Source organism: Magnolia sinica, chromosome 11 (assembly GCF_029962835.1).
Source record: "Magnolia sinica isolate HGM2019 chromosome 11, MsV1, whole genome shotgun sequence".
NCBI classification, from domain to species: Eukaryota; Viridiplantae; Streptophyta; class Magnoliopsida; order Magnoliales; family Magnoliaceae; genus Magnolia; species Magnolia sinica.
This window is the reverse complement of record NC_080583.1, coordinates 35,270,298-35,342,386: the sequence shown is the minus strand read 5'-3', so window position 1 is coordinate 35,342,386 and position 72,089 is coordinate 35,270,298. Positions and strand designations below refer to the sequence as shown.

General features: G+C 43.4%; 2 protein-coding genes across 2 annotated transcripts; both read right to left on the bottom strand.

Annotated features, from left to right (window-relative positions):
• Window positions 1-45,157: 45,157 nt before the first annotated feature.
• On the bottom strand, window positions 45,158-48,104 carry LOC131218090 (uncharacterized). The gene is made up of 6 exons (XM_058212773.1): window positions 48,003-48,104; window positions 47,714-47,905; window positions 47,523-47,627; window positions 47,103-47,237; window positions 46,242-46,436; window positions 45,158-45,729 (listed from the first exon to the last, which is right to left on the bottom strand). The coding sequence occupies exons 1-6, from the start codon at window positions 48,102-48,104 to the stop codon at window positions 45,613-45,615; spliced, it is 846 nt and encodes a 281-aa protein (XP_058068756.1). The 3' UTR covers window positions 45,158-45,612.
• Window positions 48,105-48,837: 733 nt separating this feature from the next.
• LOC131218338 (uncharacterized) lies at window positions 48,838-50,049 on the bottom strand. Its single transcript, XM_058212974.1, has 2 exons — window positions 49,938-50,049; window positions 48,838-49,872 (listed from the first exon to the last, which is right to left on the bottom strand). Exons 1-2 carry the CDS (start codon window positions 50,004-50,006, stop codon window positions 49,258-49,260), a joined length of 684 nt encoding a protein of 227 aa, XP_058068957.1. The 5' UTR covers window positions 50,007-50,049; the 3' UTR covers window positions 48,838-49,257.
• Between the last annotated feature and the right edge of the window lie 22,040 nt (window positions 50,050-72,089).

Below are 72,089 nucleotides of genomic sequence, written 5' to 3'. Positions count from 1 at the left end.
GATTGTTTTCAAAAAACCAAGTGCGATTTAGATTTTAAAACATCTAAAATTGAAAATCTAAAATTAGAGAATGATAATCTAAAATTAGAAGTCTCTTCTCTCTTGAGTTTGAAGGATACTTGGAGGTATGCTCAGGTGAACCTAAACTAGAAAGACTCCTAACCGGATCTAGGAAATGTGGCGATTGATCTAGTTTGGGCTACGATAAAAATACCCCTCCTAAAAGTAAGCCTACTCCTCCTAAGTTTATTAAAGGGGAATCCTCTAACTCAAAAGGGAAAAGTCTAAATCAAAATAAATTTTGAAATTCTAAAACTTTTCATACTATGAAACCTAAAAGCAATCATATCAACTATAGAAATTAGGATCATAATCCTTTGGCTGAAAAATTGTGGATTTTAACAAGCTTTTAAAATCCAACTCGAATGATAGAATATATAACAAGTACAAGTATCGAAAAACCAACAGTGTTATAAAACCCAAAACCATAATGAAATGGGTCCCTAAAGTTACTTATTTGGTTGCTCATACTGCTTTCAAGGCTTCAAGTTAATCAAAGTGGTACGTGGATGTTCTAGACGTATGACAAGTGACAAAGATTTATTCACCAATCTCAAAGATATGGCTGATGGTTCATTCACTTTCGGTGATGGTAGCAATTGCAAAATTATTAGCCAGGGTACGGTTTAACTCTTTAATCTTCCACCATTTGAGAATGTCTTATTTGTAGAAGGTCTTAAGCATAATCTCTTAAGTATATCGCAAATCTGTGATAATAAACATAACATCAAATTCAATAATCAAGGGTGTGAAATTTCTAATGAGAATGGTTCTGTGATATTGACTGATCGCAGAACTTCTAAGAACAATTATATTGTCAGTAACTCAAGCTCGTCTAAGTTATCGTGCTACATGGTCCAAACTAATGAATCCGATCTATGACATAAATGCCTAGGACATGTACACTATCGTAATTTCTATAGACTGAGCAAAGGTGAAGTAATATGTGGTCTACCCAAGTTAAAGAAAATAGATAAAATCTGTGGCGATTGTCAGATTGGAAAACAAATTAGAAGTGCTCATAAGAAAGTGAACTCTAATGCCACATCCAAACCTCTTGAGCTCCTCCACATGGATCTAATTGAACCTACTAGAACGGAGAGTCGAGGTGGCAAAAAATATATTCTGATAATACTAGATGATTTTACCAGGTTTACATGGGTAGTCTTCATGAAAGAGAAATCTGAAACTCTCGATGAAGTAAAAAGGGTACTCAAACGTATTCAAATTGAGAAGGAATCACCAGTTATTAAAATACGAAGTGATTATGGTTCTGAATTTGATAATAGCATCTTTGAGAAGTTTTGTAATGATCACGGGATATCACATGAATTTTCTGCTCCTAAGACACATCAACAAAATGGGGTTGTTGAAAGAAAAAATCGTGTACTTCAAGAGATAGCTAATGTTATGTTAAATAGCATGAAACTTCCTAAAAATCTTTGAGCTGAAGCTGTTAACACTGTTTGTTATATTATTAATCGTGTATATAATAGAAAATTGAATAATAAGACTGCATATGAACTGTGGTTCAATAAGAAGCCAACAATCAAATATTTTCGAGCTTTTGGTAGCAAATGCTATATTTTACGTGACCAGAAAATTTTAAAAAAATTCGACACTAAAAGTGACGAAGGTATTTTCCTAAGATATGCTCTTAATAGTCAAGCGTATCGTGTTCTCAATAAGAGGACTGATGTAATTCAGGAATCCATTAATGTTGTCATAGATGATCATTTAAATACAACTACCTCTAGTTCAGAAGATGATGAAATCTCATTAATTGAAAAACCAGACTCTTCATCTAGTCGAAATAATGACACTGAACTATGATCAGTTAAAGACCATCCAACTGATCAAATACTTGGGAATCCTCTCACTGGTATACGCACTCGTAAATAACTTGAAAACATGTGTAACTATGTGTGCTTCACTTCCCAAATTGAGCCGGCCAATGTAAAAGAAGCACTTGTTGATGAAAATTGGATTATAGCTATGCAAGATGAACTTAATCAATTTGTTCAAAATGATGTATGGCATTTGGTTCCTAGACCTGATGATAAACATATAATTGGAACCAAGTGGATTTTTAAAAATAAGTCTGATGAATTAGGAAATATTATAAGAAATAAGGCGAGACTGGTTGTACAAGGGTACACTCAAATAGAAGGCATCAATTATGATGAAACCTTTGCCCCAGTAGCTCGTCTTGAATCTATCAGACTGTTCATATCCATTGCTTATTACAAGAATTTTAAAATCTATCAAATGGATGTCAAGAGTGCATTCTTGAATAGTGATCTGCATGAGGAATTATATGTAGAACAGCCTCAGGGTTTTGAAGACCCTAAACATTCTAACCATGTTTATCATCTGAAAAAAGCACTCTATGGTTTAAAATAAGCTCCCAGGGCATGGTACGGAAAGTTGACTAAGTTTCTATTAAGTCATAACTTTGTAATGGGGAGTGTTGATAAGACACTGTTTGTAAAGAAATACAATGATCACATTCTAATAGTGTAGATATATGTTGATGACATTATCTATGGATCTACTTGTGCTAACATGTCTATTGAGTTTGCAGAATTAATGAAGTCCAATTTTGAAATGAGCATGGTAGGAGAATTCAACTATTTTCTAGGTCTACAAGTGAAACAGCTTGCTGATGGGATATTTATCTCTTAAACCAAGTATGCTCTAAACTTGGTGAAAAAATTTTAATTTGAGAGCGGTAAGAACTTCGATACTCGTATGAGTACAACACTTAAACTCTCTAAGGATTCAACAGGTAAAAGTGTAGATCCTAAGTTGTATTGCAATATAATAGGTAGTTTATTATATTTAACTGCGAGCCAACCTGATATTGCATTCAGCATAGAAATCTGTGCTAGATATCAATCAGACCCTAAAGAGTCCCACTTGATTGCTATAAAGAGCATTTTAAGATATGTCACAAGTTCGGCCACACTTGGCCTTTGGTATCCTCATGATACTAATGTTCAATTAGCTGGTTATTCGAATGCTTATTGGGTTGGTAATATTGATGACCGCAAGTCTACCAGCAGTGGATGTTTTTATGTCAGGAACTGTTTAGTTTCTTGGCATAACAAGAAATAGAGTTCTGTATCTCTTTCCACAGCTAAGGCTGAGTATCTTACAGCCGGTAATTCTTGTACCCAACTTGTGTGGATGAAGAGAATGTTAAGTGATTATGATTTTGTGTAAGATACTATGATTTTGTATTGTGACAATTCTAGCACAATTAACATTTCTAAAAATTCAATTCAACATTCACGAACTAAGCATATTGACATTAGATATCATTATATTCGTGAATTGGTGGAAGACAAGATAATTTCATTAGAATATATTTAGACCAAGAATCAACTTGCAGACATTCACAAAATCGCTCGACAAAAACAGATTTGTAAAATTGAAATTTGATCTTAGTATATGCAATATGAACTGAAATGCTTATGTTTATTTGTACAATATTACATGTTTTTTATTTTATTTTATTTTTACAAATTTTTTAATTTTCAAAATATGCAAATATGCTGAATTTTTAGTCGTGCACAACCAGTCGTGTACACACTCGACCAGTCATGGCTCGACCGGTTGAGTATGTACATGACCAGTCATGGATATCAGATTTTGCCTTTTATTTGGCGAAAAACACCTTTTTCTTCACTTGGTTCTTCTTCTCCAACAAGCCCTACCACGACCGATCAAACCCATCTTTGATTCCTCTATAATTAGTGCATTATTTTTAATTTCCTTGTAGATTTGAGTTCTTTGCACTTCCATTTCCTTATTTGTGTTGTTTATTTCAAGGTTTATGGTGGTTTGTTGGGTTTTCTAACTAAAAATTTGATTTACTAGAAATCCTTCTTTCCTCTTTTGCAATCCTTATATTCTTTGTTTTTCTTATTGCAATAGAGAGTAGAAATAAGAAGAAAGGATCTCGTGGTCCCTCTTCTTCTCGTTCCGCTCCTATCATGGTGCGTCAACTTTGGTCACCCGAAGAAGATCCTGAGTATGTGCGGGATATTCGCTTACGCAATGTGATAGTTAAACGGATAGTTAATAGTGATCATTTGACACCTTTTGGTATTATTCCACTCCTTCAATCTGTAGGATGGGATAACATTTTACTTTGGGGCGGTCCTGCATACCGTTCCATTATACAGGCCATGTATGCTTGCATTACTGACTTCTCTTCTGAGAATCTAACGTTTACCATTACAACCAGAGAAGGTCTAATTGATGTGGACCATCACCTAATTTCTGGATTGATGGATCTTTTAGTCAATGATGACGGTATTTCCATTCATACACTTGTAGCAAAACCGTCTGAATTTGAGAAAAGAATGATCACTAGAGTTTTATGCAACACGAATGCGGAATGGAGTTCTGGAAATGCGTTCGCTTCCAAGTTTATGTTACCTAGATACAGGGTTCTCCATCGAATTTTCATTTCTAATGTCTACCCTAGATCTGGTAACAAGATTGAGCTCACTACTTTCATGGCTTGTATTCTTCATTCTATTGTTACTGGTGTCTCTGTTTGTCTTCCATCTCTTATCTGTTACATCATGATTCAGTTCTTTCTCCATCCAGGTTACAGTGATATTCCCTTTGCTTATCTTATGACTATTTTAGCCACCCATAGTCTAGTGGCTATGCCTGTTGGAGAAGATCCCATTCACCATCTTCCTTTCAACAATTCAAACATTAAGATGAATTTGAGGTTAGCTCTATGCCAAGTTGATATAGGAGCTGGAGGAGCAGTTGAAGCAACCGAAGAGGAGGATAATTTACCTCTAGATGATGTCAATATGGATGTTAGACCCATATCGTAGTCCATACTGTTTCATCGACTCCTGCAATCCTTCCCGTCGAAGTCCAGCAATCCGCGACGTATAATCAACGTTTGCGCATGACACTAAGTCATATTTTGTAGATTTGAGTCAGCTTAATCTAAGACTTGTACCATTATGACTGCACCGTCGCCGCAGTTCTAATGTCATGTCTTGCATACCGATCCGATACCCTGGCAAGGAGATGTGGGCCGGCGTTTATTTCGAAGAAAACGTCGCGCGTTTGCAATCCCAAGAGAATCTCTACAACACGTCCCATCAATCAATCAATCAATCCTTCAATCAATCACTTCATGTCAAGTACACATCACCTTTCACCCCATCCCCAAGCAACCACCAAGTCAACTCTTTCTCACCCTCTCTCTTACACAACCATACATGTCAAGTACACATCACACATCACTCACCCTTTCACCCATCCATCACCTCTCCCTACAACCCCTTTCTCTCTCTCTTTCTCAACACACAAGTCCAATCAACCAAAAACACTCACATCCAGGCATTTCATGTGAGAGAGAAAAGTGAGTTTGTGTATGGCCCACTTTCCCATCCCAAATCCATCATCCTAGCCATTCAAACCTCATCTTCCACCATCAAAGTGAAGCACAAGGAGACCGACGTTCCAACGTACCGAGAAGATCAAACGGTGGGTGCTTCTATAGGCTAGATTGTCATGTTCTTATGATGGGCAAAGTGAGGCCTACCGATCGATGGTATGGATCTCTCTTTGGACCCTAAGATGTGGCTGATGGCCCACCTGGATTATCGATATCATTCCATGATGGGGTCATTCTCCATGGACCCCATCATGATGTTTACTTTCTAGCTTGAATAAAGGTCATCTAGACCGTCCGTTTTAGTGGAGAAGGAATCTCTACCGTTGAATTTTGATTTAATGGGCCCACACGTATTGGGACCCACTTGATGTATGGTTGGATGCTTGAAATGGAGGGCCCATAGTGTCGGGGTCCCTCCATCATCACGTGTCTCTCTTTCTCTCTTTCTCTCCCTCTCTATTTTTCATTTATTTTTGTGTGTGATGATATGGCTGTGTGGCCCACTTGGATGGACCCCACTTTAATGTATGTATTACCACACCATCCAACCCTTTCTTATGGTGGCCCATGTCCCTAGGTGGGGCCCACCTTAAATGAACATGTAGGGCCAAACTGTCCAGCGTCTAGGGACGCTGGACTTAAAAAGGAAACAAAAAATATATATTAGCCTTGGTTTAAGGCTATTTTGGTGGGCCACTTATATAGGCCCTACCTTGATGTATAAGTCCAATCCACGCTGCCCATCCCTTTCCTCAACCCGTTTTTGGTGTTGAGTTGAAAAATGAAGTCCATCCGATCTTCCAGCGGGCCATAGTATATAAAACAGTGGTTTCTACCGTTGAAAAACCATCCTACCGTTTCTATACACCGAAAAATATCAGATATTGGGCTTGTTTGGCTTGTCTCGAGCTATAGGAACCACTGGGCGGGGTGGATTCGCCTGATGCGGGCCCCTCATATGAAAAACCCTCGAAAAATAGGTTTTCGAATATACATATATATATAGGTAGCAGACGCTGCTGCTGTCAGAGGTGCAGGCAGCGCTTGCTGCACTGGTGGGCGAACGAACAGGGACCCACGGTCCCAGCCGTGGGCCCCACCATGATGTATGTTTAGTATCCAAACCATCCATTAGGTGGGCCCCTCCTTGAAGTGGGCCCCCTCCAAAGATTAGGCCAATCTAAGTCTCAGATGGCCCACATAAGGGAAACAATGGGATTGAACGTCTACCCTTAAAACCCTTTTGGGTGCCACGAAAGTTTTAGATGATTATGAAATTTGTTTCTCCTATTTAGTCAGGTTCGTGCGACCTTATCAACGGGTTGGATTGCAAATAAGCATTATGGTGGGCCCCGCGTGGGACCCACAGTGATGTATGTGTTTCATTCACATCGTCCACTGACCGTGGACAGTGGAACCCACCATGATTTATGTGTTCTATTCGCACCGTCCACACTGGACGGTGGGACCCACCCCCACGTGTGAGACGGGGTGTGTGTGTGTGTATATAATATTATATTATATATAATATTGTATACATATACTATATATAGATTATATATTATATTATATATAATATACATGATGGTGGGCCTTCATGTGGAACCCCCACCATGATGCATGTGTTGCATCCAATCCATACAACCATTTTGAAAGATAATTTTTTTAGCATGGGACTAAGAATGAGTCAAATCCATAGTCCAAGTGGACCCCACCATCTAAGGTAGTGGACAAGGATGTCCACCATTCAAAATTTCTAAGGGCCAGGTTTCCTATTAAGCTGTTATTTGTTTCCACTTCCTATATCATTATGTTAATTTATGAATACATTGGATGGGAAACATATCTTATGGTGGGCTTTAGGAACTTTAAATGGTGGAAACCATTATCACCACTCCTATTTGGGTTGTGGCCTATTTGATGTACATATGGGGCCCAATTGGTGTGACCCATCTAATATACATAAGGCCCATGTGAATAGGCCCATTCGATGTATTTGTGGCCCGTTGTTGAGGCCTACTTTGATATATATATGAGGCCCATGTTACGAGGTCCATTGTGATGTTTTCAAAGGCCCATGGGATATGGCCCATTGCAATGTACATAAGGCCCATTGATGCAGCCCACTTGATTTATATAAGGCCCATATGAGGTAGCCCATTTGATGTATCTGAGACCTATGGGTCGAGGCCCAATGAGATGTATATAGGTCCATTGCAATGTGTGATTCCCCATGGTTTGTGTAATGATGTTTTATGGCGTACCATGCCTTGGGAGCAATGATGGTTTAACGCCCACATTGTGAGTACAATGTTGGTTAAATGTCCACATTGTAACTCTCCTTAGGGCCCTTTGATAGGCCCATACTGGTTACGTGTAGGCCGTCTAGGCCCATTTTCGGTGTAAGGATAGTTCATTACTTTATAACATGCTTAATACACTTTCATGATTCATGCGCATACGCATCATATGTATGCTTGATATGAGGAATGTTTGATCATAGTATAAGCTGTTGGGCTAAGACATTTACAGGACTCCTTATGAGAGGGAGTGCCCCACATGAGCGCGTGGTACGCACGAGATTGCTGCATGACTGACGGTGTGACTCATGCATTTCGCATTGTGTGTCGTGATTCACTGCACGTCCTAGCGACATCGGGTCGTGGCCTCCATAGGCACATCGTGAATGGTCGTATGGGATACCGAAAATATTGGCTCGAGCATTATGTGCACTTAGGATGTCCTTGGGTGAAAATTTCAGAACCTTTTTGGTATCAGGAGTTGCCCCAACATCTAGACTGAGTGGATACACGAGTGCCCGAGTGCCGAATACCAGTTGGCCGCGTCTCCCACTCAGTCGTGGTCGGTTGGAAGGGGGTGTGGCCTTATCCGCCCGAGTGAGGGGGCTATAAGCTAGGCTGAGTTTAACCATCTTGCAAATGAGTCCGCTATCGACGAGTCAGGTAGGTATTGGCAGACTACTGGTCAAGCGGATAGTGTGGTCTCTTCCACTTGCTTGGCTGTGCAGCTAGGGAGGAGGCAGTCAGTGTGAGTGTACTAAACCCCGATGATATCTAAAGAGGAACTATACTGATATGTGTACTTGATGAGTACTAGCACGCTTGCTTTGCATCTCGCATATGACATTTGGCTACATAGGCCTCGCATCGCATGGCCTTGGTATGGCCGATAGCATTCATGCCTTGCATCACATAGCTTTGGTATAGATGATAACATTCATGGACTTTCTGCATATTTCTGCATTACTCTGATATTATACACTTGACATTCGCCTTACACACACTTTCACCACCCTCTAAGCTTTCTATAAGCTTATGCACGATGGATGCGTGCAGGTGGCGTTAGGTTGCAGCAGTGTTGAGCTTAGAGCGTGCAACTGAGCTTCTAGCGTTTCTGTTACTTTCACTATATTGTATTTCCCTTTCATACGCATTGTACTTAAAGTTTTTGATATAGTGGATATGTGGTGATGTTGTTTTATGACTTGGTTATGAGCAATGTTGAGCTTAGAGCGTGCAGCTGAGCTTCTAGCGTTTTTGTTACTTTCATTATATTGTATTTCCCTTTCATACGCATTGTACTTAAAGTTTTTGATATAGTGGATATGTGGTGATGTTGTTTTGTGACTTGGTTATGCTTGTGGTTATGCTCCATTACAAAAAAAATTCATACTAAAAATCCTCCTTGTAGAATCTCAGGATTGGAATCTGGCATGTGAGTGCCGGAATCAGAGAATGGGGCACTATGGAGGCTGTCGGCGCTGGATTTGGTGATCGGGAATTTTGTGAGCCCGCTTTCCAAGTTTGGGGCATGATAAAAGTTAGTATCATAACTTGGGAATACCTGAGATCACATCACATATCTGCTATGAACTTAGAGTGGATAGGTTCCGAGTCTGAATAACTTAGCGATTTTCTGACATAGACCCTTAACGTTTATGCCTTCGAGAATTCTCAAGGCTGATAGGCCCTTATTCCTTCCTGTAGGACGTAATGGCTAGAAGAGCGATCCGAGCGAATCCCGCTCCACCACCTGCGAATCCTGCTCCACCACATGCGACTCCCGCTCTACCACCTGCGAATCCCACCCCACCACTGGATATTCCTGCTTTCCAACCCCGGGATGTCACTCCTTTACCTGAGACCGCTGTGGATCAACCATACCTGTGAGTGTCACCCAGGTGCAGCAGATGCTTTAGGCGATGACCGCTATTCTTCAGGGGCAGAGTAGGCGTCCCACTGTTACACCAGCCGAGGCTGAGCAGGAGCGTGCGAGCGCTCTTCTCAAGGACTTTCAATAGCACGATCCTCCACATTCTGGGGTAACCCAGACCCTACTGCAGCAGAGATATGGTGCTCCAAGGTGGAGAAGATATTTAACACCATGAGATGTATGACCCAGTAGCGAGTTCCATTAGCTGTATTCCTTCTCCAGGGTGAGGCTCAGCATTGGTGGGAATCTATCGCCCGATCAGTAACGACTAATTTTGTGTGGACCCGGGAGGACTTTGTAGACCGGTTTGACCAAAAGTTCTTTGCTAAACACATGCGCCAGCAGTGCGCATTGGAGTTTGAGACTCTGCTCCAGGGAGACATGACAGTGTACCAGTATGAGGCACGTTTTGTTGCACTGTCAAGATTCGCGACCTACCTTATTGATGATGAGGGGCGGAAGGCCCACCATTTTGAGAACGATTTGCGTCCTGCCCTCAGGAGTCGTGTGATCGGACACATACTTTCGACATTTGAGCAGATCGTGGAGACAACCCAGATCTACGAGTCAGATTGGGCCAGTTTACAGAGAGCCCGTGACCTGAGGGGAGATAAGAAGAGGAAGGAGCCCTCCAGTAGCTCCCAGCCGCAGCAGCATTGTCCACGACAGTGACGCACGACCCGCCCAACATTCTGAGCACCAGTGGCACCCCCAACACCACCTTCAGGACCGTTTGCAGGTACCTGCTTTAGATGCGGTAGGTCAGGACATCGCGTGCACGAGTGTCCCCATCTGCAGTAACAGCAGCCGAGGGCACCGCATCCACCTCCGTGACAGCCACCACAGCCGCAGCAGCGACCGGAGCACCAGCCTCCGAGACCTCCCCCACAGCAGCAGAGACCTCAAAGGGGACCTGCACCTCCCCAGCAGGCTCGGGGCAGAATGCCACCCAACAGGACCCTCAGTCATCAGGAGCAGTCATCGACGATTCGTGTGACTTGGCCCCTGCACCGTCTTGCTAGATTGCTCATGAATGATGCGTCTTGGGAGTTAGAGCTTGAGATTTATGGGCGTTTTCCCCATCTCTTAGCTGTTTGATTATGATGATATGTTGTGTTTTGACTATATATGACGTTATGTTTCCTATTCCCTTATGAGTTATGCTTAGTGCGATGGTAGTATAAATTTCAAGGACAAAATTTCTATTAGGTGGGGAGAGCTGTAAGACTTGTATCCTAGTCCATATTGTTCCATCGACTCTCGCGATCCTTCCGGTCGAAGTCTGACAATCTGCGACGTATAATCGATGTTTGCGCATGACATTAAGTCGTATTTTGTAGATTTGAGTCGGCTTAATCCGAGACTTGTACCATTGCGACCGCCCCGTTGCCACGGTTCTAACGTCGCGTCTTGCATACCGATCCGATACCCTGGCAAGGAGATGTGGGCCGACGTTTATTTCGAAGAAAATGCTACGCGTTTATAATCCCAAGAGAATCTCTACAACATGTCCCATCAATCAATCAATCAACCCATCAATCAATCAATTCATGTCAAGTACACATCACCTTTCACCTCATCCCTAAGCAACCACCAAGTTAACTCTTTCTCACCCCCTCTCTTACACAACCATACATGTCAAGTACACATCACTCACCCTTTTACCCATCCATCACCCTCCTTACAACCCCTTTCTCTCTCTCTTTCTCAACACACAAGTCCAAGCAACCAAAAACACTCACGTCCAAGCATTTCATGTGAGAGAGAAAAGTGAGTTTGTATATGGTCCACTTTTGCATCCCAAATCCATCATCCTAGTCATTCAAACCTCATCTTCCACCATCAAAGTGAAGCACAAGGAGACCGGCGTTCCAACGGACCTAGAAGATCGAACGGTGGGTGTTTTTATAGGCTAGATTGTCATGTTCTTATGATGGGCCAAGTGAGGCCTATCGATCGATGGTATGGATCTCTCTTTGGACCCTAAGATGTGGATGATGGCCCACCTGGATTATCGATATCATTCTATAATGGGGCCATTCTCCATAGACCCAATCATGATATTTACTTTCTAGTTTGAATAGAGGTCATCTAGACCATCCGTTTTAGTTGAGAAGGAATCTCCACCGTTAAATTTTAATTTAATGGGCCCACATGTATTGGGACCCACTTGATGTATAATTGGATGCTTGAACTGGAGGGCCCATAGTGTCAGGGTCCCTCTATCATCATGTGTCTCTCTTTCTTTCTCTTTCTCTCCCTCTCTATTTTCATTTATTTTTGTGTGTGATGATATGGTTGTGTGGCCCACTTGGATAGACCCCACTTTGATGTATGTATTACCACACCATCCAACCCTTTCTTGTGGTGGCCCATGTCCCTAGGTGGGGCCAACCTTAAATGAACGTGTAGGGCCAAACCGTCCAGTGTCCTGGTATGCTGGACTTAAAAAGGAAACAAAAAAATATATATTAGCCTTGGTTTAAGGCTATTTGGGTGGGCCACTTGTATAGGCCCTACCTTGATGTATAAGTGCAATCCACGCCACCTATTCCTTTCCTCAGCCTGTTTTTGGCGTTGAGCTGAAAAATGAAGTCCATCCGATCTTCCAGCGGGCCATAGTACATAAAGCAGTGGTTTCTACCGTTGAAAAACCATCCTACCGTTTCTATACACCGAAAAATATCAGATATTGGGCTTGTTTGGCTTGTCTCGAGCTATGGGAACCAGTAGGCGGGGTGGATTCGCCTGATGCGGGCCCCACATATCAAAAACCCTCAAAAAACAGGTTTTCCAAATATATATATATATATAGGTAGCAGATGTTGCTGCTGTCAGAGGCGCAGGCAGCGCCTGCAGCGCTGGCGGGCGGACGAACAGGGACCCACGGTCCCAACCGTGGGCCCCACCATGATGTATGTTTAGTATCCAAATCGTCCATTGGGTGGGCCCCTCCTTAAAGTGGGCCCCCTCCAAAGATCAGGCCAATCTAAGTCTCAGATGGCCCACATTATGGGAAACGATGGGATTGAACGTCTGCCCTTAAAACCCTTTTAGGTGCCACGAAAGTTTTGGATGATTATGAAATTTGTTTTTCTTATTCAGTCAGGTTCATGCGACCTTATCAACGGGTTGGATTGCAAATAAGCATTATGGTGGGCCCCTCGTGGGACCCATAATGATGTATGTGTTTCATTCACACCGTCCACTGACCGTGGACAGTGGAACCCACTATGATTTATGTGTTCTATCCGCACCGTCCGCACTGGACGATGGGACCACCCCCACATGTGGGACGGGGTGTGTGTGTGTGTGTGTGTGTGTGTATAATATTATATTATATATAATATTGTCTACATATACTATATATGGATTATATATTATATTATTTATAATATACATGATGGTGGGCCTTCATGTGAAACCCCCACCATGATGCATGTGTTGCATCCAATCCATCCAACCATTTTGAAAGATAATTTTTTTGGCATGGGACTAAGAATGAGTCAGATCCATAGTCCAAGTGGACCCCACCATCTAAGGTAGTGGACAAGCATGTCCACCGTTCAAAATTTCTAAGGGCCAAGTTTCCTATTAAGCTGTCATTTGTTTCCATTTCATATATCATTATGTTAATTTATGAATTGGTTGGATGGGAAACATATGTTATGGTGGGCTTTAAGAACTTTAAATGGTAGAAATCATTATCACCACTCTTATTTGGGTTGTGGCCCATTTGATGTACATATGGGGCCCAATTGGTGTGACCCATCTGATATACATAAGGCCCATGTGAATAGACTCATTCGATGTATTTGTGGCCCGTTGTTGAGGCCCACTTTGATATATATATGAGGCCCATGTTACGAGGTCCATTGTGATGTTTTCAAAGGCCCATGGGATATGGCCCATTGCAATGTACATAAGGCCCATTGATGCAGCCCACTTGATTTATATAAGGCCCATATGAGGGAGCCCATATGAGGGGGCCCATTTGATGTATCTGAGGCCTATGGGTTGAGGCCCAATGAGATGTATATAGGTCCATTGCAATATGTGATTCTCCATGGTTAGTGTAATTATGTTTTATGGAGGGCCATGCCTTGGGAGCAATGATCGTTTAACGCCCACATTGTGAGTATAATGTTGGTTAAATGTCTGCATTGTAACTCTCCTTAGGGCCCTTTGATAGGCCTATACTGGTTACGTGTAGGCCGTCTAAGCCCATCTTCGGTGTAAGGATAGTTCATTACTTTATAACATGCTTAGTACACTTTCATGATTCATGCGCATATGCATCATATGTATGCTTGATATGAAGAATGTTTGATCATAGCATAAACCGTTGGGCTGAGACATTTATGAGACTCCTTATGAGATGGAGTGCCCCACATGAACGCTTGGTACACGCGAGATTGCTGCATGACTGACGGTGTGACTCATGCATTTCGCATTGTGTGTCGTGATTCACTGCACGCCCTAGCGACTTCGGGCCGTGGCCTCAACAGGCGCATCGTGGATGGTCGTATGGGACACCGAAAATATTGGCTCTAGCATTGTGGGCACTTAGGATGTCCTTAGGTGAAAATCCTAGAACCCTTTTGGTACTTGGAGTTGCTCCAACGTCTAGACCGAGTGGATACGCGAGCGCCCGAGCACTGAATACCATTAGGTCGCGTCTCCCACTCTGTCATTGTCGGTTGGAAGGGGGTGTGGCCTTATCCGCCCGAGTGAGGGGGCTATAAGCTAGGTTGAGTTTGACCAGCTTGCAAATGAGTTCGCTATCGACGAGTCAGGTATGTATTGACAGACTACTGGTTAGGCGGATAGTGTGGTCTCTTCCACTTGCTTGGCTATGCAGCTAGGGAGGAGGCAGTCAGTGTGAGTGCACTAGACCCCGGTGATATTTAGAGAGGAAATGTACTGATATGTGTACTTGATGAGTACTGGCACGCTTGCTTTGCATCTCGCATATGACATTTGGCTACATAAGCCTTACATCGAATGGCCTTCGTATGGCCGATAGCATTCATGCCTTGCATCACATAGCTTTGGTATAGCTGATAGCATTCATGGACTTACCACATATTTCCGCATTACTCTGATATTGTACACTTGACACTCGCCTTACACACACTTTCACCACCCTCTAAGCTTTCTATAAGCTTATGCACGATGGATATGTGCAGGTGGCGTTAGGTTGCAGCAGTGTTGAGCTTGGAGCGTGCAGCCGAGCTTCTTGAGTTTCTGTTACTTTCATTATATTGTATTTCCCTTTCATACACATTGTACTTAAAGTTTTTGATATAGTGGATATGTGGTGATGTTGTTTTGTGACTTGGTTATGCTTGTGGTTATGCTCCATTACAAAAAAAAATCATACTGAAAATCCTCATTGTAGAATCCCTTGATTAGAATCAAGCATGTGAGTGCCGGAATCCAAGAATGGGGCACTACGGAAGCTGTCGGCTCCGGATTCAGTGATCGAAAATTTTATGAGCCCGTTTTTCGAGTTTGGGGCATGAGATGACATATTTGATGAGATTGAGTCAGACTCTACGGCTGATCCTGATTATCAGCCTTCTGACTTTGAAGGTAGAGGGTATGCATGTATCCCAAGAAACTCAATTTAAATATATGCGCAAATATCTTAGGCGCATTAACAAGGGACTACATCAAATAGATCCTTTCATACCTGCTCCTTCTTCTGATTTATATTAGTGTTGAATTTCTGATTTGTAATAACTTTTATACTTGGATTTGTCTTGACTCAATATGCTTGAACATGTTTTCTTATTTTTGTAGACATGTTTTTAATGGTTATTTTAACAATGTTTATGTTATCTTGAACTTACTTCTTACTCTCATTACTCATTGCTCTTATTCTACTTTTATATTTCCATCATTTATATGCTCTTTCCTTTGTCATATTATGATAAAAGGGGGATAATTTGAGTTGGTATAAAGATATGGAGAGAATATGTGGAGAAGTGGTTTTTTTTTTGGGATCTGTGGATCTGTATTTGTTCATATACAGGTACTGAAAGCAATTTCTTCCCTTCTCTTGGATTCTATGGAGGAATGTATTAAGGGGGAGTATTGGTTTGCTAATTTTTGTTGACCAGTTTTTAACTGGTGCATGACTCTTTATTGTGCATGTATGGTGCATGATTCTTTACTGTGCGTATTATGCATAATTTTATTTATTTGGTTCTGTCACGAATTTGACAAAGGGGGAGATTGTAAATGTTATCTTATCTAGCTCTTAGGTTTGTCAAATTTTGTTGTGTCAAAACCTCTTGGAATCTGTATCTTGTTTAGCAGTTATTGTAAGATCAACTTCATATCATCCTTGTCAATCTTGTCTATATTCAAGTACAAGATCAAGAAGTTCAAGTACAACATTAAGAAGTTCACTTTCAAGAATAAGAAGTTCAAGTACAAGATTAAGAGGTTCAAGAACAAGAAGCTCAAGTACTAGATCAAGTCTTCAAGATTCAACTACTTTAAGCGAATGATATGTGATGAATCAATCTCACAAGGAAGGTTTGTTTGACCTTAGATTGACCCTAGGATAGGTCATACAATTTGCACTCACATCATAAGTCATTTGATAATTTTATAGGTCATTTTTTGACCAGTCCTAATCATGGTTCGACTAGTCCAGACACTGGCTCGACCAATCCAAGAATTTTCTCGACTAGTCCAAGGTTTGTTGTGAATTTTTGAAATTTTCTGTTGGACCTTCGACCAATCCTGGAGACTACTCGACCAGTCGAGTGAATAGTGCTCGACTAGTCCAACAGGGTCCCACTCGACCAGTCGAGCAGGCCACTCGACAGTCGAGCAAGCCACTTGACCAGTTGAGTAGCGATCTAATCTTATCGTGCCAGAAATTTTGAAATGTTGTTGGTCCTTTGACCAGTTGAGCTGACCACTAGGCCAGTCGAGTGAACAGTATTTTTTCTATAAATTGAGGATGATTTTCAGAGTTTTTCAATTCATTCTAAGATATTCAAGTCACAACTCTGAGAAACTTGTCCCCACATTTGAGAAGCTAATTAGTTAGTATTTAAGATTCTTTTAATAACTTTTTTGCATTTGATTTTGAGATCTCTATTCAATTCTATTTCTTTTGATAAGGGAATATTGATTTTACCCTTTTTGAGATCAAAATCAATTCAAGCTGCCCCAAGTTGATTTATTTTAAAAATCATTTAGACCTAAGAACCCTTTCATATGTGAGATTGGAAATTGAACATCTACATCGAATTAGTTTTACTGAGCTTCATCAGAAGAAGAATCTTCAGATAAGTACATCTCAATTTTCTATATTTGGTTTGTAAGATTGCCAGAAAATCTTTCATTTTTGGTTTTGACTGAGATAGTCAGAAAATCTCAGTGAGTGGGGTTTTTAATTGTGGTAGCCCTTTGAAAACACAATTGTGAAGGTTTATGGTGAACCTTGGAAAACCTATTTCATAGTGAAAGCCAATATCCCGTGGGTGAGGATATTGGGAGTGGAGTAGTTGTGTGGCTGTTTTCTAATAGTTAGTGTACACACAAGTGAACCACTATAATTGCTAGAGTTGTGGAGAATGTTTATTATTGTGCATTTGTGGTGAATGATTGTAATTTATTTTCTGCACATGCGGTGAATGTTGTAATAGCAGTAGATATTTATTTCTGTTTTATTCTTTATTCCTCTATAATGGTTTGAGACTTTGATACATAGACCGTTCTAGAAATCAAGTTGTCCTACCATAATCCATTAGTTTTTGGTGTAAGGTTATCCTTAAAACAACATCTGTATTAACCTCTTAATCCTTGTACATTTGAGGTTGCTATTTATTTTTGTTATTTGGGATTGATAAGTGCCATCTCATTTTAGTTCTTTCTTAATTCCACATTTAAATTTTAATTTGGCATAGTCCTATTCAACCCCCCCCCCCCCCCCCCCCTCTAGGACTTTTAGCTCGGCCTTTTCAGAAAGACCGAAAAGGCGTGACTTCCGGATTCGAATCCCTTCAATGACATTGAAGGGCGTTCGATGACATAAAACCGGTTACAGTGTTTACGCGGACTACATAAATTTGATCCGATTTTGCGAATTTATGGAACTTTGCCTATAAATAGGGGTTTCCTAAGTCTTTCTAGGATATCTAGAGTTTGAAGAAGTAGAGCAAAAGGGTGGATCCGCTTCCCAAGAGTTCTTCTTCCCTTCTCCTTAGTTTATAATGCTTTCTTCTAGGTTTTTAATCCAATCATGTATATGGTTGGCTAGATCCCTTAGCTAGGGCTAAGGGGTGAAGCTTATAGCATGGTTGGGATGTTTTTCTTATTTGACTCTTGTTATTGTTGAACTTCTTTGATTCTAGTTTGATGTTTAAGGAATACTTTTAGTTTTTAATGGTTTGTTGTGATTTAAATTACAATAGATCTGCAATAGCTTGAAGTATCTTTTTTTTCTGTTTGGAGTTTGTGAAAATAAGAAATCCTATTGTTCTCCATCCTCCCTTGGGCATGGCTGAGTGATGGAATCCCTTTTATTTTTTACAATTCTCCTATGTTGGTTGTTGGATTGGTTTACCATCGTCCCATGGGCATGGTTAGGTGATGGAATCACATCCAATCTTCACAACTTTCATCCGTTGAGAATTAGGTCAATGAAAGTTCAGATCTGAGTTTATTGAATATCTTCTAATTGGATTGGATAGGACTCCAATTCCAATTGAGTACCTTGAATCTAATAAGGAAATATCCTAATAGATGCAAGTGGATCCCTAGAAACCCTAGTTCCCACCTTTAAATTCTTAAGTTTCTAAATTCATCATCTCACAATTACTCCCGACTTTTCTAATTTAGGTTAGATCTTCTCTTAGTTTTTATTCTAATTACTTTCAGAATAGACACACAAGGTTAGTCCCTGTGGATTCGACCTCGGTCTCACTGGGATTATTACTACATCGTAACCCTACACTTGGGGTTGTGAACATATTGTGCATTGCATCTTGATTATTGCTGTTGTTGTCCCTATTGGGGGGCGAATGGTGTGCCTTGGGTAGATGCAACAAGATTATCTTCTTCTGTTGGATGGAGGACATGAACACTTCCGTTACCATTCTCATATCTGACACGCCTTCCTTCCATTATCTATTATACCGATGAGGCCACTAAGGGAAGATCGTCCCGGCCCTTATTCCGGCTTTAACTTGTTCCTCGGCGTAGATAAATCAGGTAAAGTTGGTATATGGATACGAGACGAGGTATCAAGAGATACTCGGGTTTGCCGAGTGGATGATCATGGAGATTTGCTCCTCATCATCGATGGATGTTTTCATTCTAGTGGCCATGGCCCGTCACCATCCAACTTAAGTCGATAATGACTCATCATTCCTCTGCCTTAAGGTAGCAAGATCCGCCCTTCTAGGCACTACATTAAGATTGTACACGAAACGATCAATGAATGCTTAGGAAAGTTGTTCCCAAGTTTTAATTCGATGGTAGTTTAATGACATGTACCAATCTAATGCATCGCTATTCAAGGATTTCTAAAACAAACAGATCAACGCTCCATCATTACCTACCATAGTATTAAGCTCTCCACAGAATGCTTTTAAGTGGTCCATAGGACACCCTGTACCATCATATCTTTTGAATTTTGGTACTTTAATGTCTTGAGGTACATTTGCATTAGGGAAGGGATAAAGATCCTTGAATTTGGTGGATAGGAGATCCACCCCCTTCTGTTTCTGTAGCTTCCTCTGCATCTCTCGCAATTGATCTCGGAGCTCTTAGATTTCGAAGGGACCAGATGAGAGGGGTTTTACCCCTTAGAATTGACTAGATCCCATATTAGGAAGAGGATGTTGGAATTGGCTAAGATTCCTAGTTGCGGGAAGTTGATTTTGGTGGCAGTTCTCATTAGTGAGAGGCTGTAACGCCTCGAATTTCGAGGGTTGAACAAGGCTCTACTCTCGAGATTCAAAACATCACTTATGCAGCATGGACGATGATGTTCAGATTTCATCCATATTAATGAGTTAAGCATGAGTGGGATTATACTAAAATAACATATCATACTCTGGATATAATTAAATTAAGCAAGCGGAAGTCTGATACATACCTATTTAAGCATATAGGTGTCTCACAAACCTCCAGAGTATGAATATGTAACCGGGTTCAATATATACATGTATTGTTTCAAAATAAACAAAATATGAAAATATAAAGTGTCCAACTAAGTCCAAATATCCCAGTGATCCCTACGTATCGGCACGAGGTCTTTATCAACCTGCCCGAGATTTGAAAGCAGGAGAATTCCTCCTCCTCATCTAACAAGTCATGCTCCATTACATAGACTTCATCTGCACCTGCATCTAAATCAAAGTCTGGTTGGTGTTCTAAAACACCGTCCCAAAGTGAGAGTGAGTGGTTAACTCAGTGGTTCTATAAGGCAAAAGTTAACATGTTATCAGGTCAATCAAGCAGTAATGATAGAGCAACATAACAATCACTTTCTAACTACTCTTTTTAATGCAGGAATGGAGTGCAAGTAATGATGTATGCCCTCGCATCGAAGCTCCCTTACAAGCGACTCCGACAACCTATTTCGCATATGACAACACTTCCTCAAAATGGTGCAACTTCATCACCTTTAAAGCACATCCTAACTAATGCAGGGTGATGCATGGTCGTGTTAGCCAAGTAATTAATTAATCTTATTCATACAACAAGTTTGGGAAGCTAGGGTACCTCCATTTATATCATTGACCCAAATCTAAGGATCCATCTAGGTTTGTCACTCCTAGTTAAGCACATACGATAGATAAGTTGTAGGGTCGTCACTCCTAATTAAACATATACGATAGGCAAGTTACAAGAAATTATACTCGCAGTCACTACGGGGAGGATCGTCACCTCAGCGTAGGCCGACAACATGAATACGGTGTCCCATACCACCATGCTTGTCTCATGAGTCTTAGTTGCTCATTGGTCACTACGGGAAAGCTCGTCACCCTAGCGTAGGCTGACAGATTGAACACAGTGTCCCATACCACCATGCCCGGTTCATGAGTCTTAGCGGATCGTGCTACCATATTAAAGTGGGCCTTTACATTAGTGAGGGGTACCTTAGATTTAAGCAGCAGTGTCCATACATGGTAAACATACAATAGGCCAATCGGTTCGTTAGGTAAGCTCGATTAGTACGGTCACACGCTGACTTAATCAACATGGAGCGCATAAGCACTCCTCGTGGCCTAACCACTGTCGATAATCGTTGTATGACCCGGATTCATCGAGTATACCCAATGTGGCGAGACTAATTCTGTAAGACCCGTATCCTAATCCGTACTGTTCCGTTAGCTTCCGCGGTCCTTCCGGTCAAATTCCGGCAACCTTCGCACCGTATTCGGTGTTTGCGCACGATCCTAAGCCATGTCCCACGCACCGACGTCGGCTTGGTCCGAAAGTTATATCATAGCGACCGCGTCGTCGCCGCGGTTCCAATGCCGTGACTTGCACACCGAACCGATACCCAGGCAAGAAGATGCCGATCAGCGTTTATTCCGAAGAAACACCGCGCGTTGCGGATTTCGAGGGAATCTCTACAATTAGTCTCATCAATCAACCATTAAAGCATCCCATACCTCAAGTACAACAACCCATCTCCACCTTTTTCAAAAGTCTACCCTCTTTCCACCTCACCACTCCTCTTTTCCCATTTTCAACATCAACCATACTCCCTTTTTACAATTTTTCAACCCAAACCATCCCCCATCACTCCATCACCCATCATTCTCTCTCTCTCTCTCTCCCTTACAAGTCTCTCTCTCATTTCAACTCTCCCTTAAGCAATTCCATACGTATGAGACCCTCTCCCATTTTTTTTCCAAGTTTCAAGTGTGGCCCATTTCCCACCCCTTCATCTCTCATCTCAACCATCCATTTCTCATCTTCCTCCATCAAAGAGGAGCACAATGAGCTAAGGAAGCCAAGGGAGCAAGAAGATCAAGCGGTGGGTGTCTTGATAGGGTAGATTTTGATTTTTTTTTTAGATGGGCCAAGTGAGGCCAATCGATCGATGGTTTGGATCTCGCTTTGGACCCTATGATGTGGCCGATGGCCCACTTGGATCATCATGATCATTCCATGATGGGGCCATTCTCCATGGACCCCATCATGATGTTTATTTCCTTACATGCTTAGGGTCATCTAGACCGTTTATTTTAAGTGGAGAAGGGATCTCCACCGTCGAATTTCGATTCCATAGACCCCACATGTAATGGGACCCACTTGATGTATGATTTAGTGCAAGGGAGGGCCCATAGTGCCGGGGTCCCTCCATCACACGGTCTCACTCTCTATCTCTCTCCCTTTTATCTTATTTATTCTATTTATTTTATTTTTGTAATAATGAGGTTGTGGCCCACTTGGATGGATCCCACCCTGAAGCATACATCCTACTCAAGCCATCTACAAGTGGGGCCCACTTTGCGCTTAGTATCCACACCATACTCAATGAGGTGGCCCACCTAAGCAGGGCCCACCTCTAATGTATTTACAAAGTCCAGCGTCCACGGACGCTGGACGTTTCTGTTGGAAAATGCAAAAAATCAGCTTGGTTTCAAGTCAATGAGGTGGGCCACTTGAGTAGGCTCCATCTTGATGCATGTATTAAATCCACGCCGTCCATTTCGTTCTAAGCCTTAGGTTAGGCGTTGAACCAAAATATGGTGTCAATCCGAGGTCCTGGTGGGCCATACCGTGGCAAATGGAGGTTTGCACCATTGAAACCTTTCCTAACCCTTTTATACGTCGAAACAGGCCCAATATTGGGCTTGTTTTGCTTGTCAGAAGCTATGGGAGGCCGTTGGACGGAATAGATCGTCTAGATGTGGACACCTCCTGCGGAAACCACTGAAAAACAAGAAATCAAAAAAAAATAAATAAGCAACACAGCAGCGTTGCTGCTGTGTCAGAAAGCGCAGCCGCACGGCGTCCGGGCGGACGGACGTTCGCACAGCCACCCACGGCCGTGGCTGTGGGCCCCACCTTGATGTTTGTACACCATCTAAACCGTTCATAGGGTGGGCCACCCCCTGAAGTGGGCCCACCCCAAAAATCAGCCAGATCCAAGACTCAGGTGGCCCACACCGTAAGAAACAGTGGGATTAGACCTCTACCTTTGAAATCTTTTTGGGGTCCACAGAAGTTTTGGATCAGGGTGAAATTTGTTTTCACCCTTCATCTAGGCCCATGGGACCTTATCAGCGGGTTGGATGGCATAGAAACAATATGATGGGCCCCACATGAAGCCCACAGTGATGTAAGTGTTTTATCTCCACCGTCCGCCTGGACGGTGGAGCCCACTGTGGTGAGTGTGCGTGCGTGCGTGGGTGGGTGTATGCGTGCGTGTGTGGTGTGTGCGTGTGTGTGTGTATATATATATATATATGTATAATATTATATTATATATAATATCATATGTATTATATGTATATATTATATATTATATCTTGTTTAATATAATATTGGTGGGAGGCCCACCTTAGTTTGTTTGTAGCCTGTAATTGAGGCCCACCTTGGTATAGATGTAAGGCTCATGGGCCGAGGCCCATTGATGTATTAGGGGCCCATGGGTTATGGCCCATTAAAAAAAAATGTTCTGGGGCCTATGGGTTTAGGCCCATTTGATGTACATATGGGGGGCCCGATTGGCGAGGCCCATTTGATATACATAAGGCCCATGTGAGTAGGCCCATTTGATGCATTCTAAGGCCCACGGGTTATGGCCCATTGCAATGCACATAAGGCCCATTGGTGCGGCCCATTGACGTGGTCCACTTGATGAATATGAGGCCCATATGATACGACCCATTTGATATATTGAAGGCCCAATGGGATATACCTAAGGTCCATTGCAATGTGTAATCCCAATATGATTTATGTAATGATAATTGTGGCAGTCGTGCCTAGGGAGCAATGTTGGTTTGACGTCCACATTGCAAGTATAATGTTGGTTAAATGTCCGCATTATGCCTTTCCCTAGGGCCCATTGTTGGGCCCATGCATGTTATGTGTAGGTCGTCTAGGCCCACCTTCGTTATGCATGTCATCCATCCTATATAACATGTTTAATTCCATGATTCATGAGCATATGCATCATACGTATGCTTGATATGAGAAATGACTGATCATAGCATATGCCTTTGGGCGAACTGTTTCCGTACAGGGGTGTTGCCCTACATGACCGCACGATACGCGCAGGATTGTTGCATGAGGATAGTGTGATTCATGCATTCGCATTGTGTGTTATGGTTCTGTACGCCCTAGCGACATCGGGTAGCCTCCATGGGCGTATCGTGGTTGGCGGGATTGGATACCGGAAATCTTGTTCTACATGGGGTGCAATAGATATCCTGGGTGAAAGTCCCTAAACCCTTATGGTACCGGAGGTTGCTCCAACATCTAGGCCGAGTGGATGCATGAGCGCTGAGTGCCGATTACCAGCGTTGCGCTTTCCACTGTGTCGTGGTCGGTTGGAAGGGGGTGCGGCCTTACCCGCCCGAGAGTAGGGGGCAATGCTAGGCTGAGTCTGACCAGCTCGAGGAATGGGTCCGCTATTGACGAGCCGAGCCCGATATTGGCAGGCGGATAGTGAGGTCTTTTCCACTCACCTTATTGCGCGCGATGGGGCGGCAATCTGGCTTGGAGTGTACTAGACCCCGGTGATATTCCAGATTTGAGCTGTATTGACATGTGGACTTAGATGAGGATTTGTATGCTTGACTTGCATTTCGCATTGCATGGCCTTGGTATGGCCGACATCATTCTTTGCACCGCATGGCCTTGGTACGGCTTGTGGGATTCTTAGCATTCATCAGCATGTTCCGCATTACTCTGATACTGCATAACTACATTATCACTTTGAGCATACACTTTCACCACCCTCTAAGCTTTCTATAAGCTTATGCACGACCGTTGCGTGCAGGTGACGTTGGATCGCAGCAGCGCTGAGGCTTGGACGCATGGCTGATCTTTAGGAGTTTTTTTTTTATCTATCATCATTGTATTTCCCTTATGCTCATTGTACTTGTAAAGTTTTTTATTGTAGTGGAAATGTGATGGAGTTTTTGGTTGTTGTTTGTGGGTTATGCCTTTGGTTATGCTTATTACGAATCAAACTGATGTTGAAAATCCTCCTTGTAGCATCCCAGGATCGGAACCTGGCGAATGGGCGCTGGGAGTCGAGAATGGGGTTCTACGGAGGCTGTCGGCGCCGGATTCGGCGATCGGGAATTTTGTGAGCCCGGTTTCCGAGTTTGGGGCATGACAGAAGTTGGTATCAGAGCATAACTCGGGAATAACCAAAAACAACATTACATGTCTGCTATGAATGATTTAAGTCCTAAGTTCGGGTAGCCTAGCGATCTTTTATTACCGACCCTTAACGAGTGTGCCTTCGAGAGTTTCAAAGTTGATAGGCACCTTCGCTCTTTCCTGTAGGACATGGCGCGCAGGAGAGTGACTCGATCGACTCCGCACCACCATCAGATACTTCAGCTCCACCACCTGCGGCTCCGCACTACCACCTACGATTCTTGCTCCACCACCATACTTACTGCCCAGGCTGAGGATGCCGCTCCTCTACCGGGGATTCATCTGCTGCCCAGCCTATGGGTGCGGCTCCTCCACCAAGAGACTAGTGCGGAGCCGACCGTATCCGTGAGTGCTTCCCGATTCAGCGAATCTGCCAGCATGTGGCCACACTTAAGGCGAGGCGGACCCCGATCGTTTCACCGGCCACGAGCGAGCGAGCGCTCGAGTGCCCTCCTTCGAGAGTTCCGATGCCTTGATCCCCCGCATTTCCATAGACCCGACCGTGGCCGAGAGATGGCGCGCACGTAGAGAAGATATTTGAGACGATGGGATGCGCGACGGAGCGGCGAGTCCGATTAGCCGTATTTCTCCTTCATGGTGAGGTTGAGCACTGGTGGACGTCGAGGATGGCTCAGCCCGATTTTGTTTGGACTTGGGAGGATTTTGTGGATCGGTTTGACCAAACAGTATTTTCCCGATCACATCCGGCGTCGTGAGCGTTGGAGTTTGAGGCCTTGGTGCGGGGCGATATGACGGTGGCTCAATATGCCGCTCGTTTTGTAGCATTGTGTTTGCACCATATTTAGTGGATGATGAGGAGCGGAGAGCCGCGCTTTGAAGGCGGCTTGCGTTACGGTCTTCGAGGCCGTGTTATTGGGCATGAGCTCCTACATTCGAGGAAGTGGTGCGGAAGGCCCAGATTTTTAAGTGAGTGGGACGGTTCTCGGTCGATCGCGGTCGGAGGAGGGGCCGGAAGAGGCGAGCTCCTTCCCGGTGATACCCAGCAGGTCGACCATCGCGAGGCGCACAGTCGCCCGGCCTTTCGAGCACCAGGCACCCCAGCACCTCGGCACCACCTCAGAGACAGTTCACTAGCACTTGTTTTAGGTGCGGTGCGGCAGACACCGTATGTGGGAGTGTCCTCGTCCCAGCAGCAGCAGGCGAGAGAGGTCCACAGCCTCCACCACGCGGCGGCGAGACCCCCACAGCGGCGAGAGGCCCCCACGGCGGCGCAGCCCCACCACCGAGGCCACCTCGGCGGCGATCGGCACCGGCCTCGAGCGCGCAGCAGCGGCGATTTGACCGCCTCGGCGACCTCGATGGCAGCGGCATGCTCGAGAGGGACAGGCACCTCCCGGCCGGCTCGAGGCTCGATTCTATGCGGCCCAGCGGGATCCTCAGAGTCATCCGGAGGAGTTGTTGAGGGTATACTTCCGGTATCTACATGCATTGCACGTGTGTTGTTTGATTACGGTGCATCGCATTCTTTTGTGGTCGAGAGTTTTACCGATCGTCTGGTTTGCATTGGAGTCTGCTCGTGAGGGCTTGTCAATATCAACTCCCTTGGGAAAGACTGCAGATATTGGGCCGATTTTGCTCGTCTTGCCCGTTTTAGTTGGGGATATGTTTTTGCTGCCGATCTGTTTACTTTGCCTATGTCCGAGTTCGATGTCATCATGGGTATGGATTGACTTACCGAGTATCACGCCATATTGGATTGCTCCGCGAGGACAGTCACGTTTTGTATACGGCTTGCCCAGTTCCAGTTCATTGCTGAGCCCCGAGGAGAGCCGTTGTCTTGTTTGATGTCTTGTGCCTTAGAGGAACCCTTAGCGGTGAGCGTCGACCAGTACCTGTGGTTTGCGATTTTCCCGATGTGTTTCGGAGATTCCGGGATTACCGCCTCGTCGACTCACCGAGTTCCAGATTGATCTCGTGCCGGGTACCCTATTTCCAAGGCCCCGTATCGCATGGCCCCATTAGAGTTGCGGGAACTGCAGAAGTTGGACGAGTTGCGCGAGTTAGGCTTTATCCGTCCGAGCGGTTACCGTGGGAGCGCCGGTACTCTTCGTAAAGAAGAAGGATGGCTCGTTGAGGCTCTGCGTATATTACCGCGAGCTCAACAAGGTCACGATTAAGAACAAGTACCCGCTTCCCAGGATTGATGATTTGTTTGATCAGCGGGTGCCCAGTTCTTTTCGAAGATTGACTTGCGTTACGGTTATCATCAGATTCGAGAGGAGGATATCCCGAAGACAACATTCAGGACGTGCTATGGTCATTTTGAGTTCTAGGTCATATCCTTCGGACTGACCAATGCACCCGCAGTATTCATGCAGTTAATAAACGAGGTCTTCCATCTGTATCTTGATCAATTTGTTATGGTCTTCATCGACAACATTTTGATATATTCGAGGACGCACGAGGACCACGAGTAACATTTGGAGATTACATTGTAGACCATTCGTGCCCACTAGTTATATGTGAAGCTAGAGAAGTGCGAGTTTTGGCGGGGAGGAGGTGAAGTTCCTCGGTCACGTGGTGACGAGGGAGGGTGTCGCAGTGGACCCCTCGAAGGTTGAGGCAGTGCGTCAGTGGGACCAGCCCACGACTGCGTCCGAGATCCGTAGTTTCCTTGGTTTAGCGGGCTACTATCGGCGTTTCATTGAGGGCTTCTCTCGTATTGCGGCCCTGTTGACCAGGTCTCGGAAGGGCGCCGAGTTTATTTGGAGTGACGCCCGTGAACGAGCATTTATGGAGTTAAAGGACCGTCGGCGTCCGCTCCTGTCCTCACTCTTCCCTCCGGGAGTGACGGATTTATTGTATTCACCGATGCCTCGCATATTGGTTTGGGTGATGTCTTGAACGGCAGGGCTGTAGCCTTCGCGTCTCGCCAGCTCAAGGTCCATGAGCTGAACTACCCCACGCATGATTTAGAGTTGGCTGCAGTTGTCTTCGCACTGAAGGTGTGGAGACACTATCTCTATGGGGTTAGGTTCGAGCTCTTTTCTGATCATAAGAGCTTGAAGTACCTCTTCTCGCATTTTGAGTTAAACATGAAAAGGCGTTGGATGGAGCTCTGAAGGACTATGATTTCGATCTCCGGTACCACCGGGTAAGGCGAACGTGGTGGCGGATGCCTTCAGCCGTCAGCACGAGGCCTAGTGGCGCATATGATGATTCGGGAGTGGCGGATGCTCGAGGATATAGCGAGTACGACTTTGAGTTTGGCTTGCAGTCTTATATTGTGCAGTTCGAGCCTGCCGATTCAACCCTCTCTTGTCGCAAGGGTGATCGAGGCTCGCGGCGACAGTCGTTACGGATTACCGAGCGAGGCGGCATCGAGAGTCGAGCAGTTGGCGGTTGGTACAGATGGTGGACTTCGCTTCAGAGGCCGATTATGTGTCCCGGATATTCCTGAGCTACGCCGAGATCTTATGACCGAGGCACATCGATCGCGGTTTTCTATCCATCCTGGCTCGACGAAGATGTACCATGACATGAGGCGACAGTATTTTTGGGCGGGGATGAAGCGCCAGATCGCCAGCTTTGTGGCCGAGTGTGACACGTGCCAGCGTGTCAAGGCCGATCATCAGAGACCCCCTGGTCTATTGCAGCCGTTGAGTGTCCCGATGTGGAAGTGGGAGCACGTGTCGACAGATTTCATTATGGGCTTGCCGAGGACTCAGCGCGGTCATGACGCCATCTGGGTTGTCATTGATCGACTGACGAAGTCGGCACATTTTATTGCGATACGTGCGACTTGGCCTTTGGACCGGCTTGCGAGATTATTCATCGAGGATATCGTGAGACTGCATGGCGTTCCAGTCTCGATCGTTTCTGACCGAGACCCGAGGTTCACGTCTCAGTTTTGGGGGAGCTTTCAAAGAGCGATGGGTTCTGATTTGCAGCTCAGCACCGCGTACCACCCGCAGACCGATGGCCAGACCGAGAGGGTCAACCAGATCCTTGAGGATATGCTTCGGGCCTGCGCAATTGATTTCGGGGGTAGCTGGGACGAGCATCTGCGATTGGCTGAGTTTTCATACAATAACAGCTATCAGGCGACCATCGGCATGGCTCCTTTTGAGGCGCTATATGGCAGACCATGCAGATCACCGAGTTGTTGGACCGAGGTTGGAGAGCGTCGTCTCTTAGGTCCCGAGCTTGTGCAGGAGACGTCAGAGGCTATTGATATCATCAGGCAGAGGATGCGCACAGCTCAGAGCCGGCAGAAGAGTTTTGCTGATCGTCGGCGTCGTCCCTTGGAGTTTGATGTAGGGGACCATGTGTATCTCAAGGTCTCGCCCATGAAGGGCGTAGTTCGATTTGGAGCGAAGGGCAAGCTTGCCCCGAGATTCATAGGACCTTTTGAGATCACTGGGCGCATTGGCGCCGTGGCCTATCGGCTTGCCTTGCCATCTCAGTTGTCTGGCGTCCACAACGTTTTTCATGTCTCCATGTTGAGGAAGTGTGGGTCAGACATCGTTCCTGTTATCGATTGGCAGCCGTTAGAGGTTCGTGGGGACGCTTCCTATATTGAGCAACCAGTCCGTATCCTTGATCGGAAGGAGCAGGTCCTCCGGACTAAGGTCATCCCGTTGGTGAAGGTTCAGTGGGGTCACCATTCTGTTGAGGAGGCTTCTTGGGAAAGTGAGGCTGAGATTCGAGAGCGTTATCCCCATCTTTTTTATGATTGATTGTGTTGTATGTTGTATGTTATCCCTGATTTTATATAGTGATGTTATGTTTCTTCTCTCTCTTGAGTTCTGCCTAGTTGCGAGCGCCACCGTGATGCGTTTCGACCATCAACACCATGCATTTAATGTGTAAGACCCGTATCCTAATTCGTACTGTTCCGTTAGCTTCCGCGGTCCTTTCGGTCAAATTCCGGCAACCTTCGCACCGTATTCGGTGTTTGCGCACGATCCTAAGCCAGGTCCCGCGCACCGACGTCGGCTTGGTCCGAAAGTTATATCATAGCGACCGCGTCGTCGCCGCGGTTCCAATGCCGTGACTTGCGCACCGAACCGATACCCAGGCAAGAAGATGCCGATCAGCGTTTATTCCGAAGAAACACCGCGCGTTGCGGATTTCGAGGGAATCTCTACAATTAGTCCCATCAATCAACCATTAAAGCATCCCATACCTCAAGTACAACAACCCATCTCCACCTTTTTCAAAAGTCTACCCTCTTTCCACCTCACCACTCCTCTTTTCCCATTTTCAACATCAACCATACCCCCTTTTTACAATTTTTCAACCCAAACCATCCCCCATCACTCCATCACCCATCATTCTCTCTCTCTCTCTCTCCCTTACAAGTCTCTCTCTCATTTCAACTCTCCCTTAAGCAATTCCATACGTATGAGACCCTCTCCCATTTTTTTTTCAAGTTTCAAGTGTGGCCCATTTCCCACCCCTTCATCTCTCATCTCAACCATCCATTTCTCATCTTCCTCCATCAAAGAGGAGCACAAGGAGCTAAGGAAGCCAAGGGAGCAAGAAGATCAAGGGGTGGGTGTCTTGATAGGGTAGATTTTGATTTTTTTTTTAGATGGGCCAAGTGAGGCCAATCGATCGATGGTTTGGATCTCGCTTTGGACCCTATGATGTGGCCGATGGCCCACTTGGATCATCATGATCATTCCATGATGGGGCCATTCTCCATGGACCCCATCATGATGTTTATTTCCTTACATGCTTAGGGTCATCTAGACCGTTTATTTTAAGTGGAGAAGGGATCTCCACCGTCGAATTTTGATTCCATAGACCCCACATGTAATGGGACCCACTTGATGTATGATTTAGTGCAAGGGAGGGCCCATAGTGCCGGGGTCCCTCCATCACACGGTCTCACTCTCTATCTCTCTCCCTTTTATCTTATTTATTCTATTTATTTTATTTTTGTAATAATGAGGTTGTGGCCCACTTGGATGGATCCCACCCTGAAGCATACATCCTACTCAAGCCATCTACAAGTGGGGCCCACTTTGCGCTTAGTATCCACACCATACTCAATGAGGTGGCCCACCTAAGCAGGGCCCACCTCTAATGTATTTACAAAGTCCAGCGTCCACGGACGCTGGACGTTTCTGTTGGAAAATGCAAAAAATCAGCTTGGTTTCAAGTCAATGAGGTGGGCCACTTGAGTAGGCTCCATCTTGATGCATGTATTAAATCCACGCCGTCCATTTCGTTCTAAGCCTTAGGTTAGGCGTTGAACCAAAATATGGTGTCAATCCGAGGTCCTGGTGGGCCATACCGTGGCAAATGGAGGTTTGCACCATTGAAACCTTTCCTAACCCTTTTATACGTCGAAACAGGCCCAATATTGGGCTTGTTTTGCTTGTCAGAAGCTATGGTAGGCCGTTGGACGGAATAGATTGTCTAGATGTGGACACCTCCTGCGGAAACCACTGAAAAACAAGAAATCAAAAAAAAAAAATAAGCAACACAGCAGCGTTGCTGCTGTGTCAGAAAGCGCAGCAGGCAGCGCCTGCGCACGGCGTCCGGGCGGACGGACGTTCGTACAGCCACCCACGGCCGTGGCTGTGGGCCCCACCTTGATGTTTGTACACCATCTAAACCGTTCATAGGGTGGGCCACCCCCTGAAGTGGGCCCACCCCAAAAATCAGCTAGATCCAAGACTCAGGTGGCCCACACCATAAGAAACAGTGGGATTAGACCTCTACCTTTGAAATCTTTTTGGGGTCCACAGAAGTTTTGGATCAGGGTGAAATTTGTTTTCACCCTTCATCTAGGCCCATGGGACCTTATCAGCGGGTTGGATGGCATAGAAACAATATGATGGGCCCCACATGAAGCCCACAGTGATGTAAGTGTTTTATCTCCACCGTCCGCCTGGACGGTGGAGCCCACTGTGGTGAGTGTGCGTGCGTGCGTGGGTGGGTGTATGCGTGCGTGTATGCGTGCATGTGTGGTGTGTGCGTGTGTGTGTATATATATATATATGTATAATATTATATTATATATAATATCATATGTATTATATGTATATATTATATATTATATCCTGTTTAATATAATATTGGTGGGGGCCCACCTTAGTTTGTTTGTAGCCTGTAATTGAGGCCCACCTTGGTATAGATGTAAGGCTCATGGGCCGAGGCCCATTGATGTATTAGGGGCCCATGGGTTATGGCCCATTAAAAAAAAAATGTTCTGGGGCCTATGGGTTTAGGCCCATTTGATGTACATATGGGGGGCCCGATTGGCGAGGCCCATTTGATATACATAAGGCCCATGTGAGTAGGCCCATTTGATGCATTCTAAGGCCCACGGGTTATGGCCCATTGCAATGCACATAAGGCCCATTGGTGCGGCCCATTGACGTGGTCCACTTGATGAATATGAGGCCCATATGATACGACCCATTTGATATATTGAAGGCCCAATGGGATATACCTAAGGTCCATTGCAATGTGTAATCCCAATATGATTTATGTAATGATAATTGTGGCAGTCGTGCCCCTTGGGAGCAATGTTGGTTTGGCGTCCACATTGCAAGTATAATGTTGGTTAAATGTCCGCATTATGCCTTTCCCTAGGGCCCATTGTTGGGCCCATGCATGTTATGTGTAGGTCGTCTAGGCCCACCTTCGTTATGCATGTCATCCATCCTATATAACATGTTTAATTCCATGATTCATGAGCATATGCATCATACGTATGCTTGATATGAGAAATGACTGATCATAGCATATGCCTTTGGGCGAACTGTTTATGTACGGGGTGTTGCCCTACATGACCGCACGATACGCGCAGGATTGTTGCATGATTTGGATAGTGTGATTCATGCATTTGCATTGTGTGACATGGTTACTATATGCCCTAGCGACATCAGGGTCGTAGCCTCCACATGCATATCATGGTTGACAGATTGGATACCGAAAATACTGTTCTACATGGGGTGCGATAGATATCCCTGGGTGAAAGTCCCTAAACCCTTATGGTACCAGGAGGTTGCTCCAACGTCTAGACCGAGTGGATGCATGAGCGCTGAGTGCCGATTACCAGACGGTTGCGCTTTCCACTGTGTCGTGGTCGGTTGGAAGGGGGTGCGGCCTTACCCGCCCGAGAGTAGGGGGCAATGCTAGGCTGAGTCTGACCAGCTCGAGGAATGGGTCCGCTATTGACGAGCCGAGCCCGATATTGGCAGGCGGATAGTGAGGTCTTTTCCACTCACCTTATTGCGCGCGATGGGGCGGCAATCTGGCTTGGAGTGTACTAGACCCCGGTGATATTCCAGATTTGAGCCGTATTGACATGTGGACTTAGATGAGGATTTGTATGCTTGACTTGCATTTCGCATTGCATGGCCTTGGTATGGCCGACATCATTCTTTGCACCGCATGGCCTTGGTACGGCTTGTGGGATTCTTAGCATTCATCAGCATGTTCCGCATTACTCTGATACTGCATAACTACATTATCACCTTGAGCATACACTTTCACCACCCTCTAAGCTTTCTATAAGCTTATGCACGACCGTTGCGTGCAGGTGACGTTAGATCGCAGCAGCGCTGAGGCTTGGACGCGTGGCTGATCTTTAGGAGTTTTTTTTTTGTCTATCATCATTGTATTTCCCTTATGCTCATTGTACTTGTAAAGTTTTTGATTATAGTGGAAATGTGATGGAGTTTTTGGTTGTTGTTTGTGGGTTATGCCTTTGGTTATGCTTGTTACGAATCAAACTGATGTACAAAATCCTCCTTGTAGCATCCCAGGATCGGAACCTGGCGAATGGGCACTGGGAGTCGAGAATGGGGTTCTACGGAGGCTGTCAGCGCCGGATTCGGCGATCGGGAATTTTGTGAGCCCGGTTTCTGAGTTTGGGGCGTGACAGAATTCGGCCACCCGAACAGGGACTGCTACCGATTTCCTGGGCTACATTGTAGCCTCAATCCTACTCATATGCAGCTAACAAACACATGCGATATTGATTTCAGCATTTAACAAACAATCCAAGTGCATTCCTCACTTGGGCATTTCATCAAACACATTGATCATATTACCAAACACTTGCATTTGATCAATTAATTACATAGAGGAAAATATGATTACATAAAGGAAATTATACATATGCATATTGCAATAAAGAATCCTATCTTAATACTCATAGTAAATACAAATCATCAACAATTTCTCATTCAGACAATTCATCAAACACATAGACTAGGTTAGTTATAACATATGTTTTATCAATTCCTTATACAGAAAGATCAACATGCATATGACAATGATGAATCCTAGATCAGTAATCATGGTAAGCACAAATCATTTTCAAATGTTCATTTAAACATTTCAACAAACACATAGAATGTATCTTTTACTCAGTAATCATGGTAAGAACAAATCATTTTCAAATGTTCATTCAAACATTTCAACAAACACATAGAATGCATCTTTTACTCATCACAGTTCATAGGTACATTTCATATAGAAATCGACGTATCTAAGACAATATGGTAACAATCAAGTCAGACATAAATCATTAGTTGACATGAAATCATTGATAACCACAACCTAAGCATTTATAGTCAGCACCTTTCATCAAAATACTCGATTCAGACTCGGTCCAAACTCTACATTTCTGAAAATGGAACGTTGGGCACCTAAATGACGAAACAGGTTAGCTAGGTTGATGAATAACTATCCTGGATCTCTACAACGATATTAGGGTTAGGATTTCTTACCCAAAATCATGGTCGAAAAAGGTTGGGTAGTGCAATGGGGCGGAGATTTGGTGCGTGGATTCGTGGGAGAGGATTCCTACAGCGATCTCCCAAAATCTCTCTTTTCCCTTTCCTCTTTTCTCTTTTTTTCTCCTCTCTCTCCCTTAGGGTTTTTATGAAATTCGTATATGGGAGTGAGGCTGAGAAATAAGGGCTATTTATAAGCCCAGAAGTGATGCAATTGGCCTAAGGGCCACTTTATACATAGTTTATACCCTTTGGGCGGCTGTTTCTGACGAACAAGGCTCATAAGGAGGCCCACGACCCATTTATATCATAGGGTACGTTCCCTGACAATGGATCCATGCTAGGACACGATTTCGGTGCGATCGAATAAGCCAATCAACTGAGGAGAGCCTGTGTCAGATCAACGGTCGCATGTACTCAATCGGGGCCACAGTTATACAGATATCTGAAGGGAAATTTTCTTTCCCCATGAGTGAAGTTTGGTCAGAAACTAATGGTCCAAAATCCTCAATTTCGCATGAGAGCGAACGACCCAATTCACTTAAGTTTTGGTTCATTTTCTAAAGGTATTCGTGGTTCTCACACACTTCACTCATGGCTCAAGTTGTACGTTTCTAGACACTATCTGGGCCTGATTCTCACGATGATTGTCAAGCCCAGCAAGAAGGACATAGTCCTATAGTTTCATGGTCATTGGAGCCTCAACGTGCGGTCTAGGTCTGATATGGGGTTTCAATGTACTCTCGAGAGCAACAGGCTCTTAGGATTTCTCTTAGGTCTTAAGATGACATTAGGTCAATGGTACTAATGCCTTTAGTCCTTCTCATTTATGAAAATGGTGGCCCAAGCTTAATCCACTGATTATTTAGTACTTAACTAAATTCCATCTAAGTTATATATAACTGGACGCGGTCCTTGGGTAGTTCTGCCTGAGGTGGTACTCGAATCTTTGTATGGATTTTTCTGAGGCGTTACATTCTACCCCCCTTAAAGAAAAATTTCATCCCTAAAATTAGTACCTTTTCATAATCCTTGGGGATTTGTGGGTAGTTCTTATGGACTTTAGCTTTCGTTTCCCAAGTAGCCTCCTCCTCGGTGTGGTGTGTCCATAACACTTTCATGAGTGGGATGACCTTGCTGCGCAACACTTGGTCTTTCCTATCTAGAACATGCATGGGCCACAATACATAAGTAGCATCTTCTCTTAGCTGCACTTGCTCCCACTTGATAATATGGGTAAGGTCAGGAACATATTTCTTCAGCATCGATACATGAAATACGTTGTGCACGCCTGGGAGTGGCGTGGGTAAGGCGAGACGGTACGCTACTACACTCACTCAGTCTAAAATTTGGAATGGCCCAATGAACCTCGGCGTGAGTTTTCCTTTCTTGCCAAAATGAAGTACTCTTTTCATTGAAAAAACTTTAAGGAATACATGGTCCCCAACTTCGAATTCTAGTTGTCTTCATCTCGTATTAGTGTAGCTCTTCTACCTACTCTGGGTCATAAGGAGTCGACGCCTAATAATATTGATCTTCTTTGAGGTTGCCTGAACCATGTCTGGGTCAATCAAGCTCTTCTCGCCAACTTCCGTCCAACAATGCGGAGCTCGACATGGGTGTTCATACAAGGCTTCGTAAGGAGCCATGCCAATGCTTGCTTGGAAGTTGTTGTTATAAGCAAACTCGGCATAAGGGAGACAGTCATCCCACTAGTCCTTGAAGTTAAGTACGCATGCTCGTAACATGTACTCGAGTATTTGATTCACCCGCTTTGTCTGCCCATCGGTCTGAGGGTGGAACATGGTATTGAATTTCAGCTTCACCCCCATCGCCTCTTGTATTCGAGTCCAGAAAATAGACGTGAATCATGTGTTTCGGTCCGACACAGTCTCTAGAGGAACCCCATGCAGTCATACTATCTCCTTAATGTACAGCTTGGCTAGGTTATCTATCGAAGTAAAAACTCTAATCGAGAGGAAATGGATCGATTTCGTCAACCGGTCCACCATCACCCAAATGGAGTCATGCCCCTTTCTCATTTTTGGTAACCTGAAAATGAAATCCATAGATATGAAATCTCACTTCCACTCAGCTATGAGCATGGGCAGAAGTAAACCAGGGGATTGGCGGTGCTCGAGGCATCGGGATACAAAGTCTGCTATTTGGGCCTTCATGTTGTCCCACCCGTATGAACACTTCACATCCTGATACATTTTCGTACTACCCAGATGCATTGCCAATTTTGAACTATGTGCAGCCTCTAGAACTTCTCTCCTCAAGTCGTGAAGGTTCGGGATGCATAGGCGGCCACCATACCTCATACCTCCATCTAAGCCAATCCTCCATTCTGATTCTTCACTGTCACTTACACGCTCTCTCATCTTCACCAATAGCTCATCTTCTTTCTGAGCCAAAATGATTCGGTCATCAATAAGTGGTTGTACGTGGATGTGTGCAACGCTCTCGAATGGCTCATCTACTGTCAGCCTCTGTTCGAAATCTCGCACGAACTCCACCATATTCCACTCTCCTACCATCAATGGGACTGCAAATTCTATAGTTTTCTTACGGCTCAACGCATCGGCCACAAGGTTAGCCTTGCTAGGATGGTAGGAGACTTCAAACTTGAAGTCCTTCAAAGTCTCCATCCAACGTTGTTGCCTCATATTTAGGTCCCTCTGTGTAAAGATGTACTTGAGGCTCTTGTAGCTGCAAAAGAGCTTGAACTCCTCTTTGTAGAGGTAATGTCTCCAAAGCTTTAATACAAAAATGACTGCTGCCAACTCCAGGTCGTGAGTGGGGTAATTTTCTTCATTTTCCTCAGTTATTATGAAGCATAGGCGATCACCCTATCCTTCTGCATAAGTACACAACCCAAACCGACGTGAGAGGCGTTGGTGTAAATAGTATATTTAAACCCTTGCTCTAGTAGTACTAGAACGGGAACAGACGTCAACTTGTCCTTTAATTCCTTAAAAGCTACCTCTACTTTCTCATTCCAAGCAAACTTACGATCTTTATGAGTAAGTTGAGACAACAGTCAGGCTATCTCGGAGAAATCTTTAATGAATCGGCGATAATAGCCAGCAAGTCCAAGGAAACTCCTCACTTCTGTAACCGAGCTGAGCTGCTCCCAGTCCTGTACCGTGGTCACCTTGGCAAGGTCCATGACAATTCCTTCTTTGAAAATCATGTGTCTTAAGGACTTGACTTCTTCCTTCCAGAAGTCGCATTTTCGGTACTGTGCAAACAATTGATTCTGCCTAAGGGTATCAAGGACTGCTCGCAGGTGTTCTTCATGATCTTTCTGATTCTTTAAGTATATTAAAATGTCATCTATGAATATGATGATGAATTGGTAAAGATACGATCGAAATACCCGGTTCATGAGACCCATGAATACGGCCGGTGCATTTATAAGTCCAAACGGCATCACGAGGAACTTGTAGTGCTCGAAGCTGGACTTGAAAGTTGTTTTCTACACGTCTTCATTCCTGACGCACAACTGATGATACCCTGACTGTAAGTCTATCTTAGAAAAATACTGAGCCTCCTTCAATTGGTTGAACAGGTCATCTATCCTGGGCAGAGGATACTTATTCTTTACCGTGGCGTGATTTAGCCTACGATAATCTATACACAACTGCAGCGATCCATCCTTCTTTTTCACAAACAACACAGGTGCTCCCCAAGGAGATATGCTCGGCCATATAAAACCTGAATCTAATAAATCATCAATCTGCTTCCTCAATTCTTCCATTTCAGATGGAGGCATGCGGTACATCGGTAAAGAGATAGGTGTCTCACCTAGCACAAGGTCGATGGTAAAGTCGATCTCGCTCTGAGGTAGTCTAGGGATCGTTCGGAATACGTCTATGAAATCTTAGACCACTGGCGTCTCTCCAAGTGACAGACCATCACAATTTTCCAATAGGAAAGTGTAACAATGAATGCGGTAGGAACAACTGACCTTAACTGGGAAGGTAAAGGCCGTGCCCTCGGGTCCATGGGTTGTCACCAATCTAGTTTCATAGTCAATATCTGTCTTCATTTCAGTGAGCCAATCCATGATGAGGATGACTTCGTAAAGATATATCTTGGTTACAATCAGGTCAATGCACACCACTCTGCTCCCTAAGTTTATCAGGCAACTCTTACAAAGCTTAGTGGCATCTTTGATGGTTCCTGTAGCGGCGATGACTCTCACCCCAACCATAGGGGTAGTGTCCAACCCTAATCGCTTGATCCTACCATTGAAATAGTGGACCCGGTGTCCACTAATAGAAATACTAGTGTACCTTGGATGTGGGCAGTGACTTCAAAGGCTAGCGGTACTACAACCGCTGATTCAGATGCTTCGGTGGCGAGTGTATGTATGCGAGCTTGTTGCGGGCGGTTAGGCGGCGCTATAATAGGTTGTTGAGGTGGCCTATTTCGAGATACAGGAGGTCGGTTGTATGGTTGTGCCAGTGCTATAGATCGTAGAGGTGGAGCCGAAATAGCATGCAGTGGCTGGCGGTTAACCCTCTGAGGCGACGTATAGCTATTATCCTTCATCTTGGTAAAGCAGAAGGGGTCAGTATGTTCTGCTTTGTTACAATAAGTACACCAAAGGTCGGATCACCTCTGTGGAGCAGGCAGAGCCATAGGTCTTGGAGGCGAGTTTATATGCGGCCTCTTGCCGAGAAACAACCGGTTCTGCAATTCAGGCCTAGGCCTCGGGCCCATTTGCATGCGTGTTCGGGACACCTGTTCACCATCCTGCTCAGCTCGCAGGGACATGTTCACTAGTTCAGCATAGTTGGGGATGCTAGCACAACACATCTTAGTGTGGATGTCAGCCCGCAACCCTTCTGAAAATTGCCGCATTCTCATCGACTCATTTGCCAAAATCAAAGGAGCATATTTAGCTAGCTCTGTGAAACGGTTCTCATATTCTGCCACTGTCATTCCCCCTATCTGAGGCGGAGGAATTCACCCTCTTTTTCATTACGGTAAGTAAGGAGGAAGTATTTCTCGTGGAAGCGTACCTCGAACTCATCCCACGTCCACACAAATTCTGAGGAAACGGTTCGAAGGACACTATCCCACCATAGGCTAGCTTCCTTCTCAAACATGTATGTGACTAGCTCGACCTGTTCCGCTTCGGTACAGTGTAATGGCCTTAGCATCATGGATATTCTATCCAACCAATATTCGGCCTCCTCAGGTCTATGAGTACCCGTAAAAGTGGGAGGACGGAGGCACTAAAAATGCTCAAACATGCCACTTGCAATCATAGTCCCAGTAGCCTGTACGTGTGGCATCGGCGGGCCCACATTCATGTTTTGTGCGATGGCCCCCGTTATAGTTGCCAGAACATGTTGTTGTTGTTGCATTAAGAGCATCATATGCTCCAACCAATCAGGGGAGAGACTGCCTGAGGCATGTGTGGCGTCGAAGAAGATGTGTGGTTCTGACCTAGAACCGGTGGTGCACTTGGCGTTGGCCCATTTGTGGGGCCAGTGGCCAGTTGTGAATCCGGCATTGTCTCGCTACTTGGACCCAAACTAGGGTCCATTTGGCTATCACTCGGGAGAGGGGCCCCGTTAACCACCGGCCAAGTGGGAGACGTGTCATGTTCCGAGTAGTTTTAGGAGGCAATCCCTATATACAACATAAGGCACAACATTTATAAGATTAGGATAACATCATCAACTTTTTCCAAACATTCTACACATTTCCAAACAAAAGGAGCTTCATGCATTTCATTTGACAAAATTTGTCACAATTACATATGTTGCGGCATTACATGTACTATGACAGAGTGTAACACCCCGTACTTTCAGTGCTCGGGTGTCGCCATGGAAATCCGATTTAACTGGCACGTGTGTGGGAACACAAGTAACTTAGTCACACAGTGATTCTCGATCTATTCATCTGAACCATCTTGTACAACATTCATCCGTACAACAAGCCATCCATCTGATTGATTTTCAAATTAATCCATCATATCTTCAGAACATGGGCCAACAAATCCACATGTTAGGGCTGCCTTCGTTCATAGAGAAAGCCAATCAAACCATCCGTCCTACGTCCTAAGGTCTAGATCAACAGATCCATCGTTAGTCTAACTTTAAAAACTCCCATGGATGTACATCACTTGATCATTATGATTAGGCCACTTGGTAACCTAGGAATCATCACTGATCGTGTGTGGTAACGATCTGACCATCAGACCTTCATAGATCGTAAAATAGCCTATGCATTTGGAAAACATGGCTCACTTACAAATTTAAATCTTTCTTACCAAGCCCTATAAATGGCATTGATCAAGATGCAAGCCATGATAAACAACTTAGGAAATAATAATAGTAATATAATAATAATAATAATAATAATAAGGATAGAAATAAAGGGAAATAAATAATGATATATAGTTTGTACTAAAGTAATAATAATAACATTAGCATTAATGTTAATATCTAGTTAGCAAATAGTTGCAAAGGTCATACAAACAGCCGTTGGACCCTTTTTACCGTTTACGTTCGACTTCGGGGTGATCTGACCGTCAGATTGACGGAAATCCACTAAGATAACTCCAAATCAAGTCGTAGGCCCTGCTTAGGCTTTAGACTAGCCTAATAACTGGCCAAGGGCCCCACATAGATTCCTAGAAGCAAATGAGGACAAACTGTCATGTGGACCCACACTATAGTGCCTGTGCACGTAGGGTACGTGCACCCGTGGTGCACTAGACAGTAAAAATGGGTCAAACTACGTCTAACTCTGAGATGCCAAAAGAGGTAGGGATTTTCCCTCCTTTCCCCATTTGAATTCCAAATGACGGACGGACAGTGTCCGTTTTCGTCCAACCATGGCCCACCATCGTACCTCACGTACAAGATCCGAACCGACCATCTGATAGAAGGCCTGTGTCCGAACAAACCCTGTCCAGTTTTGTTCCCTGAAACATGTGTGCGTCCACACAATTTTTAGTGTAACCCGGTCCCACGAACACGTATTTCCAAAAGAGGAAACCTGTCTATACGCCAGCTTGGCGATCCGCGTGAAGGAGAGATCCTCCAATCTCAGCCCTCCATTATCAGACGGATCCCAGCCATCCGTTGATTGCTCACGTGAGCTAGGGTTTCGGTGAAAAACCGACAGCAAAACAACCCTGGTATTGCTGTTTCATGGAAACCAGATGCTGGGATTAAATCTCAGCCTTTCATACGCATCCAACGGCCTTAAGGGCGTTGGGATCCCTATAAGAAGGGAGAGAAAACGCCCTATCTCCTGTTCTTGCGCCAACACAAAGGAAACCGACCATTTTCATCTAAGTTCGAACCCACTGGTCAAATGACACTGGGGCTTCATTCCTTCTCTTCTCTAAGCTTCCTAGGGTCCGTAGGGACTGCCTGAAAGGAACGGATTGGAGGAAGGAGCGTCATCCTCAAAGATGCCATTATCAGCCATGTCTTCTTCTTCGCCAAGAAACGACCACCGGTCGAGTTGTGGAGCTGCTGAAATGTTCATCAGGTGGGCCTTCCAGGCCTTATCAAATCACGAGCAATCATCTGGGTTGCTGCAGTGGGAGACCCGATCAAAGCAGGGACGCCGGTTTCTTCCTTGGGTGCTGCTACGTCAGTGGGGCGACTCGGCCTGAGTTGCTACCCCGACACCACCTGCGTGAACGTCGCCTAAGTCCCGACGGTGCTGCTGGACCTTCAGGGTCAGCAGAAGTTGACAGAGAGAGAAAGTATGGGTGGTGCGGCTGCACCAACCCAGCTCAGTTGGGCCTCGACTGAGAAATCTCAGTGGGACGCACCTCGTAGCATAGTGGCCCCGCCTGATGCAGGTCTCAGTGGGCCGCATCACACTGGCGCTAGGCCCAGTCTTTGAACCACGTATGGCCCAACACCTTGAAATCACATAGTGGGCCAGCCATGGTGGGATTTATTTCTTCTGGGCCGAACCAGGCCCAGTTTCGGTCCAGGTTGGGCCTAATTTTCTGGGTGTCGTTACTGGACTTCCAGCAGGTGGGATCAAGGGGAAGAAGTCAGTGGGAGAGAGGGAACAGAGGAAGAAGAAGAAGAAAATCAAAGGGAGAGTGAGAGGGGTTGGTTGCTTCCCTTCACTACAAGAAAAAAGGGCTTTAGCCTCGGTTCAAAACTGTGGCTAAATAGGTTAAAAACTAAGGCTAAAGCCTCTAGCCTCAGTTTTGCCTCGGTTATCCAAACCGGGGTTGAAACCTCAGTGGCTAAAGGCTTTAGCCTCAATTTTAGCAACTGAGGCTAAATTGACTTTTATAGCCTCGGTTCTTCAAGTGAGGCTAAAAACCTTTTTAGCTTCAATTTTCTCGAAATGAGGCCAAATCAAAATTTTAGCCTCCATTATTTTCAACTGAGAGTAAATCCAAATTTTAACCTCAATTGCCTTCAACCGAAGCTAAATCTATTTTTAACCTCGGTTCTCAACAACCGAGGCTAAAACCTTTAGCCACGGGAGTTGTAGTCTCAGTTTAGGTAACTAAGGCAAAACTAAGACTAAAGATAGATTTAACCTTTGTTGACATCAATTGAGGCTAAAATCAATTTCTAACATCATTTATTAATAATCAAGCCTAAATCATTTATTTTAACCCATTCATAAACCTAGGCATATTCAGTGGCCATTGATCAAATGGCTTGCATTTTTGTTCTCATAAGGTAACAATTCATGGAGAAAAACATGAGAATCACACCAACTTTTCAAATTGAAATTTTAGTTTCTATTTGGAATAGAAATCTGGGAAAAAAAAAGAATTCAACAACTGAAGCTTTGATCAACCGTCATCACTGGATTCTAATTCAGATTGCTAGATCTTGACTGCAACAACCGAAGCCTCTGGTCCATCTCCGAGAAATTAGCCAACATGATGGAGCTGTAGTTGGGAGAGATCTGGTGCGTCATCGGCAGTGGAAGCTTTCCTCTGCCAACGGCCATAATCACAGGATCGATGAATTCAACATCAACATAGCTGCTATTTCTAGCAACTTGTTGTTGCAGATTCAAATTAGCTAACTACCAAGGAACGATACTGTGCAGCTAAACCTGCCACAAGAAGGAATATAAGCATCCACAACAATCAGAAAAAAGATCTTACAAGCAAGAAAATAAAAAAGGAAAATAAAAAATAGATGGTAGCAAAACCGCAAGAATTTGAGCCAGTAGATCAATGGTAGACAGAGTGCATTTCAACATTGAGGTCTCAAATTTGAACCTTGCTTACCTGCCAATCAACAAAAACAAAAGAAAAGAAAAAGATTTTTAAAAAATAACTTGAAACTGCCAATGAAATATCGGCATGTATTCAACAATTAATTATCAGACTTATAGATATTATGTTGCACCAAAAATCCGTGAATCTTGATCTTAGTAATGACACTGCTGGCAAAATAAGGTGAATGCCATTTTAATGGGAATCTACATATGTCATGGTTACAAAAGGGGATAAAAATGGTCATGCCTGAGGAATCGGAAGTGAAACTAGAAAAAGACCTGATTAGCGAAGCCGACTCCACACCCCAGGAAGATCCTTCCTATAATGAGCATAGCAAGATTCTGGGCAGTTGCATTTAGCACCACGCCAATGATGAAGAAAATCCCTGCAATGAGCATGGTCAGCCTCCGACCGAGGTTTCTTGTGGTGTAGGATGCGAAGAAGGACGAAATCAAGCCAGCCAGATACAACGATGATGTGATCAATAGCTGAAGGCCGTGGTTGTCGTATTTGCAGTAATGGCTGTCCAAACCAAGATCTTTGGTCTTTCGATAGACGACTGGGAAGAACTTTATCAAGTAGGCGTCCATCGATGTTACATCACCTGCAACAGAGAAACCAATACACCACCATGTCAGAGGAGTGATTCATAACAATTAGACTTGCATGTTTATTTTATACTCAAGGCCCTATCTGGTAGTCACCCAAAAAAGTGAGTTGATCTAATTGTTCAATGTAATGTTTAGTTTCAAAGCAGAGATAGGCCCTGCCAAGGCAATCCTGGGCAAATCTGAACGTCAGTCCTAAGCCATTTACGAGGTATCTCTAGTTGATAAGCTGGCCTAAGTGGTAGGCCACCACGTAACTGTTTTACCAGTTTCAAAAACATGGCACATCATGGGCCTAACACCAGCTAGGAGATAGCCCCTGATTCACCCCACCATAGATGCGTTATTTGTGGGAAAAATCGTCACTCTGCTCTGTTTAAATTTTATTCTTTAGTTCTTGTTCTTAATTTTTTAATTTCCTGGCATTGACCCAATGAAAAAGGCACATATAAAACTGCTGCTGCCAGAATAAACAGTCACAATATGACTTTCTATTATGAGAATTTCATTTACCTATAATACAGAGCTCCTGATGCCTGGCCCCTGAAAAGACCCATAGAAACTAACTACAGTACACCATGAATGTAAGATCCGATTGGTTTTCAATGTTTCCAAGAAGATTTCAATGAGCATTATCAGAAACCCCACCTGGGACCATCCCACCATCCATAGTCATCATGCTGCCATAGGGTCTTGCCAGTAATTCAAACAGTTCATCAACAATCTTACGCTCATGCCGAATGAATGGCCGGTTCCAGAAGTCATTCTGTGGATTTTGCAGGGAGCAGGCAACCATTCAATTTACAGAAATATCACCCATATTGCTAGAGAATGAGAGAGAATGATGATTAGTTGGACAAAAGAGAAAAAAAGGCACAGAACGACAGAAAATCAATGGTCGGATTCTATGTAGCTACTCTACCAAATGGTTACCTTAACGAGCTTAATAAAGGTGGCCAGCAAGACCCATGGATGAGGTTGCTTGACAATGAGACGCTCTAACAACACCCTCATTATTTGCTCCTGAATGACATCCTGCAATCACAAGGAAAGTCCATAAAATACTAACACATCGGATGGAGACAACCACCCCCAAATAATGTTGTCCATAAAATACTAACACATCAGAAGGAAACAACCACCCCAAATTATGAAGGGTACCCCTTTGGATGACTCTATAGCATGTAACTCACTCCATGATTTATTTTTTTAAAATCTCCACCCACTATTTCTAACTTTGGAATCTGAACAGAACAAATGTGAATCTCCACCCACTATTTCTAACTTTGGAATCTGAACAGAACAAATGTGCGAAAGGTAGAAGAAAAGGTGCATGCATTTTTAAAAAATGCGGATATCATTTCCCAATCGAAATAGCAAACTGATAATAATACTAAAAATGACATTTACTTCGGCCAATTTTGTTAATTATGAAACATGATGACAGCTCCTGCAGTTTGCATAACAATAGCGAACAAAGTATTCTACATCCTTCCTACTGAATTTAACTGAACATAAGTTGAATTATGAACAGAGCAAGTCCTCACCTGGCTTGCTTTTGAAAACAAATAGAGAAGGACCAAGGAGAAGTAGAAGGTATGGCTGCTTGGGTAGCGTAATTGGTTGGCAACTGAATTTAGGAAAAGGTAGCGCCCTTCTGGATCCAAATCTGTTATCATAACCTGGAAAATGTCCATGATAGGACTGACTGAAAAGTCATCCACGAGAGTGGTGTAGATAGCCTGCAATTCCCCGAGAAATAAGCGTCCAAGTAGAGGTTCCATTTTCAATGGTGTTAAAAATCCAGTAAAAAATCAACCAGTTCTTTTGTCAAATGCAGAAAACGCATCCTTCAGTGTTTGCACTATATGAAGAAGAAACATATCCTTTAATATTTAAACCTTACTGGCTGATGAAGAGTCAAGTACAGATGCAAAAAAATCTTTTTATGCAGGACTTCATGTAACAAAGGAAAGCCGATTTTACCAAAAGGATCATGGCACTTCTTTCTAGGAACTTCCCTTATAACTTCTATCTTGCACTAATGAACAAACTATAACCCAGATCTAGCAACAGCATTATAATTGGTGATAATTGGCAGATATTGAAGGCCATTCGCATCACCTTTTAATGCATGCCTCCTGCCTCGCAAAACAATACTCAAAAGTTCAATCTTGGAGGTGCATCTGATACAGCTGACTAATTTAAAAGGTTTAATAGTGTCCTTTTGGGAAGAAATTATAAGCTGTTTCATTATTTCAGAAGCTTTTGTTCAATTCCAGAATATTAGGGTATTTTTTCTCCTACTAGCCATTCTGAACATAAAAGAGTTTTAAAATTTGTCCTCTTTCACATTCTTGAAGAACTTAGTGGACCCAGAGCTAGAGATAGTGCAAAGAAAGGGTTACCTGCATGCTTAAGTAAAGCACGAGGGAGTTGATCAGGGGTACATTGTACCGAGTCCCAGCCAGTGCAGCCTCGCTTTGGGGAAGCAGCAGACTCTGGTTTAGCTCCGCTAAAAGTGGAGATCCCTTTTTCCATGACTGCAACAAAATAAGGAAACAGCACACAAGGTGAGTAGAACACAGAAAAACCAGATGATTAACACAATGAGTGTACTGCATCACTAGTCCAAAGACCCAGCTACCCAACTCACCAAACTAAGTGAAACTGAAGGACAATAGAAAGGTAACAATGCCCAAAGCTATGATGATAGTTAGCCTGTACAATTTTATAACAGAAAAGCCTCGTTTGTTTTGTAAATAAAACAATAACCAGTTCTTAGTATAGTATTTTGAATCACGACTGGGACTCTAGAATCCAGGTACCTTGAGATACTCATCAATTTTAGTCTTAATTTGCATTGCTTTGATAGCACCATCAACCTCAGAGAGGATGCATGGTGACTGGCTGGATTCAGGGACCAAATCAACCTGCATGTGTTAAAAGAAAAGGGGTTAGTTGTTTAGTCAGGGATTAATAAACGATGATGCTGCTAACGAAACCATGACACAACCACCTTTAAGTTGGGAGTTAAAGGATAGGGCAGCTCCATATTGTGGGGAAAAGCACAGAGAATAATGTTTCGCATTTGAATGCAACTCGGAGGGATCACATTGCAGAAGCTGAAATAATAACCACAAAGGAACTCTGGAAAATCATGAAGCAGTAACAGCAGGACCCTTAGAGTTCCTTTGTATAGAAAGCGAACCTGCACATGGGCAAATAGAGATAAAATGTCAAAATGCCACCCCAAGAAACTCAATTTCTTGCGAACCAATCATCTGAATATGGCAACAAGAACAGACCATTTCTCCTAGTTCATCATTCCTCAGGTATGGCTCCATGAATTTGAACAAGTCTATGAGCAAGCGATGGATGAAAGGCCAACCCTCGTGAGAGTTGGACATGAGTAATTGTGGCATGAAACTTCGGTGGCTCACCAACTCAAGCCATGCAAATCTGAAAGGAACTTCAATTAAAACATGACCACACTGAAGGAAAATTAATGAAGCATATACCCAGTATAGAATTAATGAATAATCAGCTATTTAATAAAACTTGAATTCTCAGACCAAAAAATAAAAAATAGCAATATGGAAAATTCTAGCTATTTTGCTCACAAATTCCTAATACATTAACAGCCAGAGGAGATAACTGATTCAATCGTGAAGGAGAGCATCAGGCCAAGAAACGGCATTTCCCATCAGGTAATTCAATGGAGCACAGGAAGCTTTTGCGCAAGTATCTCATCAGGTCATTTATTGCACCAACTATAGCTACCATATCGAAAAAGAACAGAGTCTTGCACAAACAGCAGATTGTTCAGTACTGCTGTTTTGATCAAAACAAAGTTCAGAGATAGGAGATTGCACAATCAGTAGGGCATGACAAATTGACAAAAAAAGAGAGTAAAAAATACAAATACAGGAGTACCAAACTGATTTTAACTATGTCCAATGGTCAACATTCAATTGACAGAAGCCTTCCAATTGGTGGCAAAGTTGTTCCAATCAGTAGGGCATGACAAATTAATGGTTGAGGCCTTGTATTTCGGTGCATAGATATGTAGATGGAGTGCTTCATAACTTGGATACTTGTCTGGATACATGTACTCCAAGGGAAAAGAAAAGAAAGGTAATGATTTTTTCCATGTTGAGGCATGGATTCCATTATTAGGGGTCATGTTTAGGATAGCAAGTGGAAAACTCATATTTGTTTGACAACGATCACCTAGTTTCTTGCACTAGTAATCTCATAGTTTGCCTACAACATAATTAAGAACAGGAGTTTCAGTTTCAATCAATCTCCATATAATTACAATCATTTAATTCTCTGAGGTTTTCATAAGGTATAAGAGAAAATAGATACTTGCCTGAACAAGTAAGTTCATCCACTAGATCCGTCCAATTTCAGTACCTTGAATTTCGAGCTTTAAAAAAAAAGGAGAGGTAATGTGTATCAATTGTCTGTTTTTTTTTTGTTTTTTTTTTTTTTTACCGCTTTGTCATCTCATTTCGGCCTTCGTCTCACATGCAACGCACGTGCCATCCCTAGAAACTGTCATGTAGAAGGCTGCATGCCAGGAAATCCCGTCCCAGTTCGGGCATCTCGATCCATGATGACTGACACCGAAATGATCCACATGAAAACACGGAGTAATCCGATCCATACCTTCTCTTGGAGAAGCCCGTAAAACCTGTCCTGCTCTTCTGGTAGCCAATCCAACAGCTCGATTGTGCTCTTGATCAGGAAATCCAGAAGCTTCTTCCATTGGAGATCAACATTGGGAGAATTCAGGACCTGGAAACGAGCGGCGAGCAGTAAATCGACGGCCACCTGAATGTACACATTCTCCGTCTTGAAAACCTCTGATCCGCCAGATCCTTGATTCCCATCAGTAATCGACGGTGTAGAGAAGGATTCTAATGCATCGGTGGGGTCAAATGCGTCCGACGGAGATGAAAACGAGGGTTTTGGACCGCTTTGCAGACGGGACATACAAACGTGAGAGATTGCATGGATTTTAACACAGATTTCGGAGAATTGGGATCTGAAACATACTTTAGAGAGATCAGCTTCTTGATTTCCTTCTGTGATTGCTGAGATGAACGAAGAATCGATCGGATCGGCTTCAGATGCAGCTAAGAAAGCTGGATTTAGGGATTTTGCGATGATCTGCGAAAGGGAAAGGGAAATGAGAGAGAGAGAGAGAGAGAGAGAGAGAGAGATTTCAAACGCACCTTGTGGGATTTCTCCTTCGATCGACGGATGGTAGCTTTTTGAGGTGTTTGGACAGTAGAAGACTTCATCTTCTGGGTGCGAAAGTTTGAGAGAGTGAGAAAATGAATAGAGGAATTTTATACAGGGGAGTTTTATTTTATGCTCCGGTTGCATACGACGCTTGATACGCATGCACTTAGAAACTGTATACTGAGCATACATTAACGCAAATCAAACTATCTACACTATAGAAATCAGTAACACTAGGTCACAGTCGAGTTTGAACAATCCTGGCCACAGATTCTTGGGCACTTATTTGTTGAAACAGGGCCCTTGGATATTTTAAATTCTTAACTGTCCAATAAATGTCCACCAATATAATAGTTGGATAATAGAATAAGCTTAATTTTTGGTTGATGATACACCTGAAATTTCATAAATAGTTTGGATCGTTTAATTTTAATTACTTGTATTCCATGTATTATAAGTGTTTGCATATTATTTATGACCCTCTGGACGCGGATCGTGTCTACCCCAGCCCATCTCCAGCTAGGAATGGGCAACAACTTTGAGTGACAACCGTGGTATATGGCCTGTAAAAGGGTGGATTTTTTGCCTCATTTTCTCACCAGCCGAGGTAAAAGGGTAGACTTTTGGCCTCAGTTTGTCACCAACCGAAGCAAAAGGGTAAACTTTTGGCCTCAGTTGCTCACCAATCGAGACAAAATGGCATACTTTTAGCCTCAATTGTTCACTAACCGAGGTAAAAGGGTAGACTTTTAGCCTCAGTTGCTTACTAACCGAGGCAAAAGGGCAGACTTTTGGCCTCAGTTTCTCACTAACCGAGGCAAAATGGTAGACTTTTAGCATCAGTTCTCAACAACCGAGGCCAAAGGGTAGACTTTTGGCCTCAGTTCTCAACAATTGAGGTAAAAGAGTAGACCTTTGGCCTCAGTTTTTCACCAACCGAGGCAAAAAGGTAAACTTTTGGCTTCAGTTGCTCACCAACCGAGGCAAAAGGGCAGACTTTTGGCTTCAGTTTTCAACAACCGAGGCAAAAGGACAGACTTTTGGCCTCAGTTGCTCACCAACTGAGGCAAAAGGGCAGACTTTTGGCTTTAGTTTCTCACCAACCGAGGCAAAAGGACAAACTTTTAGCCTCAGTTTTCAACAACCGAGGCAAAAGGGCAGACTTTTAGCCTCGGTTACTCACCAACCGAGGCAAAAGGGCAGACTTTTAGCGTCAGTTTCTCACCAACCGAGGCAAAAGGGCAAACTTTTAGCCTCAGTTTCTCACCAACTGAAGCAAAAGGGTATACTTTTGGCCTCAGTTTTCAATAACCGAGGCAAAAGGGTAGAATTTTGGTCTTAGTTGCTCACCAACCGAAGCAAAAGGGTAGACTTTTGGCCTCAATTTCTCACCAACCGAGACAAAAGGGTAAACTTTTAGCCTCAGTTTTCAACAACCGAGGCAAAAGGGCAGACTTTTGGCCTCAGTTTCTCATCAACCGAGGCAAAAGGGCAAACTTTTAGCCTCATTTTTCAACAACCGAGGTAGAAGGGAAGACTTTTAGCCTCAGTTGCTCACTAACCGAAGCAAAAGGGCAGCCTTTTGGCCTCAGTTTCTCACCAACCGAGGCAAAATGACAGACTTTTAGCCTCGGTTTCTCATCAACCGAGGCAAAAAGTGAATTTTTAACCTCAGTTCCTTTACAAGCGAGGCTAAAAACCATATTTAGCCTCCTTTTTTTGAACCGAGGCTAAAAACTTGAGGCTAAAGGCCTACTTTCCTGTAGTGCTTGTTTGGCCAGTCCAACTCATGTTGGGTTGGATCGGGTTTTCGCCAAGATGAGTAAATTTCGACCCGCCAGCTCGTAGGGGTGGCTAGGTCCAGCAGATCGCTGGCCGTGTTGAGGGACCACACTTTGAAAGGAAGTAGAGAAGAGGTAGGGTAAGGAAGAAGAAAAGAAAGGAAGGTTGTGTTGAACCGAGTCAACTCGACTCGAGCCGAGTCCTCAAGGTGAGTAATTTTATCTCTTTTTATCAACCAGATTCGTCAGTAGTTACTTTTGCTGTTAACAAGATCGTCATTATTTTCTATCTTTTGCTACGATTAATGCTACTTTAATGTCATCGACTAAAAATTTTAAATTAATATTACAGTGTATTAAGTAGCGTTGTTGTTATTATTATCATCAATTATAATCCTATTACTAACCATCATCATTATTAGTGTTACTATAATTATTGCAATTAATATATATGGCTAACCATTAGTAGGTTAAGTATGCCAGTATTAATTATTATAAACAAATTACAACCATTGGATGTTAAATATTAGTTATTAATTATTATAAACAAATTACAACCATTGGATGTTAAATATTAGTATTTACTTGTCATTCCTAGATATTATCACTGATAATAGATCGCACCATTTATTACCATCATAATGGTCATTATTGTCGGGATAGTTAATATTGATTTCATCGTTAATGTTAGTGACAATTTTGTGATTGACATTGCGAGCAATCATACATCAATTGGCATTTAAATCCTACATATCTAAGCTTTGGAATTTAACTCTAGGGTAAAGCTCTAAACCTAAGTAACCCAAACCTTAAGATGGATGGTAGGTAAAGGTTCCCTAGATAACCTAATTAAGATCCCAACGTTAAACGTAGTCGTAGATATTCTGTAAACCTGGATCTAACCATGCAGTTCGCAATTCATGGTATGACTTGATTCTTAAGGTGCGCACACTCCCTAACAACACTAGCTAGCGAACTGGTTGTAAGGTGATAATTCTTCCCCTTGAGCTTTCCATCTTTCCATTAGCTTCAGTTATAGTTTTTATTTAAATTTATAATTGAAATCTCTCTCTTATAATCACATGTGTTAGCTGGTGGAAATTGAATTGCTATATTGCTTGCTCAATGTTCATCTTGTATATTTGTTCATGAATTATTTGTGGATTGCTTATGGAACTTAAACTGGTACATTAGTGGGAAACCCCCACTTATAAATGTACACCCATACTTGGGATGTAACATGATTGGTTGTGATTGTAATGGACCTTTGGCTTAATGGTTATTGAATAGTGGTTTAAATTAACCATTGATGTGGGCCCACCATCTAGGTTGTTGTGCCCAATGGTTTTCAGGGATGGTCTTTTATCACATGGTTTTGATACTCGCCCTATGTGGCCTATTTTAATATCGCCTTATGCAGCTTCGTTCTGGTATTTTCCCTATATGGGTTCAATGTTTTATATTATACAACAATGCGATGGTAAGCCCCATATACTGTAATATGATTGGCCACTAGTCGATAGGTTCCATTAAACATCCTAAGATAGTAGTCTCATAGGCCAGGGATGGTGGTCATGGGACACTATGCCCAAGCCGTCGGCCTACGCTAGGCTATGTGCTCTCCATAGTGACCGTGAGATTATTTAAATTGGCTGATTACAATTGGACTAATAACGGGTTGGGTAATCATGCATGCATAGCATAGACCAGCATCTATTGTTGTCGTACGTGACATACGAAGTCGCCCGTCTAGATGTTTTGCCCGGGGCACAAACCATCATCTATTGTTATCGTACTCATTTGCTGGTTTAGATATTTTACCCGAGGCACAGACCGTTTGGATGTTTTTCTCGAGTCGATGATTGCATGGGCGACGAGCTCAATGTTCATCTGGATGTTTTACCCGAGACAATGATTCCATGGGCGATGAGCCCAATGTCCGTCTGGATGTTTTTCCCGGGACAATGATTACATTCACGCATCAATGCATATAATAAGACTGCATTTACTCTGTTTTGGCTGCCTGAATGTTTTATACTATTTCTTACTTAATGCGGCAGTGTGTAATCTTGAGGGAATTCACACTGAGTTGGCCACTCATCCATCAAATATATAATCGTATAGGTAGTACAGGTGGCTCAGATAATATTCACATTCATGTTGGTGAGGAGCAGGCTATAGTTGACAAGGGTGCATGATTATATTTGCTGAGGGTTGCTACAGAATTTCACAGTTCAAGATTCTTGCAATTTACCTTGTTTCACATGTAATGTTATTTCATTTTGTATTTGTAAGAATGGAGACATTGGTTTGTATAAGTTATTATAGGCACTCTCTTGTATACTCTAAATGTAATTGAAATTTTTCCTTATGTTGATTTGTCTATTCTACGCTCATCTGCTTACTCTGATGAAAAAAATATATATGGAATTTGGTTCTCTATAAGTTAACACTTGGGTTTTTAAGAAATGAGTCATATACTCGGGTCCTAAAAAGTCGGGGCGTTATATAGAGAATACATGAAAGCTTACTACAAAAGGCTTCAACACTTACCAATCCTAGCATCCAAATTAAGTCTATGCAAGGCTATTACAAAAAGTAAGGAAAACAACTACAACTATACTACTATCCCTACGATTCTGGCGAAGGCGGAGGTGCTCCCTTATCCTGTATGCAGCACAGGAGGGCCTTCAAGGTACGGGACATCCTTTTGAACGTCTGCTTCAGGTAGGCCTAGTTTTCCTCGAACTTCTGCTTTAGGTATGCCTGGTTTTCCTCGATCTTAGCCATGCGGGCGTCTAGGGTGGCCCGGTCATGGCGGTCATCACGAGTAGTAGGAGGCCCCCCGTCTGAGTCTTGGGCCTCTTCTTCTTCCTCCTGTTCCTCTTCTTCACTGTCTTCCTTTTCTTCAGTCTCTTCTTCTATCTCATCCCTGAATTCTTCAAGCTTGGCTTAGCATTGCTTGGCGCCTATTTTCATATTGTTGAGGGCAGTCTCGTTGATGAAATGTAAGGGGCGAGATTGTCCATGTGGAGCCAGAATCAAAAGTTGCGGGCGATCTTGCAAACTAATCGGCCGAATGGGAGGGACGAATCCCCCCGAGTAGACTGTGCCGCCTTAACTACCTGAGTCAAGGCAAGAGTGGGCAAACATACCTTTTCTCCCTGTCCAACTCGGTACAAGAAATCCACCATAAATCTAGTGCATTCTGTGTGGTTGCTCCATCTAGGATACACGTTATACGTGCATATGTGGTGGAGCAGGAGAAAACCATCTATCATGCATGTCATTTTGAGGCTGTTCTCTCACCTCCACTCAACGAGTCGGCCGCAAAGGAAGCGAGTGTGGCGATCTCTCTCCCGTCCACTAGCGAGATTAGTCTCACTGGCATGCACAACACCACGCTCAACTCCCATAATTCGGGCCATGATATCCACATCGACCCTGGTTTCTGTTCTTCCCAATGGGATGGTAAACTAGAGAGGCTCAACAGTTAGGTCCCTTATGTGTGCATAGAAGGCGCACACGGTGCCCTCACTAACATGTGTTTTTCCTTCAAATATGGGGCCCCACCCGTTCTTCAGGAGGTGGTTGATTACTGGATACATCCCAAATAATTTCTCATCCATGTGAGCTTCGAAAACAACCAGTCGATTGTGAAACTTACCATGAGTTGAGGGTCGAGGTCCCGCTTCAACCTCCGTTCGGCGCTCGCACTTGTCTCAGCACTTATCTTCTTTTTGGAGCGACTTGGACGACTCGACCCGGCCTCGTCCGGGGCTGCTCACTTTTTCCCCCATAAGGGAAAAGAGTTCAAAATGGAGAAGATGACAGTTACTAGCTCGAAAAGAGCCATGGAGATGGAAACAGTTTGAGGATGGAGTGGATTTGAAGGTATGGGGGTTATGGGACAAAAAAAGAGGGTTTTGTGCTCAAATGAGTGAGAATGAGGGAGAGATTTGAAGGATTGAGAGTGATTGGGGTTGTGAGTCGGTAGAAATGAAAAATGCAAGGAAGAAGATGGATTTAAGAGCTTAGAAATTGAGATTTAGGAGAGATGAGGGGTTTAGGAGAGGTTTGGAAGGGTTTGAGGGGTTGCAAATGGGTGAAATGAGGAAAAGAGGGGTGTTTGGATGTTTAAAAGGTTGCCCCCACATGTGGGAGGGACCCACCTCACTCGATCAGCGGCGCCGCCGTCGCGCGTTGTTGGTACGGCTGGTGGTGTGCCACCGATCTCGCGGCGCCGCCGCACTAGCTAGTCCGGCCAGTGGTGCGCTGCCGATCGGTGGTGGCCACCCCACCTCGATGGTCGGTTTCGCGCTGTGGGCCACCTTAGGCCCCATTAAACTTGTTGATTTTTGTTTTTAAGTGGGTCGGGTCCGCTTTTCGTGGTCCAACGCGCATGTATTCACGCCACTAGGATCCGTCTTAGGTTCGAAATTCGTCAACTGATGACTCAAACCCGTCAACTGACAGCCCAGAGGTGACTTAGGTCACTGCACATGATCTAAGTCCTTTAGTTATAGGTTGTTGACTAATTTATAGCATTTGGTCTCGCCTATCGGCGAAACTTTGAGATCCTAACATCGTTTCTAAATTCCATTGCCTCCATTCAAAGTTAGAGTGCATCAGAGTGCGTCATGTTACTTATAATCCCAAGTCCAGTTTAATCCAAATCATGCTCTGATACCAACTTGTAATGCCCTGAATTTCGAGGGTCGAGCGAGGATATACTCCCGAGATTCAGAACATCACTTATGCAGTATGGATGATGATGTTCATATTTCATCCATATTAATGAGTTAAGCATGAGTGGGATTATACTAAAACAACATATCATACTCTGGATATAATTAAATTAAGAAGTGGAAGTTTGAAACATATCTATTTAAGCATGTAGGTGTTTCACAAAACTCCAGAGTATGAGTACGTAACTGGGTTCAATATATACATGTATTGTTTCAAAATGAACAAAATATGGAAATGTAAAGTGTCCAACTAAGTCCAAATATCCCAGTGATCCCTGCATATCGGCACGAGGTCTACATCGACCCGCCCAAGAGTTGAAAGTAGGAGAATTCCTCCTCCTCATCCAAGCAGTCCTGCTCCATTGCATAGACTTCCCCTGCACCTGCATCTAAATCAAAGTCTGGTTGGTGTTTTAAAATACCATCCCAGAGTGGGAGTGAGTGATCAACTCAGTTGTTCTATAAGGTAAAAGTTAACATGTTATCAAGTCAATCAAACAGTAATGATAAAGTAACATAACAATCACTTCCTAACTACTTTTTTTAATGCAGGAATGGAGTGCAAGTAATGATGTATGCCCTCGCATCGAAGCTCCCTCACAAGCGACTCCGACAGCTTATTTCACATATAACAACACTTCCTCAAAACGGTGTAACTTCATCGCCTTTAAAGTACATCCTAACTAATGCAGTGCGATGCATGGTCATGTTAGCCACGTAATTAATTAAGCTTATTGTAAGTGCTATAGTTTATATCCCTGTCTGTTGTCAAATTTGTGATGACAAAATCACTGTTATGTTATATATAACTTGTTTAAGTGAAGCTCTTTCAAGGATCAACATTCATGAACAAGCTAAGCTCACAACAAGCAAAGCTCACAAGACAAGACTCAAGATCTTGAATGAAAGAACTGCTCACAAGACAAGACTCAAGCTGCAAGACTTCAAGAAGAGTTCAAGGCAGTTTGTACACTTTCAAGATTGAGCTACATCAAGGTTTGATCTACATCAAGACTTCAAGGCTCATACTTCAAGGTCTCTTGTTCCTAATGTTTCAATGTCCATACTTCATGGTTGAGGTTTGATTGACCATAGGTTGACCTTAGAAGTAGGTCATTTCGGATACATAAACTGAATGTTTATTTTACATGTGATTGGTCTGTTCTTCGACTAGTCCTAGGCCTTCTTCGACTAGTCCTAAACTTGCTTCGACCAGTCTAAGAAATTCCTCGACCAGTCGTGAGTTTGTTACAAATTCCGGATAAAATCTGTTAGCCTTCGACTAGTCCAGAATCAAGTGAATTTAAAAGAGTGTCGACTGCTCTTTGACCAGTCGTACAATCTTCGACTCGAAGTCCAGCAAAGATTTTCAGGACCTACGACCAGTCGAAGGAAACCTACGACCAGTCGTAGGAGAGCTTCGACCAGTCGTAGAACGGTCAGAGCATATCTCGCCGAATTTTTCAAATATCTGTTGTTGCTTTGACTAGTCGAAGAGCACTCTAGACCAGTCGAAAACCCGATCTACTCACTTATAAATAGTGCACGAATCTCAGAAGAAATCATCGAATTAATTAAAGTATTCAAGCCAATCTTCGTCGAACTTCTGAGAGATAATTCTGTGCTCCATCTAAGCTAAGTGTGCTTATTTAATATTCTCTTTCCTTAGCTTTATTTAATTGATTTTGTTTCTGCTATTCCAATCTGATTTGATAAGAGGAATTGTTATTCCCTTTCTTTGGAATCAAAATCAATTAAGGCAAGCCCTATTTGGTTTAATTTAAAATCTATTAGAATTAGAACCATTGTAATCGAGTATTGGACATTGAACTTGGACATTCAATCATCTACTTTGATTTGGTTCTACCGGGCTGCTACAACGAATGAGATATTCAGGTATTTTACATATTGTAAATTCCTTTATATTATTTTGGTTTCTTTCAAGATTTGCCAGAAAAATCTTGTTATATTGGTTATCTGAGGAAAGCCAGGAAAACTCAGAAGTGGGGTTTTTTTAATTGTGTAAGCCCACATACAAAGACACAATTGTAAGGGTTTTGGGTGAACCTGGGAAAACCTATTTTTAGTGAACGCTAATATCTCCTATGTGAGGATATTAGGAGTGGAGTAGCTTTTTGTGTGGCTGTTGTTTAACAGTTGGTGAACACACAGGCGAACCACTATAAACCCTTGTGTTTGATTGATTTATTCTTCTAATTTTTAATTATTCTTTTGTGGGATGTATGTATGGTGGTGAATGTTGTAATTATTTAATTCAAGCTTTATGAGAATGTTGTAATAGCTTAGAATTTATTTTCTGCTATTCATTTATCGCTTGATTTTCAATTTCATTTGAAAGTTGTTCCAGCAAGGTTGCCCTGCCATTTTTATGGTGTATGGCTGTCCCTAGAACAATACATTTTTAATTACAAGTTATTTCAATTCAGTTTATATTTATTATTGTATTCCTCTTCGGTTTGAGACTTGATACAAAGATCTTTCTAGGAATAAGGTTGTCCTACCATAAACTTTGTTTTTGGTGTAAGGTTGTCCTTAGAACAACGTTTGTATCAACCTCTCAAGATCTGAATTTTGAGGTTATTTTAATTTACTGCATTGTGATTTACTTTGGCTATCATATTCTTTATTATTCCGCTGTTATAAGTTTTTATTTGGCATTGTCCTATTCACCCCCCCTCTAGGACATATAGCTTGGCCTTTTCAAGTGGTATCAGAGCCTAATAGCTCTTTTTTAATTCTTGGATTTAATTCCTGAGCTAACGATTTAAGCTATTTAAGATGTCAAATTTTGATAGCCTTTCAGTCACAAGGCCTCCACCCTTTGATGGCTCCAACTATGCCTATTGGAAAGCCAGAATGAGGATCTTCCTCAAATCAATGGATGAAAATGTGTGACAAGCCACATTGACTGAATGGAATCCTCCTATCATGGAAGTTACTGGGGTTGACGGTTCAAAATCAATGAAAGTCACACCATATTACCAATGGACCACTCTTCAGAAAAGTGAGAGTAGTGCAAATGCTAAAGCACTAAATGCAATTACTTGCGCACTATCACCGGATGAGTTCAAAAGAATCATTTCCTATGATACTGCAAAGCAAGCTTGGGATATATTAGAAATGACACACGAGGGTACTACAATTGTCAAAAAATCTAAAGTCCAACTCCTCACAACCAGATTTGAAGAAATTCATATGGAGGAAAATGAAATGTTTATGGACTTTTACACTAGATTGAATGACATTGTAATCTCAATGTGGGGTCTTGGCGATAAAATCCCAGAAAGTAAAGTGTGTGCAAAAATATTACGCTCACTTCCTGAACGGTTCAATTCTAAAGTAACCGCGATCCAGGAACTTCGTGATATGGATAATATGAGGGTAGAAGAACTAGTTGGTTTTCTACAAACCTACGAGTTAAACTTTAAAGCTCCTAAAGGTAAATCTATCGTACTAAAATCTTCTAAATGTAATTCAGAAGAAAATTCTGATTCAGAAGATGATATGGCTCTTTTAGCTAAAAAATTTTACAAAATTTTCAAAAGCAAGAAAAGGGTTGATTTTCAAAAATCAAATGATAAAAAGAAGTTTAGACCCAAATCTAGAAAATCTTTGAAAGATAGTCAATGTTACAACTGTCAAGAATATGGGCACTTAGCAAATAGATGTCCTAAAAGGGACAAACCCAAGAAGAAGGGTATGTTGGCTACATGGGATGAATCATCTGATTCTGAAGGTTCTTCTGAATCAGAAGATTCTGAAACTGAGTCGGGCAAAGAGGTTAAAGCTCTTATGACTCTAGCCAAATTCACATTTTCAGATAATGACTCTACAAGTGAAGAAAATCTGAATAGTGAATGTGAAAATGAAGATGATCTTCAAGACGCTTACAATGCCCTATATAAGGAAAGTTGTAAAATTACTGTCAAACTTAAAATTCAAAAAGAAAAGTTTTCTAAACTCAAAAATTGTTTTGAATCACTTGTCTTAGAAAAATCACAAATTTCAGATTGTTTTGAAAAATCAAAATGCGATTTGGAATTCAAAAACTCACTAATTGTTGATTTAAAATCTGAAATTGAGAATCTTAAAACTGAAGTATCTTCTCTTCTGAGTCTAAAGGACACATGGAAATATGCCCAAGGTGATCCAAAGTTAGAGAAACTTTTATCCGGATCAAGAAAATGTGGCGATCGATCCGGGTTGGGCTATGATAAAAATTTACCTCTCCCCATCACTCACATCACACATCTCTCTCTCTCTCACTTCACTCCATTCCAAGCAACCCATGAGAGGAAACGTCCAAGCTCTCCATGAGAGAACTAGTGTGATCCACCTTCCTACCTCCCATCCTCACCCTCCAAAAACAATCTCGACCGTTGAATCATGTCCCATTGGAGCTAAAATGAGGAGGAGCCTAAGAAGAAGCAAGAACGGTGGGTGATTTTTGTGTGATTTTGTTGATTTGAAGGCCCACATATGGTGGGACCCATCTTGATGTATGTATTGTTCAAAGAGGGACCCATAGTGGCAGGATCCCTCCGCTACTCACGTCCCTCCATCTTTCTCTCTCTTTTTTTCCTATATTCTATGGCCCACCTTGCTGCACGTTCCATGCCGTCCAGTGGTGGTGGAACCCACCTCGCTGCCTGTCCAGCAGACAGGCCTGCTACACGTCCATCTGGACAGGTCTAGATGAAGAGAAAACATATGTATCAGTTGATCTAAGACTGTGAGGCCCACCCTAGTGGACCTCACTGTGACATATGGGTTTTATCCGCCCACCGCTCAACTTCAACGACCCAGATCTCAGCAGGTTATGGGCTACACTGCAGCAGCAGCAACACTGTCCCCTGATGACTGCCTGGACGAGGAAAACCACAAATATCATCTTTATTCCAAGCTGCTAGTAGGTCCCACATGTGTGGACCCACCTTATGCATGCAGCAGATCTGGAGCGTCCATCAGTGGGACGTCCAGCTACCGGACGTTGCTGCTGTGCAAAGTCACCATGCTCTATGAGAACCCACCGTTGATGCATGTGGAGTATCCACTCTGTCCTCCTGTGGGGCCCACCCCACACATGTGGGTGGGACCCACCTTGATCCATGTGTCGTGCCAAGAGCCCCACCATTTTCTAGTGTTGTACGCACACCATCCAGCAGCCATTGCTGCTGGACATTGGCAAACATAAATATCAGCTTTCTCCAAAGGATATGGGTCCACACGTGTGGATCCTACATGAGGTATGTGCCTTATTAATGCTATCTAGATCATGGGCCCCACCTATTGGGCACGTGTGGTGCATCCACACCCTCTCTTTTGAGGCAGATAGAAATCTATGGTGGGACACGCTGGAGGGACTCACCTTAATGTATATATTTATATCCACACCGTTCATATCACGGTGGGTCCCATGCAGCAGGCAACTGCTACTGCCCACTAGCGTCACCAGGCCAGGTGGCCCTGACCATGATGTATGGTCCACATCCACACCATCCGTCCATCAATGGATGTCTTAGACGGTGATGGGAGGGGTCCTCCTTGATTATGCATTTTACACACACTATCCATCCATTTTTCTATGGAAAGGGGCGCACCATGATATGCGTGTTGTGCAGCCGCGCCGTCCATCTGCTAGATGTGTGGACCCCACCGTGATGTATGTATTTTATTCCTACCACAGTGATGTGTTTATTATATCTAAACTATCCGTCCATTTTCCCGACAGTAGGACGTAGGGCCACCTTGATGGTGTTTGTATTTGTACCATCCATTGGTGCTATGTAGGGCTTGCCATGATGTAATGTTTTATCTGCACCGTCCAAGGTGCTGGATGGTACTGTGGACTCCCACCATGATGTATGTTCCATATGAGTCGTTCATCTGCTAAGGACGGTGGCCTCTGATGCATGTGTTCTATCATCCAGGCAGTCCCCTGATGGGACCCACCTTGAGGACGTGGGTCTGATCCTGAGGTTGTGTTATATCCAATCGTCCATCTGTTTGAGGACATGGGCCACTCTAAGATGTATGAGTTTCATCCTACCGTTCATCTGTGGCCCACCATGATATGTGGTAATGTTATATCCTAATCGTTCATCTATATCACTGGACTAGTTGGCCTTACATGGGACCCACCTTGGGAAGCAGATTGGTTAGGTACCTCATACCAACCATATAGTTGTTGTAGTGACATCACCAAGTTCTGTGGGGCCCACCATGTTGTACGTATTTCATCTATGCCATCCACTTATGCGGCCCACCTTGATTTATTCATGGCCCATCCATGAGGCCCACCTTGAAGTATTTGTGACCCACCCATGAGGCCCACTTGTTGTGTATTTGAAGCTCATGGTATTAAGCCCATTAGTGCGGCCCACTATGATGTGTTCGTGACCTTTGGTGAGGTCCATGATGATGAATATTAGGTCCATGTGTGAGGCTGTGGGCCCACTATATGTTCAACCCTATGTGGGTCACTCCTTGGGAGCAATGTTAGTTAAATGTCCACATTGATGGGCAATGATGGTTGAATGTTCACATTGTGACCTTCCATTGGGCCTAGTTAGGCCCATTCTTGTCATTCTCTAGTGGGTTACCCTAAATGATTGGGCCCTATTAATATTGCTTGGTCCATCATCGGCTGTCCATCCAGGGATCCCGCCTTGCATAGTGGCCGATTACCGATTTCGATTGTAGAGGCCAATTGTCGATTCTGATTGATGTGACTGATTTGTCGATTTCAATTATCGATCGATTTCGATTGTCGTAGCCGATTGTCGATTAGTGATTGAGGCCGATTGCCGATTCTGATTATCGATCAATTCCGATTGTTGCGACCGATTGTCGATTCTGATTGATGTAACCGATTTGCTGATTTTGATCATTGATCGATTTTGATTGTTGCGACCGATTGTCAATTCTGATTGATGTGACCGATTCTGATTATTAATCGATTCCGATTGTTACGACCGATTGTCGATTCTGATTGATGTGACCAATTTACCGATTCTGATTATTGATCGATTCTGATTGTTGCGACCGATTGTCAATTCCAATTGATGTGACCAATTTGCTGATTTTGATTATCGATCGATTTCGATTGTCGTGACCAATTTGCCGATTCTGATTATCTATCAATTTTGATTGTCATGACCGATTGACAATTCCAATTGTCGATCGATTCCGATTATTGTGGCCGATTGCTGATTAGCAGTCGAGGCTGATTATCATGACCAATTGTCGATTCTGATTGTCGTGGCCGATTGCTGATTAGCGATCAAGGCCGATTATCATGACCGATTACTGATTTCAATTGACGTGACCGATTTGCCGACTCCGATTTTTTAGGCCAATTCTGATGATTCTGATTATCGATTCCAATTCTAATTATCGAGGCCGAATATTAAGGCCGATTGATGAGGCCCAATGTGATGTATATGCGGCCCATATTTGAGGCCCAATGTGATGTGTATTCGGCCCGTGTTTGAGGCCCAATGTGATGTATATACGGCCCGTATTTGAGACCCATTGTGATGCGTATTCAGCTCATGTTTAAGGCCCAATGTGATGTGTGTGAGGCCTATGTGATGAGGCCCATTATGATGCATTTGAGGGCCAAGCGATGTAGCCCATTGTAATGAATGTTAGGCCCATGTAAAAGGCCCATCGTGATGTGTTAAGCTCTTGAGTAAGGCCCATGGTGTTGTATATTTGGCCCTTATATGAGGTCATGGGTCTTCTATATGTTAGGCTCTATGTGGGTCATTCCTTGTGGGCAATGTTGGTTAAATGTCCACATTGTCGAGGTTGATTATCGATGCCAGTTATGGATACCAATTATGAGTATATGACAGCATAACATCATGATATATGCTCATACGCATCATCTACATGTTTGTTATGAGATGTGGTTGACTATTGCATATGTCATTGGGCAGGTTGTTATGAGACTCCTTGATAGGCAGAGGTTATCTCACATAAGCGCACGGTATGCGCAGGATTGATGCATGACTAGATTGTATGACTTATGCATCTTGCATTGTGATTACTGTACGCCCTAGCGACATCAGGGTCATAGCCTTCACAGGCATATCGTGGATGGCCAAATGGGACACCGAAAATCTGTTCTAGCATCGGGCTACCATAGATGGCCCTCGGTAAAAATCCCTAAACCCTCTTGGTACCAAAGGACGCCCCAACATCGAGACCGAGTGGATATATGAGCGCCCGAGTGCCGAATACCAGGAGGTCGCATCTCCCATTGTGTCGTGGTCGGTTGGGAGGGGGTGTGGCCTTACTCGCCCGAGGGTAGGGGGCATAGCTAGGCTGAGTTTGACCAGCTTGTAAACAGGTCCGCTATCGACGTGCCAGATAGATATTGGTAGACTATTGGCCAGGCAGATAGTGAAGTTTCTTACACTCACTTGGACTGTGCTGTTGGAGAGGGGCAGTGCCATTTGGAGTGTACTAGACTCCGATGATGATCCCAGAGATGAACTATATGTGGACTTATTGAGCAGGAGTTGCATACTCATTCATTCATTCGTTCACTATCCACTTGGGCTGGTGGTGCGTAACTATCTGTTACGTGTACCTTCGCAATGGCTAGGATTTCGGTTGGGGTGCGCGGCTAACCAGAGATCAAGAGTTTACCACATTGAGTCTGACTATCCAAATTTAGGTATGGGACTGGTTTGGATAGTAGTCCCTTGTGATGAACCCCCTAGTCTGCGATATTATGTACTATCATCCCGACTTCACACTCCAGCATGGTCATTTCATTCGCACTGTATATTGCATTACATCTGTGACATATGGCATTTTGGATTACTATGTTTCTGACAATATTCGTGAACTCATCAGGAATTGTATATTGCATTGCATCCTCGGCATCTGATATTTAGCACTTTATGATTCCGCATTTACATAGTCGATCCGCATTGCGTACTCTGATATTGTTTAACTCATGGACTTGTCAGTATTTTCGTTTCCTTTAATATCGTATGATTCATGATCTTACCAGTATTTCTAATATTGTATGATTATGTCATTGTATTAAATACTTGGCACTTACCTTGTGCACACACTTACACCACCCTCTAAGCTTTTTATAAGCTTATGCATGATAGATGCGTGCAGGTGATGTTGGTCGCAGCGACGTTGAGCTTGGAGCGTGCAGCTGTCTTGTGGAGCTTTGATTTTATTTTAACATATGTATTTCCCTTTCAGCATTGTATTCAAAGTTTATATTAGTGGAAATGTGATGATGATGTTGCTTTTGTGTTTTGGGTAAACTTGTGGTTATGCTTCTTACGAGATAAATGTACATTGGAAAAAAAAATCCTCCTTGTAGGATCCCAGATCAGAATCTGGCATATGGGCGCTGGGAGCCGAGAATAGAGTACTACGGAGGCTGTCGGCATCGAATTCGTCAATCGGGATTCTTGTGAATTCAATTTTCAGGTTTAGGGCGTGACACTTGCCATTCACGATATGCATGTGGAGACTATGGCCCTGATGTCGCCAGGGCGTACAACACTCACAACATAAAATGCAAGATGCATGAGTAACACAATCCAGTCATACATCAATCCTACGCATACCATGCGCTCATGTGGGACAACTCGGCCTATCAGGGATCCCCATAACAACCTGCCCAATGGCATATGCAATGGTCAACCACATCTCATATCAAGCATGTAGATAATGCATATGGGCATGTGTCATGATGTTATACTATCACGTACTCATAAACGTTATCGATAATCGACCTGATAAAGGGCCTAAGGGAAGGTCACAATGTGGACATTTAACCATCATTGCCCATCAATGTGGACATTTAACCAACATTGCTCCCAAGGAGTGGCCCACATAGAGCCAAACATAGAGTGGGCCCATGGCCTCACAGAAAGGCCTAATATACATCATCATGGGCCTCACTCATGGGCCTAATACACCTCACGATGGGCCTTACTCACGGGCCACATATGCATCACATTGGGCCTCACTCATGGGCCTCATATTCATCACATCGGGCCACCATATGGGCCTCACATACAACAAATGGGCCGCAATACATGGGTCTCATATACATCAAATGGGTATACATCAAATGGGCCACAATACATGGGCCTCATATACATCAAATGGGCCGCAATACATGGGCCTTATACACATCAAATGGGCCACATCCCATGGGACCCGAATACATCCCAATAGGCCACAACCCATGGGCCTCAAACACATCACAATGGGCCCCTCATACAGGCCTAATATACATTACATCAAGGTAGGACCCACACACTATATTTTCATTTTATTATATCTACACCATACGTCTATTTTTAGAGATCATTTAGAGCATTACATAAAAATATGAATCATATCAAATGATCATCTAGACCATACCACAAATAGCAATGGAGGTATTGATCGAAAGATCATCTACCATACCACAAATAGTAGTGGAGGTAGTGATCGAAAGATCATCTGGACCATACCACAAATAGTAGTGAAGGTAATGATTTTCACCGTTAAAAATTCACAGGGGCCACCTTAATGTTTATTTTCCATCCAATCTGTTCATACGACCACAAAGACCTAAATTAAGAGGAAAAACAAAATCCATATCGATCCCAAACTTCTGACCCCAAACGGGTTCCAATGTTAGACGTTCAATCCTCCATTAATTGTTGCAGTGTGGTCCACTTGATAGGTAGATCTATCTTATCTTTAGTCTTAAGCCTTAAGACGAGCTCACAGGTGGAAGGACGGTTTGGATCTAACACATAACTCATGATCAGGCCACAGGACTGCTGATGTTAAATAGCAGCTATATATCTGGTGTGGCCTGCTGGCCCACCGTCCAGATGAACGGTTAGATATAATACATACCTGAAGATCAGACCCACATAGCTGCTGACATCAACAGAGCAGTTGCATGGCTGGTGGGGTCCACAAATTGACGGTTTGGATGTAACACATCAAACCATTGACAACCCTAATTTTAGAGCATGAGGCAAAAAGGCGGCAGATCCAAGACTAAAGTGCACCACAACCCCATGAAGTAGTGGGGATTTTAAGCCTACTATTGAAAATTTCTTGAGGGCACGCAAAATTTGGACCAAACTGATATTTATGTTTTACCTCCATGTAGGTCTATTTGACCTTGTCAATGGGAGGTATATATAACCTTGTCAACAAGTCGAATCGCAAATAAACATCATAGTGAGCCTTATGAAATTTTCAACTATAAGAGTTTAATCTCTGCTACTTCAGGTTGTGTGGTCCACTTGAGCCTTGGATCAGCCTCCTTTTTGGTCTCATACCATAAAAGATCTGTCAAAATAGTCAAAATAAATGGACAGTATAGATAAAACATATATATTACAGTGGGCCCCACAAAACCCTTGACATGACCATTAGTCTCTGGCCAGGTCCCACACAAGACCCACAAAGCTTGCTCACGTCCAGCTACTTAATGGACGATTGAGATATAACATATACCTGATGATCGGCCCACAGACCTCGATGACGTCAGTACAACAGCTATACTGCTGGTCCCATAGAGATGGACAGTCATAGATAAAGCACATACCTCATGTGGGTCCCATAAAACTTGTTGACGTCAGTACAACAACTACACTGCTGGTGGGTCCCACATAGATGGATGGTATAAATAAAGTATACACATCATGTGGCGCCCACAAGGACGGTGTGCTCCGCTTAAGATTTGAATCTGCTTCATTCCGGGCCCGGGAGACCTGGATGGACAGTGTGGATTCATGTGTACATGATGGTGGGCTAAGGACGGCCTAAATAAAATACATGAATCAAGTAGGTCCACACATATGGCCCACCAGTAGCTAGTATAAAGCTGATATTTGTATTATCCCTTCATCAAGGTCTGCCTAAACGAGTAGCATTGCTGCCGCTGGACGGTCAGCAAGGTGACCCCTGCTTCGTGCATGGTCTGGATCAGGTGGGCCACACACCATCACAAAAGAGGGAGAGAGTGAGAGAGAGAGCGATGAGATGGAGGGCCCCGACCACTACAGGCCCCTCTAGGATTTACCACACATACATCAAAATGGGTCCCACCACAAGTGGGCCCTTAAATAAAAATCAACGATGGATACCCTAAAATACCCACCTTAGATCTTAGACTTCTTCTTCTACCAATGAGTTTTGGAGCTCCAAGGGATGAGATTTAATGATTGAGATTGATTTTAGAGGTTTGGATGATGAGATTGGGTGGTAGGGAGGTGGGCCTTCTCTTGAGTTCTTCTCTCCTTAGATTTTTTCTCTCATGGCTTAAGATGGAATGAGATGGAGAGAGAAAGTAATGGGATGAAAAGGATGGAAGGAATAGATGTTGTAAGAAAATGACAAGAAGAGTATGGACTTGGTTGAATTTTGGATAAGAGAGGGATGGGTAGGGAGAGAGAGTTGACTTTGGGTAAGGCTTGTGTAAGAGAGGGATGGGCTATGTACTTGACTTATAATTGATTGATTGATGTGAAAGGTGATAGAGATTCTCTTGTGATTTGCAATGTGCGGCGTTTTCTTCGAAATAAACGCAGGCCCACCACTCTTGGCCTAGGTATCGCATTGACGCATGAGACGCGGCGACGGCGAGGTCGCTAGGGTACATATTTCGAGTTGAGTCGATATAGATATACAGGATGCGACTTAGAGTTACGTGCAAACGCTATCTACGCGTCGAGGGTTGTGGAAATTCGACCGGGAGGACCGTGGGAGTCTAAGGAACGGTACAATCTAGGATACGGGCCTTACAGCTCTCCCCTCCTAGTAAAAATTTCATCCTCAAAATTTACAATATCACCCAAATAGACGTGACTCATAAGGGAAGAGGAAACATAGCATCATCATATAAAATCAGAGACAGCATACAAGATACAACATATAATCAATCATCAAAGAGATGGGGATAGTGCTCTCGAATCTCGGCCTTGCGCTCCCAAGACGCCTCATTAACAAAATGGTGACCCCACTGCACCTTCACTAAGGGAATGACCATGGTCCAGAGGACTTGATCCTTCCGATCAAGGATACGAACTGGCTGCTTAATGTAAGAAGTGTCCTTACGAACTTCCAATGGCTGCCAATTAATAACAGGAACGATGTTTGACCCACACTTCCTCAACATTGAGACACAAAAAATGTTGTGGATGCCTAACAACTTGTAACGCCCTGAAATTCGGGGGTCGAGCATAACTCAGCTCCCGAGTTCCAAAACATCACTTATGCAACATAATTAATGAATGATGTATGTTGACTGTATTAGCACATAAACATGGGATAGATTAAGCCAAAACGCAGATATGATTCAGGGATATGTGAATAAAGCAAGCGGAAGACTTATAGTAAAATATGTGTACAAGTGTAAGTCCCTGAATTACATATACAACCAGATCGTGTAAAAGTGTTATTTATCAAAATTTATAAGTACAAGTTACATCATTTCAGTTCCCAAAATAGTAATCCCATAGATCCCGCGCAACAGACCGAGGCTCGCTAGAACCCGTCTGAAAACTGCATATAGGAGAAGACAGCCTCGTCGTCATCCAGCTCCCGCTCTGCCTCAGACGTCGCATCCACATCTGCAACATCAGGGCCTAAGACAGAGTCTGGTGGGTGTGTAACACCGCCCCAGAAACGTGGGAGTGAGTGATCAACTCAGTGGAACAATAAGGCACTGGTTAACATGTTATCAGTTCAATCAAACAGTAATGATAAAGCAGGACAATTAAATAAATCCTAAGTACTCTTATTAATGCAGGTATGAATGCAATATGATGCGTGCCCTCACGCGTACACCCTCAGCGTCTTCATCTTACGTTACGCATGACATCGCCTCAAAGTGCGCCACATCTACAAAGCACATGCAAATGCGGTGCATGGATATGATTACCAAGTTGTTATTAGTCCAATTCATACATCAGGATTGGGAAGCTAAGATACCTTCCTAATATCATCATCCAAACAGTGATCCATACTAGGGTCGTCAATCCTAGACATCTCATACGATCATATAGTTGAGGTCGTAGCAAAGGGCTCGTCACCAATCAATGCACGCCTTTCATGCCCTTACTACCACAGATCGGCTCGTCACCTCCTTGTGGTATCCAGGTATGCTCGAGGTCACTACAAAGGGCTCGTCACCAATCAATGTAGGCCGACAAAGACGAATATAGTGTCCCATACCACCATAATCGGCTCACGAGTTTAGTTGCTCACTGGTCACTACGGGGAGGCTCGTCACCCCAGCGTAGGCCGACGGCTCGACCACGGTGTCCCATACCACCATGTCCGGCTCATGAGTCTTAGCGGATCGGTACCATGGTTATTAGGATTTCACTGGTAAGTTCGGTACCCTAGATTCAAGCAATAGCGTCCATACATGGTTAACATACACTGGACAATCGGGTTAGTTGACGAACTCGACTAGCACGAGCGCACGTTGAATTGAAGGACATGGAGTGCGCAAACACTCCGCGTGGCCAAACCACCGCCGCCAACTCTAATACGGCTCGGGTTCGTCTAATACGTCCTACGTGGCGAAAGCAATCTCAACCACGAATATAGGGTCAATTACCGATTTCTGGACTAAGGCATAGTCCCAAATATCCTACACTACTACATATATTCATATGGAATGTAAAACAATAATGGAACAATAACTCAAATCATGTTACATACACATCGAATAATATCAACTTAACATAAATGTAAGCATAGGAGATGCTTGAATTTAAATAACTTGGAATGTAAATGCATAAGGAAATCATGCGCATCCATAGAAGTATTGAGAATCACTTCTCAACGCCCGCATTTAGTGTAATCAATTACACTTAGGTCATTCATGCATTTCTACAAACACTTAGCAAACATGGAACAACATACATGACGCATGTTGAAATACATGCACTTAGACAATTCCTTTTATCAAGGAGTTGTCATACATGCATCTAGCATACATACATGACCAATAATCATGGCAAACATAAGTGCGTATTTTATACGTATACGGTACGTTATAAATACACTTAGAATACACAAATCTCAATATAGCACATGCATATCGAAAGCAATGTAAACATAACATTTGACATGTGAAATCTCATCCATAACAAGAATAAATCACTAACTCGGGATTGAAAGCCTTGAAAACCATAACCTATACACTTAAAGTCCGCACCTTAAGCGAGGAAAGAATAGCCGAATTGATTTAGACGAGTTGTCTTCGTCAACGGCGCAAGAATACCCTAAAATAAGGATAGAAATGAGATACAACAACACCAAGTCTAATCTAAGCTCTAACACGGGTTAGGGTTAGGTTAACTTACCCCAAAAGAACTCAGAATCGTCAGAGGAACGATTCAAAGCAAAGGTTCAAAGGTGAAGAAGAACAAGGAAGAATCAAGATGATTCACCAACCAATCTCTCTCACTAACTCTCTCTTTTCCACTCTCTCTCCAAGCTAGGGTTAGAGAAAATTCGTATGGAAATGAGAGCTAGGGTTTAAGGGCTATATATAGGCCTTAAAATGATGGAAATAACCCTA

Coding starts and splice junctions, on each gene's coding strand:
- LOC131218338 (XM_058212974.1), bottom strand. CDS start 50,006: ATGAAGTCTTCTACTGTCCAAACACCTCAAAAAGCTACCATCCGTCGA. Junction 49,873..49,937: donor CGAAGGAGAAATCCCACAAG/GTGCGTTTGAAA, acceptor TCCCTTTCGCAG/ATCATCGCAAAATCCCTAAA.
- LOC131218090 (XM_058212773.1), bottom strand. CDS start 48,104: ATGTCCAACTCTCACGAGGGTTGGCCTTTCATCCATCGCTTGCTCATA. Junction 47,906..48,002: donor ATGATGAACTAGGAGAAATG/GTCTGTTCTTGT, acceptor GCCCATGTGCAG/GTTCGCTTTCTATACAAAGG. Junction 47,628..47,713: donor CTTTAACTCCCAACTTAAAG/GTGGTTGTGTCA, acceptor TAACACATGCAG/GTTGATTTGGTCCCTGAATC.